Source organism: Cucurbita pepo, chromosome 16 (assembly GCF_057944985.1).
Source record: "Cucurbita pepo subsp. pepo isolate OVF chromosome 16, ASM5794498v1, whole genome shotgun sequence".
Classification (NCBI taxonomy): Eukaryota; Viridiplantae; Streptophyta; class Magnoliopsida; order Cucurbitales; family Cucurbitaceae; genus Cucurbita; species Cucurbita pepo.
Window position 1 is genome coordinate 3,091,830 of NC_141813.1, and position 72,089 is coordinate 3,163,918.

At 37.3% G+C, this 72,089-nt stretch overlaps 1 protein-coding gene and 9 non-coding genes across 10 annotated transcripts; 5 read left to right on the forward strand and 5 right to left on the reverse strand.

Annotated features, from left to right (window-relative positions):
- Positions 1-7,425: 7,425 nt before the first annotated feature.
- Positions 7,426-7,496, forward strand: TRNAG-GCC (transfer RNA glycine (anticodon GCC)). The gene has a single exon. It is a non-coding gene; the product is annotated as a tRNA-Gly (tRNA).
- A 5,080-nt stretch (positions 7,497-12,576) lies between these two features.
- TRNAS-GCU (transfer RNA serine (anticodon GCU)) lies at positions 12,577-12,658 on the forward strand. The gene has a single exon. It is a non-coding gene; the product is annotated as a tRNA-Ser (tRNA).
- Positions 12,659-14,036: 1,378 nt separating this feature from the next.
- Positions 14,037-14,118, forward strand: TRNAS-GCU (transfer RNA serine (anticodon GCU)). Its single transcript has one exon. It is a non-coding gene; the product is annotated as a tRNA-Ser (tRNA).
- Positions 14,119-29,035: 14,917 nt separating this feature from the next.
- Positions 29,036-29,117, reverse strand: TRNAS-GCU (transfer RNA serine (anticodon GCU)). The gene has a single exon. It is a non-coding gene; the product is annotated as a tRNA-Ser (tRNA).
- Positions 29,118-29,768: 651 nt separating this feature from the next.
- On the reverse strand, positions 29,769-29,850 carry TRNAS-GCU (transfer RNA serine (anticodon GCU)). Its single transcript has one exon. It is a non-coding gene; the product is annotated as a tRNA-Ser (tRNA).
- Positions 29,851-30,500: 650 nt separating this feature from the next.
- TRNAS-GCU (transfer RNA serine (anticodon GCU)) lies at positions 30,501-30,582 on the reverse strand. Its single transcript has one exon. It is a non-coding gene; the product is annotated as a tRNA-Ser (tRNA).
- A 662-nt stretch (positions 30,583-31,244) lies between these two features.
- TRNAS-GCU (transfer RNA serine (anticodon GCU)) lies at positions 31,245-31,326 on the reverse strand. Its single transcript has one exon. It is a non-coding gene; the product is annotated as a tRNA-Ser (tRNA).
- A 508-nt stretch (positions 31,327-31,834) lies between these two features.
- TRNAC-ACA (transfer RNA cysteine (anticodon ACA)) lies at positions 31,835-31,916 on the reverse strand. Its single transcript has one exon. It is a non-coding gene; the product is annotated as a tRNA-Cys (tRNA).
- Positions 31,917-58,823: 26,907 nt separating this feature from the next.
- LOC147787860 (uncharacterized) lies at positions 58,824-59,339 on the forward strand. Its single transcript, XM_087118747.1, has one exon. The coding sequence runs from the start codon at positions 58,824-58,826 to the stop codon at positions 59,337-59,339; it is 516 nt and encodes a 171-aa protein (XP_086974873.1).
- A 9,993-nt stretch (positions 59,340-69,332) lies between these two features.
- On the forward strand, positions 69,333-69,414 carry TRNAS-GCU (transfer RNA serine (anticodon GCU)). Its single transcript has one exon. It is a non-coding gene; the product is annotated as a tRNA-Ser (tRNA).
- The last annotated feature ends 2,675 nt before the right edge of the window (positions 69,415-72,089 follow it).

Here is a 72,089-nt window from a genome sequence, read left to right on the forward strand (position 1 = left end):
TCAAAATCACACTAAAGGCTCTCATAGATACTGGAGCCGATCAAAATTGCATTCAAGAAGGCCTAATACCTACAAAGTATTTTGAAAAAACTACTGAGGGCCTTAGAGGTGCTAACAATAACAAACTCAAAATTAATTACAAACTATCAAAAGTTCATGTTTGCAATGATGGAATTTGCTTCGTAAATTCCTTCCTTCTAGTAAAAGACTTAGGACAAGAACTAATCTTAGGTACTCCTTTCATTACTCAATTATACCCTTTTAGAATAACTGAAAAAGGGTTGGAATCAAAAGCCTTAGGAAAGAAGATAAAATTTAACTTTCTTTCCCCCATAAGGATTAGCGAAATAAATAACCTTCAAAGGAATACAATTATTCAATCAATAAATGTATTAAATTACAAAGAAAAACAAATTTCCTTTTTGAAAGAAGAAATTTCATTCAAAAGAATAGAAGAGCAAATTCAAAACAAATCTGTCTAGTTTAAAATCAAAACTTTACAAACTCAATTAGAAAAAGAAGTTTGTTCAAATATCCCAAATGCCTTTTGGAAAAGGAAACAACATATAGTTGATCTTCCTTATATCAAAGCTTTCGAGGAGAAAAATATTCCTACGAAAGCCCGACCTATTCAAATGAATAAAGAATTACTAACATTCTGCAAAGCAGAAATTAATGATCTTTTGCAGAAAGGCCTTATTAGACCATCAAAGAGCCCCTGGTCATGTGCGGCTTTTTACGTCAACAACCAGGCAGAAAAGGAACGTGGAGTCCCGCGACTGGTAATTAACTACAAACCCTTAAATAAGGTTTTGGAATGGATTAGATATCCAATTCCAAATAAATCAGATTTAATGCAAAGAATTTCAAATGCAAAAATATTTTCAAAATTTGACATGAAATCAGGATTTTGGCAAATTCAGATTTCAGAAAAAGACAAGTACAAAACGGCTTTTAATGTCCCTTTTGGACAATACGAATGGAACGTTATGCCATTTGGGCTAAAAAAACGCTCCATCCGAATTTCAAAAGATTATGAATGATATTTTCAATCCTTTTCAAGACTTTTCAATTGTTTATATTGACGATGTTCTAATTTTTTCTCAAAACATCGATCAACACTTTAAGCATCTTCAAACATTTTTGACGATAGTCAAAAGAAACGGTTTAGTTGTGTCTAAACCCAAAATTAAACTTTTTCAAACAAAAATCCGTTTTCTGGGATTTGAAATTCATTTGGGTCTAATAAAACCCATTCAAAGGTCCATTGAGTTTGCCTCAAACTTTCCAGATCAAATTACAGATAAGACCCAACTACAAAGATTTTTGGGATGCCTCAATTATGTGTCTGATTTCCTTCAAAATATCAGACCCATCTGCAAGCCATTTTATCTTGCTTCGACTTTCAGATTTTGCCTATAAAAGGGATCGAAAACCCCTTGGCAGATTACCTCTCAAGAGAGTTCTTACTCTCAAAGAAAAATTCTCCCTAACCCATCTCCATCTCTCAGCAATGACCGGAAAGAAAGGGATAGAAAAGGGGAAGAAGCCCAATGCTTCTTCAAGCACACCTGCTCCAATGACATCCGATAGCTATGCAATGGATTCTGGCTTCACATTGGTGACCAGATCTAAAGCAAAGCTTTCTCAAAAACAGGCGGAGGTTATCACTCCGACGAGGCCTTCAGCCTCTTCAACACGGCCATCTGCCGTTACTCCATCGAGACCCACTGTCTCTTCCACTTCAAAGGGACCTTCTGTCCCCTCGACTTATTCGGACGCGGTTGTTCCCGTTCGTTTTTCTCCAGTTCCGGAAATCAAAACCTATTTTCAAAAATCTGTGTCTATACCAGAAGCTCTGGTAGAACCAGAATACGACGACCCGAAAATCGGCGAAGTCGTTAAAAAGGCCTATCCATCGGGATTCTTTTATATCCCAGAAGATCTTCATAAAACCAGAAGGTTTTATGAATTCATTCTAGTCGACACAAAGTCCGTCGAAATTACTCATATTCCGAGTCGCGATGATCCTTCGAAAATCGCGTATTCAAAATTAAAAATTTTTAAAGTCATGAATCCGACGTATTGGAATCAAGACCCATACACGGAAAAGACATTCTCAAAACCTTTTGTTCCTCATTCTTACTCATACAGAGACTATCAGATGGCATGGTTCAATGTCATTTGGTATCAAAATTACGAGCATTCATGGTTCATTCAATTCTGCCAAAATGCTCATAAAATTCATTACCCATTTTGGTTCATCAAATGGTGGAAAATCTTTGGATCAGCCAAAGATATATTTCCAGTTCCAATCCAAGAATCTTTCCACTATTTTGTTCAAAACATATTCAAAATCCCATTTCCATTGACCATGCGCTTTTGCGTATATTTTCAAATTCCTTGGATATTAACCTGGAATTTTCAAATAAAAGAGAACGAAGACCAAATAAAACAGGTCTTCAAAATTATCAAAATCAAATGGTGGGATAAATATACTTATACCCACGCAGACATCAAAGCGGTAAAGGTCTGGCTATCTGAGAATGGCCACCTTCAGGATTTATCTAAGAAGAAGACCTCTGAATTTCTTAATTCAAAGTCGAGGCTACTCGCCGCATTAGCCCAGACAACTTCGGAAGCTGATTTTCAAAAGCTTCTTCATGAAGCCACATCAGTCGGTTCAACATCTTCTCCTTCTATTATAGAGGAAGAAGATGAAGACACGATCTATGATCTCAATGATCCATTTTTGGATTCACAACCACCTTTGTAGATATCATCATCTCAATGACTGAATAGTCGTTAAACTAAAAAAAAAAAAAAAAAAAAAAAAAAAATCCGTAAATGGAAAATGTTCCCTGACATATTCTATTCAATTCTTCTTTTGGCATCTTTTTTATTCTGAATTTTTCCTATTATTGTACTCTTTCTTTTCTTGTAAATACGTACCTCTATGTAAAAATATGTAAAAATATGTATTGAAAATATGTATGGTATAGTGGTAGAATAGTACCCTGCCACGATACAGACCCGAGTTCGATTCTCGACTAGTGGATCCCGAAGATTAGCTATGATGATATTAGTGCGCATAATTTGAAAACTAGGGTTTGCCACAATATCAGTTAAATTTAAACATGACACGTGTAGCACTATCGAGATTTTCTGTTTTCATATTTTTAAATCGAGAGGTGAACGAAAAGTTAAGGGCTTCGGAAGAACTGCATGACCAAAATACGAGTAAGTTATGGATATGACTAAATTTAGAAGCACAAGTGGTCTAGTGGTATTATAGTACCCTGCCACGGTACAGACCCGAGTTCGATTCTCGACTGGTGGATCCCGAAGATTAGCTATGATGATATTAGTGCGCCTAATTTGAAAACTAGGGTTTGCCACAATATCAGTTAAATTTAAACATGACACGCTTCGGAAGAACTGCATGACCAAAATACTAGTAAGTTATGGATATGACTAAATTTAGAAGCACAAGTGGTCTAGTGGTATTATAGTACCCTGCCACGGTACAGACCCGAGTTCGATTCTCGACTGCTGATCCCGAAGATTAGCTATGATGATATTAGTGCGCCTAATTTGAAAACTAGGGTTTGCCACAATATCATTTAAATTTAAACATGACACGTGTAGCACTATCGAGATTTTCTCTTTTCATTTTTTAAAATCGAGAGGTGAACGAAAATTTAAGGGCTTCGGAAGAACTCCATGACAAAAATACGAGTAAGTTATGAATATGACTAAATTTAGAAGCACCAGTGGTCTAGTGGTAGAATAGTACCCTGCCACAGTACAGACCCGAGTTCGATTCTCGGCTGGTGCATCCCGAAGATTAGATATGATGATATTAGTGCGTATAATTTTAAAACTAGGGTTGCACTATCGAGATTTTCTGTTTTCATTTTTTTAAATCGAGAGGTGAACGAAAAGTTAAGGGCTTCGGAAGAACTGCATGACCAAAATACGAGTAAGTTATGGATTTGACTAAATTTAGAAGCACTAGTGGTCTAGTGGTAGAATAGTACCCTGCCACGGTACAGACCGGAGGTCGATTCTCAACTGGTGGATCCCGACGATTAGCTATGATGATATTAGTGCGCATAATTTTAAAACTAGGGTTTGCCACAATATCAGTTAAATTTAAACATGACACGTGTAGCACTATCGAGATTTTCTGTTTTCATTTTTTTAAATCGAGAGGTGAACGAAAAGTTAAGGGCTTCGGAAGAACTGCATGACAAAAATACGAGTAAGTTATGGATATGACTAAATTTAGAAGCACCAGTGGTCTAGTTGTAGAATAGTACCCTGCCACGGTACAGACCTGAGTTCGATTCTCGGCTGGTGCATCCCGAAGATTAGCTATGATGATATTAGTGCGCATAATTAGAAACTTAGGGTTGGACACAATATCAGTTAAATTTATAGATGACACGTGTAGCACTATCGAGATTTTCTGTTTTCATATTTTTAAATCGAGAGGTGAACGAAAAGTTAAGGGCTTCGGAAGAACTGCATGACCAAAATACGAGTAAGTTATGGATATGACTAAATTTAGAAGCACCAGTGGTCTAGTGGTAATAGTACCCTGCCACGGTACAGAGTTCGATTCTCGGCTGGTGCATCCCGAAGATTAGCTATGATGATATTAGTGCGCATAATTTGAAACTTAGGGTTTGCCACAATATCAGTTAAATTTATAGATGACACGTGTAGAACTATCGAGATTTTCTGTTTTCATTTTTTTAAATCGACAGGTGAACGAAAAGTTAAGGGATTCGGAAGAACTGCATGACCGAAATACGAGTATGTTATGGATATGCCTAAAGTTAGAAGCACTAGTGGTCTAGTTGTAGAATAGTACCCTGCCACGGTACAGACCCGAGTTCGATTCTCGGCTGGTGCATCCGGAAGATTAGCTATGATGATATTATTGCGCATAATTTCAAACTTAGGGTTTGCCACAATATCAGTTAAATTTATATGTGTACGTTATGGATATGCGTAAAGTTAGAAGCACTAGTGGTCTAGTGGTAGAATAGTACCCTGCCACGGTACAGACCCGAGTTCGATTCTCTACTGGTGCATCCCGAAGATGAGCTATGATGATATTAGTGCGCATAATTTGAAACTTAGGGTTTGCCACAATATCAGTTAAATTTATAGATGACACATGTAGCACTATCGAGATTTTCTGTTTTCATTTTTTTAAATCGAGAGGTGAACAAAAAGTTAAGGGCTTCGGAAGAACTGCATGACCAATTTTCTGTTTTCATTTTTTTAAATCGAGAGGTGAACAAAAAGTTAAGGGCTTCGGAAGAACTGCATGACCAAAATATGAGTAAGTTATGGATATGACTAAATTTAGAAGCACAAGTGGTGTAGTGGTAGAATAGTACCCTGCCACTATACAGACTATCGAGATTTTCTGTTTTCATTTTTTTAAATCGAGAGGTGAACAAAAAGTTAAGGGCTTCGGAAGAACTGCATGACCAAAATATGAGTAAGTTATGGATATGACTAAATTTAGAAGCACAAGTGGTGTAGTGGTAGAATAGTACCCTGCCACTATACAGACCCGAGTTCGATTCTCGACTAGTGGATCCCGATGATTAGCTATGATGATATTAGTGCGCATAATTTGAAAACTAGGGTTTGCCACAATATCAGTTAAATTTAAACATGACACGTGTAGCACTATCGAGATTTTCTGTTTTCATTTTTTTAAATCGAGAGGTGAACGAAAAGTTAAGGGCTTCGGAAGAACTGCATGACCAAAATACGAGTAAGTTATGGATATGACTAAATTTAGAAGCACAAGTGGCCTAGTGGTAGAATAGTACCCTGCCACGGTACAGACCGGAGGTCGATTCTCAACTGGTGGATCCCGACGATTAGCTATGATGATATTAGTGCGCATAATTTTAAAACTAGGGTTTGCCACAATATCAGTTAAATTTAAACATGACACGTGTAGCACTATCGAGATTTTCTGTTTTCATTTTTTTAAATCGTGAGGTGAACAAAAACTTAAGGGCTTCGTTAGAACTGCATGACCAAAATACGAGTAAGTTATGGATATGACTAAATTTAGAAGCACAAGTGGTCTAGTGGTAGAATAGTACCCAGCCACGGTAATGACCCGAGTTCGATTCTCGACTTGTGGATCCCGAAGATTAGCTATGATGATATTAGTGCACTTAATTTGAAACTTAGGGTTTGCCACAATATCAGTTAAATTTATAGATGACACGTGTAGCACTATCGAGATTTTCTGTTTTTATTTTTTTAAATCGAGAGGTGAACGAAAAGTTAAGGGCTTCGGAAGAACTGCATGACCAAAATACGAGTAAGTTATGGATATGACTAAATTTAGAAGCACCAGTGGTCTAGTGGTAGAATAGTACCCTGCCACTATACAGACCCGAGTTCGATTCTCGACTAGTGGATCCCGAAGATTAGCTATGATGATATTAGTGCGCCTAATTTGAAAACTAGGGTTTGCCACAATATCAGTTAAATTTAAACATGACACGTGTAGCACTATCGAGATTTTCTGTTTTCATATTTTTAAATCGAGAGGTGAACGAAAAGTTAAGGGCTTCGGAAGAACTGCATGACCAAAATACGAGTAAGTTATGGATATGACTAAATTTAGAAGCACAAGTGGTCTAGTGGTATTATAGTACCCTGCCACGGTACAGACCCGAGTTCGATTCTCGACTGGTGGATCCCGAAGATTAGCTATGATGATATTAGTGCGCCTAATTTGAAAACTAGGGTTTGCCACAATATCATTTAAATTTAAACATGACACGTGTAGCACTATCGAGATACTACATGACAAATATACGAGTAAGTTATGAATATGACTAAATTTAGAAGCTCCAGTGGTCTAGTGGTAGAATAGTACCCTGCCACAGTACAGACCCGAGTTCGATTCTCGGCTGGTGCATCCCGAAGATTAGCTATGATGATATTAGTGCGCATAATTTTAAAACTAGGGTTGCACTATCGAGATTTTCTGTTTTCATTTTTTTAAATCGAGAGGTGAACGAAAAGTTAAGGGCTTCGGAAGAACTACATGACCAAAATACGAGTAAGTTATGGATATGACTAAATTTAGAAGCACCAGTGGTCTAGTGGTAGAATAGTACCCTGCCACGGTACAGACCCGTGATCGATTCTCGACTGGTGGATCCCGAAGATTAGCTATGATGATATTAGTGCGCATAATTTGAAAACTAGGGTTTGCCACAATATCAGTTAAATTTAAACATGACATGTGTAGCACTATCGAGATTTTCTGTTTTCATTTTTTTAAATCGAGAGGTGAACGAAAAGTTAAGGGCTACGGAAGAACTGCATGACCAAAATACTAGTAAGTTACGAATATGTCTAAATTTAGAAGCACCAGTGGTCTAGTGGTAGAATAGTACCCTGCCACGGTATAGACCCGAGTTCGATTCTCGGCTGGTGCATCCTAAATATCATAATTTGAAAACTAGGGTTTGCCACAATATTAGTTAAATTTAAACATGACACGTGTAGCACTATCGAGATTTTCTGTTTTCATTTTTTTAAATCGAGAGGTGAACGAAAAGTTAAGGGCTTCGGAAGAACTGCATGACCAAAATACGAGTAAGTTATGGATATGACTAAATTTAGAAGCAAAAGTGGTCTAGTGGTAGAATAGTACCCTGCCACCGTACGGACCCGAGTTCGATTCTCGGCTGGTGCATCCCGAAGATTAGCTCTGATGATATAAGTGCGCATAATTTGAAAACTAGGGTTTGCCACAATATCAGTGAAATTTAAACATGACACGTGTAGCACTATCGAGATTTTCTGTTTTCATTTTTTTAAATCGAGAGGTGAACAAAAAGTTAAGGGCTTCGAAAGAACTGCATGACCAAAATACGAGTAAGTTATGGATATGACTAAATTTAGAAGCACAAGTGGTCTAGTGGTAGAATAGTACCCTGCCACTATACAGACCCGAGTTCGATTCTCGACTAGTGGATCCCGATGATTAGCTATGAATATATTAGTGCGCCTAATTTGAAAACTAGGGTTTCCACAATATCAGTTAAATTTAAACATGACACGTGTAGCACTATCGAGATTTTCTGTTTTCATTTTTTTAAATCGAGAGGTGAACGAAAAGTTAAGGGCTTCGGAAGAACTGCATGACCAAAATACGAGTAAGTTATGGATATGACTAAATTTAGAAGCACAAGTGGTCTAGTGGTAGAATAGTACCCTGCCACTATACAGATCCGAGTTCAATTCTCGACTAGTGGATCCCGATGATTAGCTATGATGATATTATTGCGCATAATTTGAAACTTAGGGTTTGCCACAATATCAGTTAAATTTATAGATGACACGTGTAGCACTATCGAGATTTTCTGTTTTCATTTTTTGAAATCGAGAGGTGAACGAAAAGTTAAGGGCTTCGGAAGAACTGCTTGACCGAAATACGAGTACGTTATGGATATGCCTAAAGTTAGAAGCACTAGTGCTCTAGTGGTAGAATAGTACCCTGCCACGGTACAGACCTGAGTTCAATTCTCGGCTGGTGCATCCCGAAGTTTAGCTATGATGATATTAGTGCGAATAATTTGAAACTTAGGGTTTGCCACAATATCAGTTAAATTTATACGAGTACGTTATGGATATGCGTAAAGTTAGAAGCACTAGTGGTCTAGTGGTAGAATAGTACCCTGCCACGGTACAGACCTGAGTTTGATTCTCAGCTGGTGCATCCCGAAGATGAGCTATGATGATATTAGTGCGCATAATTTGAAACTTAGGGTTTGCCACAATATCAGTTAAATTTATAGATGACACAAGTAACACTATCGAGATTTTCTGTTTTCATTTTTTTAAATCGAGAGGTGAACGAAAAGTTAAGGGCTTCGGAAGAACTGCATGACCAAAATACGAGTAAGTTATGGATATGACTAAATTTAGAAGCACCAGTGGTCTAGTGGTAGAATAGTACCCTGCCACGGTACAGACCCGAGTTTGATTCTCGGCTGGTGCGTCGCGAAGATTAGATATGATGATATTAGTGCATAATTTGAAAACTAGGGTTTGCCACAATATCAGTTAAATTTATAGATGACACGAGTAACACTATCGAGATTTTCTGTTTTTATTTTTTTAAAAAGAGAGGTGAACGAAAAGTTAAGGGCTTCGGAAGAACTGCATGACCAAAATACGAGTAAGTTATGGATATGACTAAATTTAGAAGCACCGGTGGTCTAGTGGTAGAATAGTACCCTGCCACGGTACAGACCCGAGTTTGATTCTCGGCTGGTGCATCCTGAAGATTAGCTATGATGATATTAGTGCATAATTTGAAAACTTCGGTTTGCCACAATATCAGTTATTAAATTTATAGATGACACGAGTAGTACTATCGTGCTTTTCTTTTTTCTTTTTTATTTTTAAACGTAGAGGTGAACGAAAAGTTAAGGGCTTTGAAAGAAATGCATGACCAAAATACGAATAGGTTATGGATATAACTAAATTTAGAAGCACTAGTGGTCTAGTGGTAGAATAGTACCCTGCCACGGTACAGACCCGAGTCCAATTCTCGACTAGTGCATCCCCGAAGATTAGCTCTGATGATATTAGTGCATAATTTGAAAACTAGGGTTTGCCACAATATCAGTTAAATTTATAGATGACACGAGTAGCACTATCGAGATTTTCTGTTTTTTTTATTTTTAAACTCGGAGGTGAACGAAAAGTTAAGGGCTTTGGATGAACTGCATGACCAAAATACGAGTAAGTTATGGATATGACTAAATTTAGAAGCACCAGTGGTCTAGTGGTATAATAGTACCCTGCCACGGTACAGACCCGAGTTCAATTCTTGGCTGGTGCATCCCGAAGATTGGCTATGATGATATTAGTGCATAATTTGAAAACTTCGGTTTGCCACAATATCAGTTATTAAATTTATAGATGACACGAGGCACTATTGTGCTTTTCTTTTTTATTTTTTATTTTTAAACTGAGAGGTGAACGAAAAGTTAAGGGCTTCGAAAGATCTGCATGACCAAAATACGAGTACGTTATGGATATGCCTAAAGTTAGAAGCAACAGTGGTCTAATGGTAGAATAGTACCCTACCACGGTACAGACTCGAGTCCAATTCTCGACTAGTGCATCTCCGAAGATTAGCTCTGATGATATTAGTGCATAATTTGAAAACTAGGGTTTGCCAAAATATCAGTTAAGTTTATAGAAGACACGAGTAGCACTATCGAGATTTTCTGTTTTTTGTTTTAAATCGAGAGGTGAACGAAAAGTTAAGGGCTTCGAAAGAACTGCATGACCAAAATACGAGTAAGTTATGGATATGACTAAATTTAGAAGCACAAGTGGTCTAGTGGTAGAATAGTACCCTACCACGGTACAAACCCGAGTCCAATTCTCGACTAGTGCATCCCCGAAGATTAGCTCTGATGATATTAGTGCATAGTTTGAAAACTAGGGTTTGCTACAAGATCAGTTAAATTTATAGATGACACGTGTAGCACTATCGAGATTTTCTGTTTTCATTTTTTTAAATCGAGAGGTGAACGAAAAGTTAAGGGCTTCCGAAGAACTGCATGACCAAAATACGAGTAAGTTATGGATAGGAATAATTTAGAAGCACCAGTGGTCTAGTGGTAGAATAGTACCCTGCCACGGTACAGACCCGAGTTTGATTCTCGGCTGGTGCATCCCGAAGATTAGCTATGATGATATTAGTGCATAATTTGAAAATTTTGGTTTGCCACAATATCAGTTAAGTTTATAGAAGACACGAGTAGCACTATCGAGATTTTCTGTTTTCATTTTTTTAAATCGAGAGGTGAACGAAAAGTTAAGGGCTTCGAAAGAACTGCATGACCAAAATACGAGTAAGTTATGGATATGACTAAATTTAGAAGCACAAGTGGTCTAGTGGTAGAATAGTACCCTACCACGGTACAAACCCGAGTCCAATTCTCGACTAGTGCATCCCCGAAGATTAGCTCTGATGATATTAGTGCATAGTTTGAAAACTAGGGTTTGCCACAATATCAGTTAAATTTATAGATGACACGTGTAGCACTATCGAGATTTTCTGTTTTCATTTTTTTAAATCGAGAGGTGAACGAAAAGTTAAGGGCTTCGCTAGAACTGCATGACCAAAATACGAGTAAGTTATGGATAGGAAAAATTTAGAAGCACCAGTGGTCTAGTGGTAGAATAATACCCTGCCACGGTACAGACCCGAGTTCGATTCTCGGCTGGTGCATCCCGTAGATTAGCTATGATGATATTAGTGCATAATTTGAAAATTTTGGTTTGCCAAAATATCAGTTAAGTTTATAGAAGACACGAGTAGCACTATCCAGATTTTCTGTTTTTTGTTTTAAATCGAGAGGTGAACGAAAAGTTAAGGGCTTCGAAAGAACTGCATGACCAAAATACTAGTAAGTTATGGATATAACTAAATTTAGAAGCACAAGTGGTCTAGTGGTAGAATAGTACCCTGCCACTGTTCAGACCCGAGTCCAATTCTCGACTAGTGCATCCCCGAAGATTAGCTCTGATGATATTAGTGCATAATTTGAAAAATAGGGTTTGCCACAATATCAGTTAAATTTATTGAAGACACGAGTAGCACTAAAGAGATTTTCTGTTTTTTTTTTTTAAAATCGAGAGGTGAACGAAAAGTTAAGGGCTTCGGAAGAACTGCATGTCCAAAATACGAGTAAGTTATGGAAATGACTATATTTAGAAGCACCAGCGGTCTAGTGGTAGAATAGTATCCTGCCACGGTACAGACCCGAGTTCGATTCTCGGCTGGTGCATCCCGAAGATTAGCTATGATTATATTAGTGCGCATAATTTGAAAACTAGGGTTTGCCATAATATCAATTAAATTTATAATAGATGACACGAGTAGCACTATCGAGATTTTCTGTGTTTTTGTTTTTAAATCGAGAGGTGAACGAAAAGTTAAGGGCTTCGGAAGAACTGCATGACCATACGAGTAAGTTATGGATATGACTAAATTTAGAAGCACCAATGGTCTAGTGGTAGAATAGTACCCTGCTATGATACAGACCCGAGTGCGATTCTCGGCTGGTGCATCCCGAAGGAAGATTAGCCATGATGATATTAGTGCATAATTTGAAAACTAGGGTTTGCCTCAATATCAGTTAAATTTATAGATGACACGAGTAGCACTATCGAGATTTTCTGTTTTTATTTTTTTAAATCGAGAGGTGAACGAAAAGTTAAGGGCTTCGGAAGAACTGCATGACCAAAATACGAGTACGTTATGGATATGCCTAATGGTAGAATAGTAACCAACCTACTTGTAGGCTGCCGTCGCTTCATTCTTCTACTGGGTTTCCACGACTTTCCTTTGGTCTATAAGAAGTTCGGGCTTACCCTTTACTGTGCTCTAACAATTGTGTAGGTCTCGAAGTTCTAACTGATTCCTCATTAAACGTCTACCTTTGTTGTCCGTAGTGCCTCTTCGAGATTTGTTCCTAAAATAAAAAAGTCGCTTTGGCCGAGTGGTTATGGCGTGTGCCTGCTAAATACATGGGGATTCCCCGCGAGAGTTCGAATCTCTCAGGCGACGTAAGGTTCATATTTATTTTTGTACTAGCCAAAGGCCATCGCTAAAAGACATTGTCCTTGTTGGCCCGTTACCTCACCAGGTATTCAGGCCCTTATTATAAGGAATGCTTCGTTCCCCTCTCCAACCTATGTTGGATGTGTCATGACCGATAGATATCGAACTGCGACAAAAAGATAAATTTTGCACACTTTAAAAGACATACAACACCTTCGTCACAAATTTCAAGTTCTTTACAAACGGAAAAAGGGCATGGGATACAAAAAGAATTCAAAATCAACCTATAAAATTAAAGTACTAATTGACGTCCCAGGTCGAATACATCTAACATACACACCGTGTCGACACCGTTTTGTGATAGTAGAGCTCCAGAGCATCACCCCACCTTGACCAGTAACTGAACAAGGAAAGGACAAAGTTGTAAGTATAAAAATCTACTTCGTAACAAACCTCCTTGTAGGCTGCCTCGCTTCATTCTTCTACTGGGTTTCCACGACTTTCCTTTGGTCTATAAGAAGTTCGGGCTTACCCTTTACTGTGCTCTAACAATTGTGTAGGTCTCGAAGTTCTAACTGATTCCTCATTAAACATCTACCTTTGTTGTCCGTAGTGCCTCTTCGAGATTTGTTCCCAAAATAAAAAAGTCACTTTGGCCGAGTGGTTATGCCGTGTGCCTGTTAAGTACATGGGGTTTCCCCGCGAGAGTTCGAATCTCTCAGGCGACGTTAAGGTTCATATTTTTTTTTTGTACTAGCCAAAGGCCACCGCTAAAAGACATTGTCCTCGTTGACCCGTTACCTCACCAGGTATTCAGGCCCTTATTATAAGAAATGCTTCGTTTCCCTCTCCAACCCATGTTGGATGTGTCATGACCCAATTTTAATTTTTAGAGGTTTCGAGATATCGAACTGCGACAAAAAGATAAATTTTGCACACTTTAAACGACATACAACACCTTCGTCATAAATTTCAAGTTCTTTATAAACGGAAAAAGGGCATGGGATACAAAAAGAATTCAAAATCAACCTAAAAAATTAAACGACTAATTGATGTCCCAGGTCGAATACATCTAACATACACACCGTGTCGACACCGTTTTGTGATAGTAGAGCTCCAGAGCATCACCCCACCTTGACCAGTAACTGAACATGGAAAGGAGAAAGGTGTAAGTATAAAAATCTACTTAGTAACCAACCTACTTGTAGGCTGTCGTCGCTTCATTCTTCTACTGGGTTTCCACGACTTTCCTTTGGTCTATAAGAAGTTCGGTCTTTGTGCTCTAACAATTGTGTAGGTCTCAAAGTTCTAACTGATTCCCTCAATAAACATCTACCTTTGTTGTCCGTAGTGCCTCTTCTTGATTTGTTCCCAAAACAACAAAGTTGCTTTGGCCGAGTGGTTAAGGTGTGTGCTTGCTAAGTACATGGGGTTTCCCCGCGAGAGATCGAATCTCTCAGGCGACGTAAATTTTTTTTTTTTTTGTACTAGCCAAAGGCCACCGCTAAAAGACATTGTCCTCGTTGGCTCGTTACCTCTATTCAGGTCCTTATTATAAGGAATGCTTCGTTCCCCTCTCCAACCCATGTTGAATGTGTCATGACCCAATTTTAATTTTAGAGGTTTCGAGATATCGAACTGCGACAAAAAGATAAATTTTGCACACTTTAAAAGACATACAACACATTCGTTATAAATTTCAAGTTCTTTACAAACTGAAAAAAGGCATGGGATACAAAAAGAATTCAAAATCAACCTAAAAAATTAAACGACTAATTGATGTCCCAGGTCGAATACATCTATCATACACACCGTGTCGACACCGTTTTGTGATAGTAGAGCTCCAGAGTATCACCCCACCTTGACCAGTAATTGAACAAGGAAAGAAGAAAGGTGTAAGTATAAAAATCTACTTATTTACCAACCTACTTGTAGGCTGTCGTCGCTTCATTCTTCTACTAGGTTTCCTCGACTTTCCTTTGGTCTTTAAGAAGTTCGGGCTTACCCTTTACTGTGCTCTAAATAATTGTGTAGGTCCTTTGTTGTCCGCAGTGCCTCTTCGAGATTTGTTCCTAAAACAAAAAAAGTTGTTGTAAGACCACTGGCCAAAGTGATGAGATATCCTTGTTCGTGTAATCCTCTGATAGTTCTTTTAAGAAATCAGAGCATCGATGTTTGTGTTCTTTAATGTTAAAATTACCTTTATGACGGTATCAGCCAAGTCGAGCTTCAAAACTTCGAATTTTTATTTAGTATATCCTTTTTTTTTCCGCTCTATTCAACAAGGATATTCACTTTGTTCCAATCAAATTAAATGGGATAAATTACCAATCGTGGAGTAAATCATTTAGGTATAAACCAAGAATCAACTCTTCAAGTTCTGAGATACATAAAAAGTAGTCTATTTTGGATTTTGCATCTTTCTCGGGAATTCAATAATTTATTGAAAGTCTAAACAGCAAACCAATCAAACTCCGTCTATTTCTAGGTTTTGCATTTTTTTTTTTTTGGGAAATTCAATAATTTATTGAAAGTCTAAAAAGCAAACCAATGTGTATAGATCATCTCTGTTTTGCATCTTATGGTAAATCAATAAGTCCTTGAAAGTCTAAAAAGCAAACCAATGGGTCCAAATCATTTGGGTTTTGCATCTTATCATTTGGGTTTTGCATCTTATTGGTAAGTTCAATTATTTATTGGAAGTCTAAAAAGCAAACCAATGTTTTCGAAAATTCAATTATTTTTTGGAAGTCTAAAAAAGAAAACCGATGTTTCAACTTTTGTATCTTCCTCTGAAGTTCATTTATTTATTGGAAGTCTCAAAAGCAAACCGATGTGTCTGAGCAAAAATACTGTTTAGAGTTAACTTGACACATATTTTCACTATTGGGAAGACAACAATTTAATTATCTAAAACACAAGTTGGGTGTTATTGACCTACACTCTCCAACTTGAGACACTTAACTTGGGGGAGTAAAGACAAGTTGGGTGCTATTGACCTACACCCTCCAACTTGAGGGTGAGTATTGGAACATATTTTATATAGCCATAATCAGTTAGGACTTTCAATCCCACTTATGTTTCTCATTCTTAACAAGGTATTAGAGCTTTCTCATTCTTAACATAAAGCTAGAATGAGAATTTATTTGCAATCCATTATCTGGTTAAATATTAGTAAATGATCTTCTTCTAATAAAAATTGTTAATAACCTTATGGTGCCTACAATAGAGGAGGAATTAAGATATGAAAAAATTGTTAATAATATTGAGATACCTAAAATAGAGGGGGAATTTGATGAGTAGGATATGAAAAAAAGTTCTTTTGATGGTAGTGCTATAAATTATCTTTATTCTGCACTAATTAACAATGAATTTAATAGAGTATCCATGTGTTCTTGGGCATATGAAATTTGAAAAACTCTTGAAATAACTCATGAGGGAACAAATTTGGAAAACTTTGATCCAATATAGGTGTCATGGTCATGCTTGTCCAAGGCGTGTTGTTTATGGCTGCATGTCGAATGTCCGCGTCATATTTGTTCAGGACGTGTTGTCCATGGTTGCATGCCCATTACAAACCCCTTTTACATGCTTTCATCTTAGATAGACCTTTACCACTTCATGTTCAAAAAAATCATTTCTACACTTGTCAGGGCTAAAATGCCCCAAAATGTACTATGGAGAGATATGACTAATCGTCACTTATTCTTACTCGGGTTATGAGGGCCTACAAGTAGGTTGGTTACTAAGTATATTTTTATACTTACATCTTTCTCATTTTCTAGTTCACGTACTGGTCAAGGTGGGGAGATGCTCGGGAGCTCTACTATCATAGAGGGGTGTCGACCCAAAGTGTATGTTAGTTGTATTCGACCTGGGACATCTATTAGTTGTATAATTTTTTGGGTTGATTTTGAATTCTTTTGTATCACTCATCTATTGGTTGTATAATTTTTTGGGTTGATTTTGAATTCTTTTGTATCCCAAGCCTTTTTTCGGTTTGTAAACAACTTGACTTTGTCAGAAATTTCATCTTTTCATCACAGTTCGATCCCAGATTCAAGAAACGAAGCATTCCACATATAAGGGTGTGAATACCTCTATGAGACTGTGGGGTAACGGGCCCCAAAGTTGACAATATCTTTTAGCGGTGGCCTTTGGCTAGTACAAAAAATTGAACTTTTCGTCACCTGAGAGATTTGAAATCTCGCAGGGAAACCCCATGTACTTTGCAAGCACACATCTTAAACACTCGGCCAAAGCAACTTTTTTTTCTAAGGAATGAATCGCAAAGAGGCACTAGGGATAACAAAGGTAGATGATTAATGAGGAATCAATTAGAACTTCGGAACCTATACGGTAGCTTAGAGAGCAGTAAAGGGTACGCCCGAACTTCCTATAGACCAAAGAAAAGTTGTGGAAGAAGAAGGAAACAATGAAGGCCTACAAGTAGGATGGTTACTAAGTATATTTTTATACTTACCCCTTTCAAATTTTTTAGTTTAGGTACTCGTCAAGGTGGGGAGATATTGGGGGAGATCTACTATCACAAAGGGGTGTCGACCCGGAGTGTATGTTAGTTGTATTCGACCTAGGACATCTATTAGTTGTATAATTTTTTGGTTGATTTTGAATTTTTTTGTATCCGAAACCCTTTTTTCCGTTTGTAAATAACTCGAAATTTCTGACATAGGTGTTCTATGTCGTTTAAAGTGTAAAAAATTTTATCTTTTCATCGCAGTTCGATCCCAGATCAAAGATCGATTTGAGAGGGGAACGAAGCATTCCATATATAAGGGTGTGAATACCACTACGAGATCGTGAGGTAACGGGCCAAAGCTAACATTATCTTTAGCGGTGGCCTGTGGCTAGTACAAAAAAATGAACTTTTCGTCGCCTGAAAAATTCGAACTCTCGCGGAGAAATCCCATGTACTTAACAGGCACACATGTAAACCACTCCGCCATAGCAACTTTTTTTTTTTTTAAGGAATGAATCTTGAAGAGACACTAGGGACAACAAAGGTAAATGATTAATGAGGAATAAATTAGAAATTCGGGACCTACATGGTAGCTTTAGGGCGCAATAAAGGGTAAGCCCGAACATCCTATAGACCAAAGGAAAGTCGTGGAAACCTAGTAGAAGAAAGAAGCGATGAGAGCCTACAAGGAGGTTGGTTACTAAGTATATTTTTATACTTCCACCTTTCTCCTCTTTTAGTTCAAGTACTGGTCAAGGTGTCGACCTGGAGTGTATTTTAGTTTTATTCGACATGGGACATCTATTGGTTGTATAATTTTTTTGGTTGATTTTGAATTCTTTTGTATCCCAAGCCCTTTTTCGTGTTTGTAAATAACTTGAAATTTCGAAAAAAGGTGTTATATATCTTTTAAAGTGTGAAAATTTTATCTTTTCATTGCAGTTGGATCCAAGATTCAACATCAGTTTGAGAGAGGAACGAAGCATTCCAAATATATAAAGGTGTGAATACCCATATGAGACCTCCAACATAGGTTTGAGAGGGGAACGAAGCATTCCAAATATGTAAAGGTGTGAATACCTCTATGAGACCGTGAGGTAACGAGCCCCAAATTGGACAATATCTTTTAGCGGTGGCCTTTGGCTAGTACAAAAATAGAACGTTATGTCGCCTAAGAATTTTGAACTCTCGGAGGGAATCCATATGTACTTAGCAGGCACATGCCTTAATCACTCGACCAAAGTGACTTTTTTTTAAGGAATGAATATCAAAGAGGCACTAGGGACAACAAAGGTAGATATTTAATGAGGAATCAATTAGAACTTCGGGACCTACACAGTAGCTCAGAGCGCAGTAAAGGGTAATCCCAAACTTCCTATAGACCAAAGAAAAGTTGTGGAGACCTAGTAGAAGAAGGAAGCGATGAGGGCCTACAAGTAGGATGGTTACCAAGTATATTTTTATATTTACACCTTTCAAATTTTTTTAGTTCAGGTACTGGTCAAGGTGGGGAGATGCTGGGGAGCTCTACAATCACAAAGGGGTGTCGACCCGGAGTGTATGTTAGTTGTATTCGACCTAGGACATATATTAGTTGTATAATTTTTTGGGTTGATTTTTGAATTCTTTTATATCCCAAGCCCTTTTTCCCGTTTGTAAATAACTTGAAATTTCTAACACAGGTGTTTTATGTCTTTTTAAGTGTAAAAAAATTTATCTTTTCATCGCAGTTCGATCCCAGATCCAACATCGGTTTGAGAGGGGAACGAAGCATCCCATATATAAGGGTGTGAACACCTCTATGAGACCGTAAGGTAACGGGCCAAAGTGGACATTATCTTTTAGGGGTGGCTTGTTCCTAGTAAAAAAAAAAAATACAAAAAAATGAACTTTTCATCGCCTAAGAGATTCAAACTCTCACGAAAAATCTCATTTACTTAGCAAGCACACGCATTAACCACTCAACCAAAGCAACCTTTTTGTTTTTTAAGGAATGAATCTTGAAGAGACACTAGGGACAACAAAGGTGAATGATTACTGAGGAATAAATTAGAAATTTGGGACCTACATGGTAGCTTAGAGCGCAATAAGGGGTAAGCCCGAACTTTCTATAGACCAAAGGAAAGTCGTGGAAACCTAGTAGAAGAAGGAAGCGATGAGGGCCTACTTACACGCATAGACCAAAGGAAAGTCGTGGAAACCTAGTAGAAGAAGGAAGCGGTGGAAACCTAGTAGATGCTTGGGATAATTGTAGATGCTTGGGATAATTTTTTGAGTTGATTTTGAATTCTTTTGTATCCCAAGCCCTTTTTAGTACAAAAAATTGAACTTTTCGTTGCTCAAGATATTTGAACTCTCACGGGGAGACCCCATGTACTAAGCTAGCAAACACCTTAACCACTCAACCAAAGCAACTTTTTTATTTTAGGAATGAACCTCGAAGAGACACTAGGGACAACAAAGGTAGATGATTAATGAGGAATCAATTAGAACTTCTAGACCTAAACGGTAGCTTAGAGCGCAATAAAGACTAAGCCCGAACTTCCAAGATAACAAAAGGAAAGTCGTGGAAACCTAGTAGAAGAAGGAAGCGATGACGGCTTACAAGTAGGATGGTTACTAAGTATATTTTTATACTTACACCTTTCTTCTTTTCTAGTTCAGGTACTGGTCAAGGTGGGGAGATGCTCCAGAGCTCTATTATCATAGAGGGGTGTCGAATCGGAGTGTATGTTAGTTGAATTCGACGTGGGACATCAATAAGTTGTATAATTTTTTGGGTTGATTTTGTTTCCGGTTTGTAAATAACTTGAAATTTTTGACATAGGTGTTGTATGTCTTTTAAAGTGTTAAAATTTATCTTTTCCAATATTTTTTAACGATGACCTTTGGCTAGTACAAAAAAATGAACTTTTCGTCGCCGAAGAGATTCAAACTCTCGCGGGAAAATCCTATGTACTTAGTAGGCACACGCCTTAACCACTTGACTAAAGCGACTTTTTTGTTTTTTGGAACGAATCTTGAAGAGACACTAGGGACAACAAAGGTAGATGATTAATGAGGAATCAATTAGAACTTCAGGACCTACAAGGTAGCCTAGAGCGCAGTAAAGGGTAAGCCCGAACTTCCTATAGATCAAAGGAAAGTGGTGGAAACCTAGTTGAAGAAGCAAGCGATGAGGGCCTACATGTAGGGTTGTTACTAAGTATATTTTTATACTTACACCTTTCTCCTTTTCTAGTTCATGTACTGGTCAAGGTGGGGAGATGCACGGAAGCTCTACTATCACATAGGGTTGTCGACCCAGAGTGTATATTAGTTGTATTCGACCTGGGACATCAATTAGTTATATAATTTTTTTGGTTGATTTTGTATTCTTTTCTATCCCAAGCCCTTTTTTCCATTTGTAAATATCTTGGAATTTCTGACATAGGTGTTGTATGTCTTTTAAAGTGTGCAAAATGTTTTTCTTTATCCATGGGCAATGAGTTTTGATGTATTAGGGGTATCCGTCTTTTAGAAGCTTTAATTTTCGTGTTTATCCTAATTGTCGGTTTAGTTTATGCATGGCGAAAAGGAGCATTGGAATGGTCTTAGTTATGGAGGGAATTCTTAGAGGGTTTAAATTAATTTTTTCCGAAGAATTAGATGGTCTTCCCGAACAAGGCTTTTATTTGGTAGGTAGCTTCATCTTATTTGGTAGGTAACATCGATGAAGCTACTACGAAGGCTACGAACTTAGAAATGGAGAGCAAAGTTAAGAAATGACCTTAAATCTTAGTGTCCTAACTCCTAACTCCGAATCGAATTATTGGGCTTAGAAGTGAAAGAAATTATTTTAGTTCAATTAGTTGTATAATTTTTTTGGTTGATTGGTGCTGTATGTCTTTTAAAGTGTGCAAAATTTATCTTGTAAGTCTTTTAAAGTGTGCAAAATTTATAAGGTGAACGAAGAAGTCCTTATAACAAGGTGTGAATACTTGGGCACAAGTGGGCAACATCTTTTATTGGTGGCCTTTGGCTAGTACAAAAATATGAACTTTTAGTGGCCTGGCAGATTCGAACTCTCATGAGGAAATCCCATGTACTTACCTTAACCACTCGGCCAAAGCAACTTTTTTTTTTAAGAATGAATCTCGAAGAGGTACTAAGGACAACAAGAGTAGATGATTAGTGAGGAATCAATTTGAACTTCGGGACCTACACGGTAGCTTAGAGCGTAGTAAAGGGTAATCCCAAACTTCCTACAGACCAAAGGAATGTCGTGGAAACCTAGTGGAAGGAAGAAGCAATGAGGGCCTACAAGTAGGTTGGTTACTAAGTATATTTTTATACTTACACCTTTCTCCTTTTCTAGTTCAAGTACTGGTCAAGGTGAGGAGATTCTCGAAAGCTCTACTATCATAGAGGGGTGTCGATTTTTATACTTACACCTTTCTCCTTTTCTAGTTCAGTACTGGTCAAGGTGGGGAGATGCTCGAAAGCTCTACTATCACAGAGGGGTGTCGACCTGGAGTTTCTGTCTGTAAATAACTTGAAATTTGCGACACAGGTTTTCTATGTCTTTTAAAGTGGCTAGTACAGAAAAAATGAACTTTTCGTTGACTAGGAGATTCAAACTCTTGCGAGGAAATTCCATGTACTTAGCATGGCACAAGCCTTAACCACTCATCCAAAGCAACTTTTTTGTTTTACGAACCAATCTCGAAGACGCACGAAGGACAACAAAGGTAGATGATTAATGAGGATTCAATTAGAACTTCGAGACCTACACGGTAGCTTAAAGCGCAGTAAAGGATAAGCCCAAACTTCCTATAGCCCAAAGGAAAGTCATGGAAACCTAGTAGAAGAAGGAAGCAAGGATGGCCTACAAGTAGGTTGTTTACTATTTCAAATACTGGTTAAGGTGAGAAAATTCTCGGGAGCACTACTATCACAAAGGGGTGCGACCTGGAGTGTATGTTAGTTGTATTCGACTTGGGACATCAGTTAGTTGTGTAATTTTTTTCGTTGATTTTAAATTCTTTTGTATGCGAGGCCCACACAGGTGTTGTAAGTCTTTTAAAGTGTGCAAAATTGATCTTTTCGACCGATCCAACATTTGTTGGGAAGGGAAACCAAGCATTCCTTATAATAAGGGTGTGAATCATGAGGTAACCGGCAAAAGCGGTCAATATCTTTTAGCGGTGGCCTTTGGCTACTACAAAAAAAAAAAAAAAAAAAGGGACCTTTTCGTGGCCTAAAAGAGTTCAACTCTCGCAATAAAACTCCATATACTTAGCAAGCACACGCCTTAACCACTTAGCCGAAGTCACTTTTTTGTTTTAGGAATGAATCTCGAAGAATCACTAGGTACACCAAAGGTAGATGATTAATGAGGATTCAATTAGAACTTCAAGACCTACACGGTAGCTTAGAGTGCAATAAAGGGTAAGCCCGAACTTCCTATAGGTCAAAGGAAAGTCGTTGAAACCTATTAGAAGAAGGAAGCGATGAGGGCCTACAAGTTATGCTTTTCTAGTTCAAAGACTGGTCAACGTGGGGAGATGCTCGGGAGCTCTACTATCACAGAGGGGTGTCGACCCGGAGTGTATGTTAGTTGTATTCGACGTGGGACATCAATTAGTTGTATAATTTTTTGGTTGATTTTGAATTCTTTTGTATCCGATGCCCTTTTTTCCGTTTGTAAAGAACTTGAAATTTTCAACACAGGTGTTGTATGTCTTTTAAAGCGTGCAAAATTTATCTTTCTGTCGCAGTTCGATTGCTCGAAACCTCTAAAATTGGATCATGACAGATCCAACATCGGTTTGAGAGGGGATCGAAGCATTCCTTATATATAGTGTGAATACCTCTATGAGATCGTGAGGTATTGGGCTAAAGCGGACAATGTCTTTTAGCAGTGGTCTTTGGCTAGTACAAGAAAATTGAACTTTTTGTCACATGAGAGATTCGAATTCTCGAGGGAAACCTCATGTACTTAGCAAGCACATGTCGTAACCACTCGCCCAAAGTGACATTTTTGTGTTAGGAATGAATCTCGAAGAGGCGCTAGGGAAAACAAAAGTAGATGATTAATGAGGAATCAATTAGAACTTCGAGACCTACACGGTAGCTTAGAGCCCAGTAAATGGTAAGGCCAAACTTCCTATAGACAAAAGAAAAGTCGTGAAAACCTAGCAGAAGAAGGAAGTGATAAAGGACTACAAGTAGGTTGGTTACTAAGTACATTTTTATACCTAGCCCTTTCTCCTTTTCTAATTCAGGTACTGGTCAAGGTGGGGAGATGCTCGGGAGCTCTACTATCACAGAGGGGTGTCGACTCGGAGTGTATGTTAGTTGTATTCGACCTGAGACATCAATTAGTTGTATAATTTTTTTGGTTGATTTTGAATTCTTTTGTATCCCATGCCCTTTTTTCCGTTTGTAAATAACTTGAAATTTGCAACACAGGTGTTGTATGTCTTTTAAAGTGTGCTATCCATTCGTCTCTGTTTTATTTCTCAAAACCTCAAGAATTTTATTGTGACAGATCCCTATGTATTATATGTCTTTAAACTGCGCAAAAATTTATGCTTTCGTCGTTGTTTGATTTCTCGAAAACTCAAAAATTTGGTTGTGACAGATCCCTCATCAGTTGTTGAAAGGAATGAAGCATTCCTTATAAAAGTGTGTAAACCTCTACGAGATAGTGAGGTAACGAGCAAAAGTGAGATTCAAACACTCGTGGGGAAACCGCATGTTCATAACAAGCACATACCTTAACCACTCGGTCAAAGCAAATTTTTTTGTTTTAGCAACTAGTCTTAAAGAGGCACTAGGGACTACAAAGGTAGATTATTAGTGAGAAATCAATTAGAACTTTAAGACCTACATGGTAGCTTACAGCGCACTAAAGTGTAAGCCCGAACTTCATATAAATCAAAGAAAATCATGGAAACCTATTAGAAGAAGGAAGCGATAAAAACCTACACATAGGTTGGTTACTAAGTATATTTTTATACTTACCCCTTTCTCCTTTTCCATTTCAGGTACTGGTCAAGGTGGGGAGATGCCCAGGAGCTCTACTATCACAGAGGTGTGTCGACTCGAAGTGTCTGTTAGTTGTATTCGACCTCGGACATCAATTAGTTGTATAATTTTTTGGGTTGATTTTGAATTATTTTTTATCCCATGCCCTTTTTTGTGTTTGTAAATAACTTGAAATTTATTGCACAAGTGATGTATGTCCTTTAAGGTGTGAAAAATTTATCTTCTCGGTTTGATTTCTTGAAACCTTTAAAATTGGGCCATGACATATCCAACATCGTTTGGAGAGGGAACGAAGACTTCCTTATAATAAGGGTGTGGATACCTCTATGAGATCGTGAGGTAATGGGCCAAAGTGGACAATATCTTTTAGCTATGGTCTTTGGCTAGTATAAATAGAGGAACATTTCTTCGTCTGAGAGATTCAAACTCTCGCACGAAAACCCATGTACTTAGCAGGCACATGGCTTAACCACTCGTCCAAGTAACTCTTATTTTATTAGGAACGAGTCTCTAAAAGACACTGTAGCTTAGAGCTCGGTAAGGGTAAGTCGAAACTTCCTATAGACCAAAGGAAAGTCGTGTAGACCTAGTAGAAGAAGGATGCATGAGAGCCTACAAGTAGGTTGGCTACTAAGTATAATTTTATAGTTACCCCTTTATCCCTTTCCTTTTCAAGTACCAGTGAAGTTGGGGAGGTGCTCGGGAGATCTACTATCAAAGAGAGGTGTTGACCTAGAGTGTTTGTTAGTTGTATACGACCTGGGATATCAATTAGTTGTATTTTTTTTAGGTTGATTCTGAATTCTTTTGTATCATGTGCCTTTTTTTTTTTTTTTTTTTTTGTTTCTAAATAACTTGGAATTTTTAACACACTTGTTTTATGTCTTTTAAATTGCGCAAAGTTTATCCTTTCGTCGCGGTTCGATTTCTCGAAACCTCAAAAATTGTGTTGTGCAGATCCAACATCAGTTGGAGAGGGGAACGAAGCATTTCTTATAATAAGTGTGTGGAAACCTTTATGAGATCGTGAGGTAACAAGCCAAAGCTGATAATATCTTTTAGCAGTGGTTTTTGGCTATTACAAAAAAAAAAAAAATCATCTCATGAGAGAATCGGACTCTCACAGGAAAACCCCATGCACTTAGCAGCAACACGTTTTAATCGCTCGCCCAAAGCATCTTTTTTATTTTATGAATACCTCTCAAAGAGACACTAAGGATTAAAAAAGTAGATGGTTAATGAGAATCAATTAGAACTTTAAGACCTACCCAGCAACTTAGAGCACATTAAATTTTTCATTTATAAATAACTTTAAATTTCTTACCATAGGAGTTAGTATGCATTTTAAACTTTGGCAAAATTTATCCTTTTCAGTAGTGGGTGGTCTTTACTTATTTATAGCTTATACATAAAAAGCTATATAGGATAAAACTATATACGGTAAATAGTTATGTAAAGTAGATGATTATATCTGTTAAAATTATACATGATACATAACAAATTATTGTTTAGAACTTGCATGCTAAAGTCATTCAAATGATAGATCAAATCTCTTGTGGAGTGATTCAAAACACGAGTTTAGAAATGAGTTTTCTTTACTCTTGATCTTGATCATCAAGGTAATTTGTTTCAAAACTTTTCCTTGGGTTGATTCCATATCAATACCCAAAGATCGAATTAGCCTAGAGGAGTTAACTTTGAGCATCATGGAAAAGAGAGAGAGATTTAAACTACCTTAATGCCCCTAAGAACCTAGCAGACCTCCACGACACCCAAGTATGACCAAGTTAGCTCTATAGGCTATAAGTAGTGTGAACCGTGTCTTCAGACCCTCCTCTACCTTTTCTACTCCCGTAACAATACTGTTGAGCTATGCTGAGGTCAATTAAGGTAGTTGATGGTGTTAATATAACACATGCGGAAGCAATTTTGATCTTAGGCACTTTTAGAACATCAATTATAGTAAATAGCTAGCATGTTCATAAGTATTAAAACGTAATGAGTTTAGATACTAACCTTTTGTAGTTCAAACTCCTTTTTCCTCACAAACCGGTTTCGAACCACCACTAGTGTCTTCTCCACTATCCTCCAGCCTTAGAACGGGATTGTGACTAAACTTGGGAGGGATTTTGTATATGTGAAGAGAGTGTTTGTGAGAGGTTTTTCACCAAGAAGAAGAAGACCTTCCATGTACCATGATCACAATATTTAAAGAGTCATGTTTGCATGTTCATGTAAATTTGAGATCACCAAATTTTGACACTTAAAATTTTACTAAAATGTTTGGGATTATGTGGCAAGCATGCATGTTTGAGTTAACCAAATTTTGACACTCAAAATTCTACTCGAACTTGTGGGGTTTATTTGGCAAGCATGCAAGTTTGGTTAAACTAAATTTTGACACCTCAAAAATCCATTAACATGGATTTTTCCATTAAATGAAGTCAACATTTTGACTTTCTTCATTTTAATTCAACAATTAATTTGAATAATGAATTTCAAATTAAAGTAACATTAAATGATTAATTAAACTATTTAATTAATATTTAATATTAATTCAAATGCAATCTCAATCAATTCCGACACATAATTGATTAAGATATTTAAATCTTATTTAAATATCTCAGATTCTCTCTTTTTGTTTAATTCGTAAATAAAACAAAAATGCGGTTAAATATATCGTATATATGTAGCGCATATTCCCTAATTTGAATTCGAACACTTCGAACTCACTCGTCACACTGTTCTATGGTTTAGTCCGATATGAGCTAGCAGAGGGACCTAATGGACCTATAGATCATGGGCTCCAACGATCTAAGATTAACCGGTTAAACTCATTAACCTTGTTAACCAACATTCGTTAACTACTAGGACACTCCACTATAGCCTAGTAGTTGCACTCCCCTCACTATAGATATATTTCTGTCCATTTGATATAACCATGATTAGTAAGTCGATCCTTCACAGTTTGTTCGTAACTAGAGCTGGGTCAATTTACAGTTTTACCCCTAAAGTTACTTCTTGTTCCTTATGTCTCACTGATCCTCTAATGAAGAAATTGGTTTGTGGTCCAACCAGTAAACCGAATCCCTCTCAGGCCAATGAGAGGGTGGGGCCCCTTGTTCAAGACTTGGAGTCAGTGCTTAAGGGAACTACCTCTCTTCTATCCCTAAAAGTGGGTAGGAGTGAATTCCATCTTGCACCCCACGTCCCCAGCCATTCACCCAGTCTTACCCCTGAAATGGGAGGCCTATTGAGTCGGCGAACTAGAGTCACTCTCACCCATGCAAATCTAAGGATAATTCCGAATAAACAGGAGTTCATGGTTAGCTCAGGATTAAAACCGAGTTACCTAGGTTATCGAATGAAAAGAAAATCAGTCTCAACAGTAAACGACATTATAAAGTGAGAGTGGTTTTCTTCATGGTCCGATCTTATGCAATACTCATTGCATAGGACGCCCCCACTCACATGTCTCCACATGTACAATTTAGTGATCACATTGTTTATATCATATACAAAAGTGGGCCGCATCCATAGTGTCCCCAGAATAAGGTACCCAGCCTTATCCTTATACTATAGATCATGTTGACTATATACTTGAACTTGATCCACTCTTATGTCTCTACATATAGTTCAAGTAATCATACTATAGCTAGAGTGTTCTTAGTTTATTGGATTTAGATTAATGATCGTAAAGTTCACTTTATTCAATAACAATCTTTACTGAATAAACAACAATAATAACTTTATTGAAAATAGAATATGTTTTTGTTTACAAACTATGAGTTTTAGGACATAAAACCCAACAGTAGTGTGAGTTTTCAACTATGTGGAATATTTAGTGATCTCATGAATAGGGTCATTGTGCTATAAACCCATTCTTAAGACGGAAGGTGGGACCACGTCGGATAGCCTAATAGTTGGTCGGGACACAGGGATCACATCCTCCAAGCTTACGTGTCTCTATGGTACTGATGGATGCACCAACAACCTCCCTTCGATCATGTTCAAACTAGAAATCATCATATTATCTCATCATAATTTTATGAGGTCGCGCCACGACCTAGGTCACCGGTCATTCACTACGGACCGGTGACCTAGATACTTAGCAGGCAAACGCCTTAACCACTCGGCCAAAGCGACTTTTTTATTTTAGGAACAAATCTCGAAGAGGCACTACGGACAACAAAGGTAGATGTTTAATGAGGAATCAGTTAGAACTTTGAGACCTACACAATTGTTAGAGCATAGTAAAGGGTAAGCCCGAACTTCTTATAGACCAAAGGAAAGTCGTGGAAACCCAGTAGAAGAATGAAGCGACGGAAGCCTACAAGTAGGTTGGTTACTAAGTAGATTTTTATACTTACACCTTTCTCCTTTCCTTGTTCAGTTACTGGTCAAGGTGGGGTGATTCTCTGGAGCTCTACTATCACAAAACGGTGTCGACACGGTGTGTATGTTAGATGTATTCGACCTGGGACTCGTTTAATTTTTTAGGTTGATTTTGAATTCTTTTTGTATCCCATGCCCTTTTTCCGTTTGTAAAGAACTTGAAATTTATGACGAAGGTGTTGTATGTCTTTTAAAGTGTGCAAAATTTATCTTTTTGTCGCAGTTCGATATCTCGAAACCTATGACGAAGGTGTTGTATGTCTTTTAAAGTGTGCAAAATTTATCTTTTTGTCGCAGTTCAATATCTCGAAACCTCTATATTAAAATTGGGTCATGACACATCCAACATGGGTTGGAGAGGGGAACGAAGCATTCCTTATAATAAGGGCCTGAATACCTGGTGAGGTAACGGGCCAACAAGGACAATGTCTTTTAGCGGTGGCCTTTCGCTAGTACAAAAAAAAATATGAACTTTACGTCGCCTGAGAGATACGAACACTCGCGGGGAAACCCCATGTACTTAGCAGGCACACGCCTTAACCACTCGGCCAAAGCGACTTTTTTATTTTAGGATCAAATCTCGAAGAGGCACTACGGACAACAAAGGTAGATGTTTAATGAGGAATCAGTTAGAACTTCGAGACCTACACAATTGTTAGAGCACAGTAAAGGGTAAGCCCGAACTTCTTATAGACCAAAGGAAAGTCGTGGAAACCCAGTAGAAAAATGAAGCGACGGCAGCCTACAAGTAGGTTGGTTATTTTTATACTTACACCTTTCTCCTTTCCTTGTTCAGTTACTGGTCAAGGTGGGGTGATGCTCTGGAGCTCTACTATCACAAAACGGTGTCGACACGGTGTGTATGTTAGATGTATTCGACCTGGGACATCAACAAGTCATTTAATTTTTAGGTTGATTTTGAATTCTTTTTGTATCCTATGCCTTTTTTCCATTTGTAAAGAACTTGAAATTTATGACGAAGGTGATGTATGTCTTTTAAAGTGTGCAAAATTTATCTTTTTATCGCAGTTCGATATCTCGAAACCTCTAAAATTAAAATTGGGTCATGACACATCTAACATGGGTTGGAGAGGGGAACGAAGCATTTCTTATAATAAGGGCCTGAATACCTGGTGAGGTAACGGGCCAACGAGGACAATGTCTTTTAGCGGTTGCCTTTGGCTAGTACAGAAAAATAAATGAACTTTACATCGCCTGAGAGATTCGAACTCTCGCGGGGAAACCCCATGTACTTAGCAGGCACACGCCTTAACCACTCGGCCAAAGCGACTTTTTTTATTTTAGGAACAAATCTCGAAGAGGCACTACGGACAACAAAGGTAGATTTTTAATGAGGAATCAGTTAGAACTTCGAGACCTACACAATTGTTAGAGCACAGTAAAGGGTAAGCCCGAACTTCTTATAGACAAAAGGAAAGTCGAGGAAACCCAGTAGAAGAATGAAGCGACGGCAGCCTACAAGTAGGTTGGTTACTAAGTAGATTTTTATACTTACACCTTTCTACTTTCCTTGTTCAGTTACTGGTCAAGGTGGGGTGATGCTTTGGAGCTCTACTATCACAAAACGGTGTCGACACGGTGTGTATGTTAGATGTATTCGACCTGGGTCATCAATTAGTCGTTTAATTTTTTAGGTTGATTTTGAATTCTTTTTGTATCCCATGCCCTTTTTCCGTTTGTAAAGAACTTTAATTTATGACGAAGGTGTTGTATGTCTTTTAAAGTGTGCAAAATTTATCTTTTTGTCGCAGTTCGATATCTCGAAACCTCTAAAATTAAAATTGGGTCATGACACATCCAAGCGTTGGAGAGGGAAACGAAGCATTCCTTATAATAAGGGCCTGAATACCTGGTAGACCAACGAGGACAATGTCTTTTAGCGGTGGCCTTTGGCTAGTACAAAAAAATATATGAACTTTACGTCGCCTAAGAGATTCGAACTCTCGCGGGGAAACCCCATGTACTTAGCAGGCACACGCCTTAACCACTCGGCCAAAGCGACTTTTTTATTTTAGGAACAAATCTCGTAGACACACTACGGACAACAAATGTAGATGTTTAATGAGGAATCAGTTAGAACTTTGAGACCTACACAATTGTTAGAGCACAGTAAAGGGTAAGCCCGAACTTCTTATAGACCAAAGGAAAGTCGTGGAAACCCAGTAGAAGAATGAAGCGACGGCAGCCTATAAGTAGGTTGGTTACTAAGTAGATTTTTATACTTACACCTTTCTCCTTTCCTTGTTCAGTTACTGGGCAAGGTGGGGTGATGCTCTAGAGCTCTACTATCACAAAACGGTGTCGACACGGTGTGTATTTTAGATGTATTCGACCTGGGACATCAATTAGTCGTTTAATTTTTTAGGTTGATTTTGAATTCTTTTTGTAAACAATGCCCTTTTTCCGTTTGTAAAGAACTTGAAATTTATGACGAAGGTGTTGTATGTCTTTTAAAGTGTGCAAAATTTATCTTTTTGTCGCAGTTCGATATCTCGAAACCTCTAAAAATTAAAATTGGGTCATGACACATCCAACATGGGTTGGAGAGGGGAACGAAGCATTTCTTATAATAAGGGCCTGAATACCTGGTGAGGTAACGGGCCAACGAGGACATTGTCTTTTAGCGGTGGCCTTTGGCTAGTACAAAAAAAAATATGAACTTTACGTCGCATGAGAGATTCGAACTCTCGCGGGGAAACCCCATGTACTTAGCAGGCACACGCTTTAACCACTCAACCAAAGCTACTTTTTTATTTTAGGAACAAATCTCGAAGAGGCACTACGGACAAAAAAGGTAGATGTTTAATGAGGAATCAGTTAGAACTTCGAGACCTACACAATTGTTAGAGGCACTATGTACGTTAGTTGTATTCGACCTAGGACATCAATTAGTTTTATAATTTTTTGGGTTGATTTTGAATTCTTTTGTATTTCATGCCCTTTTTTCTATTTGTCAAATTTTTTCTTTTCATTTCTCTAAAGTTGGGTCATGACAGATCCAAGATGGGTTGGAGAGGGGAACGAAACATTCCTTATATTTAAAGGTGTGAATACCTCGTGAGGTAACGGGCCAAAGAGGACAATATCCAAAGTCATGACAAATCAAAATGGGTTGTAGAGGGGAACGTAGCATTCCTTATAATTAAGGGTGTGAATACCTCGTGAGGTAACGGGCCAAGGAGGACAATATCCAAAGCAGACAATATCTTTTAGCTGCTGCGTTTGGATAGTAAAAAAAAAAAAAATGAACTTTTCATCACCTAAGAGATTTGAACTCTTGCCGGGAAACCCCATGTACTTTGTAGGCACACACCTTAACCACTCAGCCAAAGCAACTTTGTTGTTTTAGGAACAAATCTCAAAGAGGCACTACGGACAACGAAGGTAGATGTTTAATGAGGAATGAGTTAGAACTTCGAGACCTACACGATAGTTTAGAGTACAATAAAGGGTAAGTCCGAACTTCCTATAGAGCAAAGGAAAATCTCGAAACCTAATAGAAGATGGTTTAAAAAGTTTGAAAGGTACCCACGAAACTATTTAAAGTTTAGAAGTGTTTTTGAAAGTTTTTAAAAAATTAAAAGATATCATTGAAACTTTTATTCTTGAAATAAAGTACAAAAGTTATGGATATTTTTATTAATAAAAAAAATTAATTTGGAAAAAATGGATAAAATAATTATTTCATCTTTTAATATAATAAAATTCTACCGTCAAATGGAGTATGGATTCAAAACATGTGACCTAAGTTTAAATTAATAAAATTCTACCCGTCTTTTAGTTTTAAATTTAGAATGCTCGGTATGAATTTAAGTTTAAATTAATATTAAACAAACACAATAACATATGAAAAGTTTGTTGTAGCGGAAGTAAGATCGATCGCACTCACATACCTACAAATAAAAATAAACAAAGAGACAAAGATGTACGTAAGTTGCAGAGAATAAATTTTCCTACACCTACGAACGACAATCACTATGACCAAAGTTTCTACAAGTTTATGTCTCACACTATCTATAACGGCTTACCATGCTTAGATAAGGTTGGGTGCACACTATAGCATACATCAAAGCACCAACAACAATCGCATAAGGAACATCCTCCATGTGCCCACCTTGCACACGTATTGAGATTGAGCCAAACAAATTATACCTCTGGGTCGATCTCGCTCTATCACCATTCCAAGTATCTTTGCTTCGACTAAATCTTTTATTTCAAATATTATAGAAAACTGATATTTGAGCTGGTCAATCTCCACAGTCAACATGTAATCATTATACAAGAGCAAAATATATAAACGAGCCATCATCAAGACACTGGAAATACACACAATGATCAAATTGGCTATGAGTATACTTATACTCTACATTGAAGTGGTCATACTTCTTATACGGTTGGCAAGGAGATTGTGCCCATACAAAAATTTCTTCAATTTGAATACCAAATGTTGTCATCGAGCTATACAAAAACCATTTATATGTGCCACGTATATTTTTTCATCTAGATCATTAAAAAACAAAAAAAAACAAAAAAACAAAAAAAAGACTATTTTGCAAGCTCAAGATTACATTGGGCAATCAAAGCCAACAAAATTTGAATGGAAGTCTTACGTGAGAAAATCTCATAGTAATTAATCTCTTCCCTCGTAGCCTTTAGCCACAAGTCGAGCCTTATAACAAATGTCAGAAGAGTCTTCCTTACTTTTTTGAAGTTGAACTAACTCCCAAGTTTGATTTATTTCCATGGACTCCATCTCGTTATTGATAGCCTCTTGTCAGTGTAAGCTATCTAAGCTTTGAATAGAAGCTTTGTAATCCGTTGTAAACTCTATCAACTATAGCATATACTATCGTAACATGAAACTTTGCAGGTTTTCGTATTTTTCTTCGTGGTTTATTTCTTGTGATGGACAAAGATTCCTCTACTATTTCATTTTTTAGGCTTTGTTCCTCCTGCTCCAAGTCTTCAAGACTATCCGCTACCTACTTAGTATGTTTTCCAATAGGAGTGTTAAGTATGAGAAGCTCGATCTCACCTATGTTTCTCGGACTTTTGTTTCTCATTCTTAATGTGGTATCAGAGCTTCTCATTCTTAACATGGTATCGAGCCATTATTCTTATCATAGTATCATAGCTTCTCATTCTTAACATGGTATCAGAGTCATTATTCTTAATAAGGAACAACTACTTTGGGAGAGAACACCGCCTTCTCTATAGGTTTCGATGCCTCATCATTATTTTTAATCATCTTCGAAGATATTCTCGACTCATTGAATGTCACATCCCGAATATTGACAATCTTCTTTGACTCTAGGCACTAAAACTTTTGTTTCTCATTCTTAATATTGGGTTTTTTTTTTTTTTTTTCTCTAACTTTGAATCTGTCACATGATAAAAGATAGGACAACCAAATACATGCAAATTATCATAAATTTTTTTTTCCAGAAGCTCGTGACCATACTCAAGCAGAGCTTTTGCTCTTTTTCCTATAACAGGTAAACAATGCACAAGTGAATTATATGCATCAAACTTCTTAAGACAACAAGCATCAAACTTTCTATATGAATGTCTTGGTTCATCCTCTCAGTATCTCCATTTTGTTGTGGCTCATCAGGGACCATAAAGTGTCGAACTACTCATTCATCTCGACATAATTTAAGGAATGGGTCATAAGTGTATTCTTCATCGTTTTTTGATCTGAGCTTTTCAAATTTATTCTCTATTCGATTCTCCACCATTTTTTCCACTCCACAAAGTTCTGGAGAACCTCGTTCTTGTGCCTCATGGGGTGCATCAGAACAATCCTTGAGAAGTCATCTCACATCCTCCAAGCTTACGTGTCTCTATGGTACTGATGGATGCACCAACAACCTCCCTTCGATCATGTTCAAACTAGAATTCACCATATTATCTCATCAGAATTTTATGAGGTCGCACCACAACCTAGGTCACCGGTCATTCACTACATATAGCAAGCTATCAGGGTCAAAAAATAGAAAGGTTTTAGGACCTTTACAGACTCCAATGGGGTAAGACTTAGAAAAGAAACATGCTCGAAACGTCGAGGAACCCCAGATACTCTGATAGCACAAGAGACCATACCCGGACTTCCTAGAGCCAAGAGAAAAGCTCGTGGATACCTACTATGTTAAGGAAGCGATGAAAACCTACAAGTAGGTTGCTTACTGAGTATATTTTTATACTCGCCCCTTTTTCCTTTCTTTTTAAAGTGTTTTTAAGTTGTCGATTGTGGTGGAGCGTTAATTTGTCTTTGTTTTGTAGTATTTTATGATTTGTAATTGTATTGCAAACCTATTTCCCCTTTTATAATAAACTTCTTGAACAAGCCTTGGATTTTATTTTGTATTTAGCTTGAGTGTCGTCTTTATTTCAATTTAAGTTTTATCGGATTTAATCTTTTATTTTTATTTGCTTTTGCTTTTGCTTTTGTTTTTGTTTTCATCTTTTCAATCACAGTCCTAAGTTATGAATCTTTGAAAATTGGTTAATGACAAACCCTCAACATCCATGACCCAAACTGCATGTGCACTTAGTCTAATGTCTTGAGCAGCCATAATCCACGGCACGCATTTGGCCCACCAATCACAATACCTTTAGCCCACAAGGCCCTCCGAAAGCGTACGACTCATTAATGTGCTTCACTTGCAACTTGACTCTAACAACCGTTAAAATAAAAAGTAAAAAAAGAAAGGAAAAGAAAAGAAACCGAAATAAAAGAGTTTTAAGTTTACATAGATTTAATTCCACAAAAAGGAGGAGAGATTTCATTTCGAGAGGTCATTAGACATATGTTACATTTTCCAAATGACATTAATTTAGTTGCAGTTAGTTAGGTTGGATAGGTTGGAGTTAGAAATTAAATGATAACAATTTTCTATTTGTTTTAGAAAATTAGGTCATGATCGGTAGCCATTTTTAGAAAAAAGTACGAATGGATTAAAACGGATCAAAAATATAACTTCAAACAAAATTAAAAAAAATGAAACAATCAAAGATGGAAGATAAGGAAACAATTAAACTGTTAGTCACATATAACAAACATATATAAAGATTCCAACGTTCCAAAACTCAGCTCATGCAAATTCTCTAATGTCAGCATGAAATCTAATACAAGGGTAATTCTAAAATGCAGAGGTAGAAGTTTGAACTTGAAATTGAGGTAATGACTCACATAGGTTCAGTTGGATTTCAAAGGACAAAATCGAACTTTCATGAAGGATTTCGAAGGACCCTACATGCATCATATTATTTATACTATTTGAATGTGTTCTATGTAATGACATATGATGTTAGCCTCTGTATGCATGTGATATCCATTACGCCATATTGTGAATGAAATGAAATACTATGTATGTCATGTTATATCTTGCCAAGTAAAGATATTTGATGTATTATGTGACTACTGCCATGCATACTTGATGTATGTATGTACTATGTCATGGATGAAAGGAGAAATGAAATGATGTTAATGTTATAAGTGTAAATCACGGGTACCTCATGCATGTATGTATGTGAGGTGCATTGGGATACTTCCCCATTATGCTATATTAGTACGGATGCATACCTTCGATATTTATGTTTGCCATGATATCATGCGAGACTTTCTTTTTTGTGGTGTCTGGTGACGCATTAGCATTGTGCCCGACCAAGAAAAGCCCAAGGGGTGCATATACGAGCCCGCCTAGTGGGTCTATGTGTGTGGGAAAATACCACACATCAAACCCTACTCTAAATCAAACCCTACTCTAAATTGGAAAGAGCTCAAGACCATGTGATAGGTTTAAAGGATAAGTCACATCATTATAGGGGTGTAATTGCATTACTAACCCTAACGATGACTTACTGAGTATTTCTTAAAATACTCAAGCACGTGATGCCCTTGTTTTTCAGGTAAAGGTAAAACTTCTCTGCATGGATGACGATGGATGCTGAAATGACCATGGAAGTCAAGATAGGGCAATAGTATGCATTGACTTTTCATTTAGTAGTTGATAGGTGGCTTTTCATTTTCGTATTCAAATATTAAGTTATTTTTATTCTATATTTTTAAATTAAAGTGTAACTGCATGGCTTTGTTTAAAAATATTTTATTTTAAATTTTCGCATATGTTATTAAAGACATGTATGTGGTGACGTCTCTAATTAGACAAGAAAATTAGGGTAGAAATTTAAAGTTATTTATAAATGAAAATTTTAATGTGCTCTGAGTTATTGCGTAGGTCTAAAAGTTCTAATTGATTCTCATTAACCATCTACTTTTTTAATCCCGAGTGTCTCTTTGAGAGATGTTCATAAAATAAAAAAGATGCTTTGGCCGAGCGGTTAAAACGTGTTGCTGCTAAGTGCATGGAGTTTTCTTGTGAGATCCGATTCTCTCGTGAGATGAATTTTTTTTTTTTTTTTTTTTTTTTTTTTTTTTTTTTTTTTTTTTTTTTTTTGTAATAGCCAAAGACCACTACTAAAAGATATTATCAGCTTTGGCTCGTTACCTCACGATCTCATAAAGGTTTCCACACACTTATTATAAGAAATGCTTCGTTTCCCTCTCCAACTGATGTTGGATCTGTCACAACACAATTTTATAGGTTTCGAGAAATCGAACCGCGACGAAAGGATAAACTTTGCACAATTTAAAAGACATACCACACGTGTGTTAGAAACTCCATGTTATTTAGAAACAAAAAAAAGGCACATGATACAAAAGAATTCAAAATCAACCTAAAAAAAATACAACTAATTGATATCCTAGGTCGTATACAACTAACAGACACTCTGGGTCAACACCCCTCTTTGATAGTAGAGCTCCCGAGCACCTCCCCACCTTCACTGGTACCTGAAAAGGAAAGGGATAAAGGGGTAACTATAAAAATATACTTAGTAACCAACCTACTTGTAGGCTTTCATGCATCCTTCTTCTACTAGGTCTACACGACTTTCCTTTTGTCTATAGGAAGTTTTGACTTACCCTTACCAAGCTCTAAGCTATCATGTAGGGCTCAAAGTTCTAATTGATTCCTCATTAATCATCTACCTTTGTAGTCATTAGTGCCTTTTAGAGACTCGTTCCTAATAAAATAAGAGTTACTTTGGACGAGTGGTTAAGCCATGTGCCTGCTAAGTACATGGGTTTTCGTGCGAGAGTTTAATCTCTCAGATGAAGAAATGTTCCTCTTTTTGTACTAGCCAAAGACCATCGCTAAAAGATATTGTCCACTTTGGCCCATTACCTCACGATCTCATAGAGGTATCCACACCCTTATTATAAGGAAGTCTTGGTTCCCTCTCCAAATGATGTTGGATATGTCGTGACCCAATTTTAAAGGTTTCAAGAAATCGAACCGAGAAGATAAAATTTTTCACACCTTAAAGGACATACATCACTTGTGTAATAAATTTCAAGTTATTTACAAACGCAAAAAAAAGGGCATGGGATAAAAAAGAATTCAAAATCAACCCAAAAAATTATACAACTAATTAATGTCCGAGGTCGAATACAACTAACAGACACTCCGAGTCGACACACCTCTGTGATAATAGAGCTCCCGGGCATCTCCCCACCTTGACCCGTACCTAAAATGGAAAACGAGAAAGGGGTAAGTATAAAAATATACTTAGTAACCAACCTACGTGTAGGTTTTTATCGTTTCCTTCTTCTAATAGGTTTCCACGATTTTCTTTGATTTATATGATTCGGGCTTACACTTTAGTGCGCTGTAAGCTACCGTGTAGGTCTTAAAGTTCTAATTGATTTGTCACTAATAATCTACCTTTGTAGTCCCTAGTGCCTCTTCGAGACTAGTTGCTAAATCAAAAAGTCGCTTTGACCAAGAGGTTAAGGTGTGTGATTGTTATGTACATGGGGTTTCCCCACGAGCGTTTGAATCTCTCAGGCGATGAAAAGTTTATTTTATTTTTTTTGTAATAGCCAAACACAATCGCTAAAAGATATTGTCTACTTTTGCTCGTTACCTCACTATCTCGTAGAGGTTTACACACTTTTATAAGGAATGCTTCATTCCTTTCTCCAACTGATGAGGGATCTATCACAACCAAATTTTTGAGTTTTCAAGAAATCAAACCACGACGAAAGCATAAATTTTTGTGCAGTTTAAAGACATATAACACATAGGAATCTGTCACAATAAAATTTTTTAGGTTTCGAGAAATAAAACAGAGACGAATGGAAAAATTTTGCACACTTTAAAAGACATACAACACATACAACACCTGTGTTGCAAATTTCAAGTTATTTACAAACGGAAAAAAGGGCATGAGATACGAAAGAATTCAAAATCAACCAAAAGAAATTATACAACTAATTGATGTCCTAGGTCGAATACAACTAACATACACTCCGAGTCGACACCCCTCTGTGATAGTAGAGCTCCCGAGCATCTCCCCACCTTGACCAGTACCTGAACTAGAAAAGGAGAAAGGGCTAGGTATAAAAATGTACTTAGTAACCAACCTACTTGTAGTCCTTTATCACTTCCTTCTTCTGCTAGGTTTTCACGACTTTTCTTTTGTCTATAGGAAGTTCGGCCTTACCATTTACTGGGCTCTAAGCTACTGTGTAGGTCTCGAAGTTCTAATTGATTCCTCATTAATCATCTACTTTTGTTTTCCCTAATGCCTCTTCGAGATTCATTCCTAACACAAAGATGTCACTTTGGGCGAGTGGTTACGACATGTGCTTGCTAAGTACATGAGGTTTCCCCTCGAGAATTCGAATCTCTCATGTGACTAAAAGTTCAATTTTCTTGTACTAGCCAAAGACCACTGCTAAAAGATATTGTCCGCTTTCGCCCATTACCTCACGATCTCATAGAGGTATTCACACCCTATATAAGGAATGCTTCGTTCCCCTCTCAAACCGATGTTGGATCTGTCATGACCCAGAGGTTTCGAGCAATCGAACTGCGACAGAAAGATAAATTTTGCACGCTTTAAAAGACATACAACACCTATGTTACAAATTTCAAGTTATTTACAAATGGAAAAAAGGGCATGGGATACAAAAGAATTCAAAATCAACCAAAAAATTATACAACTAATTGATGTCCCACGTCGAATATAACTAACATATACTCCGGGTCGACACCCCTCTGTGATAGTAGAGCTCCTGAGCATCTCCCCACATTGACCAGTCTTTGAACTAGAAAAGGAGAACTTGTAGGCCCTCATCGCTTCCTTTTTCTAATAGGTTTCAATGACTTTCCTTTGGCCTATAGGAAGTTCGGGCTTACCCTTTATTGCACTCTAAGCTACCATGTACTCTGAGCTACCATGTAGGTCTTGAAGTTCTAATTGAATCCTCATTAATCATCTACCTTTGTTGTACCTAGTGATTCTTCGAGATTCATTCCTAAAACAAAAAAGTCACTTTGGTTAAGTGGTTAAGGCGTGTGTTTGTTAATTATATGGGGTTTTATTGCGAGAGTTCAACTCTTTTAGGTGACGAAAAGGTCTTTTTTTTTTACTAGCCAAAGGCCATCGCTAAAAGATATTGACCGCTTTTGCCCGTTACCTCATGATTCACACCCTTATTATAAAGAATGCTTGGTTTCCCTCTACCTCATACCTCATGATTCACACCCTTATTATAAGGAATGCTTGGTTTCCCTCTACTTCATACCTCATGATTCACACCCTTATTATAAGGAATGCTAGGTGTGGGCCGCTTGGTTTCCCTCTACTTCATACCTCATGATTCACACCCTTATTATAAGGAATGCTAGGTGTGGGCCTCGCATACAAAAGAATTTAAAATCAACAAAAAAAAATTATACAACTAATTGATGTCCAAAGTCGAATACAACTAACATACACTCCAGGTCGACACCCCTTTGTGATAGTAGTGCTCCCGAGAATTTTCTCACCTTAACCAGTATCTGAAATAGTAACCAACCTACTTGTAGGCCATCATTGCTTCCTTCTTCTACTAGGTTTCCATGACTTTCCTTTGGTCTATAGGAAGTTTAGGCTTATCCTTTATTGCGCTTTAAGCTACCGTGTAGGTCTCGAAGTTCTAATTGAACCCTCATTAATCATCTACCTTTGTTGTCCTTCGTGCCCCTTCGAGATTGGTTCATAAAACAAAAAAGTTGATTTGGATGAGTGGTTAAGGATTGTGCCATGCTAAGTACATGGAATTTCCTCGCAAGAGTTTGAATCTCCTAGGCAACGAAAAGTTCATTTTTTTTGTACTAGCCACTTTAAAAGACTTACTGTGTCGCAAATTTCAAGTTATTTACATACGGAAACTCCGGGTCGACACCCCTCGGTGATTGTAGAGCTTCCGAGCATCTCCCCAGACCAGTACCTGAACTAGAAAAAGAGAAAGGTGTAAGTATAAAAATATACTTAGTAACCAACCTACTTGTAGGCCCTCATTGCTTCCTCCTTCCACTAGGTTTCCACGACATTCCTTTGGTCTGTAGGAAGTTTGGGATTACCATTTACTGCGCTCTAAGCTACCGTGTGGGTCTCGAAGTTCTAATTGATTCCTCACTAATCATCTACCCTTGTTGTCCTTAGTACCTCTTCGAGATTCGTTCTTAAAAAAAAAGTTGCTTTGGCCGAGTGGTTAAGGCAAGTACATGGGGTTTCCCATGAGAGTTTGAATCTACCAGCTACTAAAAGTTCATTTTTTTGTACTAGTCAACCAATAAAAGATGTTGCCCACTTGGGCCCAGGTATTCACACCTTGTTACAAGGACTGCTTCGTTCACCTCTCAAACCGATGTTGGATCTGTCATGACCCAATTTTAGAGGTTTCGAGAAATCGAACTACGATGAAAAGATAAATTTTGCACACTTTAAAAGACATACAACACCTGTGTCAGAAATTTCAAGATATTTACAAACCGAAAAAAAGGGGCTTGGGATACGAAAGAATTCAAAATCAACCAAAAACATTATACAACTACCTTGTTATAAGGACTGCTTCGTTCACCTCTCAAACCGATGTTGGATCTGTCATGACCCCATTTTAGAGGTTTCGAGAAATCGAACTGCGATGAAAAGATAAATTTTGCACACTTTAAAAGACATACAACACCTGTGTCAAAAATTTCAAGATATTTGCAAGCAGAAAAAAGGGGCTTGGGATACGAAAGAATTCAAAATCAACCAAAAAAATTATACAAACTAATTGAACTAAAATAATTTCTTTCACTTCTGAAGCCCAAATAATTCGATTCGGAGTCAAGACACTGAGATTTAAGGTCATTTCCTCACTTTTCTCTCCATTTCTAAGTTCGTAGCCTTCGCAGTAGCTTCATCGATGTTACTTACCAAATAAAAGGCTTGTTCGGGAAGACCATCTAATTCTCCTAAAAAGATTAATTTAAACCCTCTAAGAATTCCCTCCAACTATTATTGAAAAATAACTAATAAAATTTCGTGGAGTTGAAGGGAAATATCCCAATACATATCTTATTTTTAAATAAGACATATTTGCAGCAAAAACTAAGACCATTCCAATGCTCCTTTTCACCATGCATAAACTAAACCGACAATTAGGATAAGCACGAAAATTAAAGCTTCTATAAAGACGGATACCCCTAATACATCAAAACTCATTGCCCATGGATAAAGAAAAACATTTTGTACACTTTAAAAGACATACAATACCTGTGTCAGAAATTCCAAGATATTTACAAACGGAAAAAAGGGCTTGGGATAGGAAAGAATTCAAAATAAACCAAAAAAATTATACAACTAATTGATGTCCCATGTCCAATACAACTAACATACACTCCGGGTCGATAACCCTATGTGATAGTAGAGCTTCCGTGCATCTCCCCACCTTGACCAGTACATGAACTAGAAAAGGAGAAAGGTGTAAGTATAAAAATATACTTAGTAACAACCCTACATGTAGGCCCTCATCGCTTGCTTCTTCGACTAGGTTTCCACGACTTTCATTTGATCTATAGGAAGTTCGGGCTTACCCTTTACTGCGCTCTAGGCTGCCTTGTAGGTCCTGAAGTTCTAATTGATTCCTCATTAATCATCTACCTTTGTTGTCCCTAGTGTCTTTCGAGATTCGGTCCAAGAAAACAAAAAAGCCGCTTTGGTCAAGTGGTTAAGGCGTGTCCCTACTAAGTACATGGAATTTTCAAGTGAGAGTTTGAATCTCTTAGGCGACAAAAAGTTCATTTTTTTGTACTAGCCAAAGGTCATCGCTAAAAGATATGGAAAAGATAAATTTTAACGCTTTAAAAGACATACAACACCTGTGTTAGAAATTTCAAGTTATATACAAACTGGAAACAAAATCAACCCAAAATATTATACACTTATTGATGTCCCACGTCGAATTCAATTAACATACACTCTGATTCGACATCCCTCTATGATAGTAGAGCTCTCGAGCATCTCCCCACCTTGACCAGTACCTAAACTAGAAAAGAAGAAAGGTGTAAGTATAAAAATATACTTAGTAACCATCCTACTTGTAGGCCGTCATCGCTTCCTTCTTCTACTAGGTTTCCACGACTTTCCTTTTGTTACCTTGGAAGTTCGGGCATAGTCTTTACTGCGCTCTAAGCTACTGTTTAGGTCCAGAAGTTCTAATTGATTCCTCATTAATCATCTACCTTTGTTGTCCCTAGTGTCTCTTCGAGGTTCATTCCTAAAACAAAAAAGTCGCTTTAGTTAAGTTGTTAAGGTGTTTGCTTGCTTAGTACATAGGGTTTCCCTGTAAATGGGAAGTGAGGAGATGGTGTACAAACTCCAAAAGGCTCTCTGTGGATTAAAACAATCACCTAGAACATACGTTTAGTCGAAAAGAATCATACTTTATCAAGAAAGGATTCAAAAGCAGTTCCAATGAGCAGACACTCTTCATCAAGAGGAAGGGAGGTAAAATTCTTATCTTAAGCATTTATGTTGTGATCTTTTATTTTGAAAAATTGGAGTTTAAATGTTCCATGAAGAAAGAGTTTGATATGACTGACTTAGGTCAGATGAGATTTTTCCTTGGAATAGAGGTAATACAAAGATTAGATGATATTTTTATATGTGAAAGAAAGTATGGTGCTGAAGTTTTAAATCGATTTGACATAGAAAATTACAATTCTATTTGTAATCCCATTGTTCCAGGACAGTAAATTGGCAAAGATATAAATGGTGCAAAAGTAGATGTAACTTTGTATAAACAAATAGTGGGAAGTCTGGTGTATCTCACAGTTACTCGTCCTAATCTCATGTTTGTTGTAAGTTTGATTAGTCGTCTTTTTTGCAGTAGCTAAAAGGGTTTTAAGTTACTTGAAAGGTACGGTAGATTATGCTGTATTTTATAGAAAGGGAGGAGTTAGTGATTTAATTGGATTTACTGATAGTGACTATGCCGGAGACACGGAAGATAACAAGAGTACTTTAGGCTATGCGTTTATGATGAGTCTGCAGTAGCTTAGTCTTCACGTAAGTATCCTATAGTCCCCTTATCAATCATAGACACTAAGTTTGTTGCTGCTAGTGCCTGTGCATGTCAAACTGTTTGGATGAGGAGGATACTCAAAGAGATTGGTCACTCTCAAATAGAAGGAACAAAGCTAATGTGCGATAGATAATACTTCAACTATTAAGCTATCCAAAAATTCAGTTCTACGTGGAAGTTCCAAACACATAAGAGTAAGATTTCACTTTCTTGGAGATCTTACAAAAGAAGGAATCGTTAATTTATTATTTTTTGGTCCTCGAAATCAACTTGATGATTAGTTGACAAAACCTCTCAAGTTAGAAGCATCTCAGTGTGAAGAACTTGGTGTGTAGAGTTGACTTGAACTAATTCTTGACCGAGAAGAATAAATTCAAGGAAGAGATTATTAGAAGAATTTGATTATGTCAAATACGTTCAAATAAAGATAGAATATTAGACAAAGATCTATGTCAGGAAGGCTCCAGCAGCGATAGTCAGAGGGTCTAGACTCTAATACTCCTAGACTAAGAACGACTCGAGGAGTCAAAATAGAGCCGCCAGAAGCATGAAGTCTATGATAAGTAACCTAGTTGCCTTAGGAATCTAGTAGACCTCCTCAGCTCTCAGATATGACTAAGTGAAATTAAAAATTATGGGTTATGTGCTTAGGTGATCGATATGAATATCTCCCTAGCAGCGCCTGCATGAGAGTAAAGATTCGGGTGCTACAATTAGTATGGTTTATATGTTGGCCTTGGTTAGTACATTTTCAGTAGTCCTTGCACCCCAGGACCGTGAGCGATCTGAGGTTTAGATTTGTATAAACCTACAGTTTGGTTTAGCTAGAGAAGCTAACCCCAAACGTCCTAGAAACAATAGAAGGGATTCAACTGCCTAGATGCCACAAAATACGATTAAGTTATATTAAAGAACTTCAAAGCCACTTGGGTTACTATTGAGTGTACAGTTAGGACAAGCCTGGCGCCGTGATCCCGTTAAACTAGTCTCAGAGAGTGACTAGGGACCACACGAGTAGTTAATCAAGACACAACTCCTATTGAATGTAGAAACGAGTCAAGTAAGTTTTTTTGTTCTTAATCTCAAATTAATTAATTTTAATTAATTAATTAATGTTTTTATGATAACAAACCTACACTTAATTATTAACAATTATCAATATTTTGAATTGTGTACCGTGTAAAGTTAGGAATAACGATTTCAACCCATTTTTCAATCACTCAAATTAGAGCTAAAACGAAGAAGTTACAGTCGAAACAAAATGCCTGACCAATTAAAGTAGGACACGTAGAACTTTGGAAGAGTGACAGATGGGGGAGTTTTTAATTACTTTAGAAGCCATGTTTTATACCAACATCATATATCATTTGAATTATAAAAATAAAAAAATAGTTACTCACATTATTTTTATATTATATTATTATTATTATATTTAAAATATATATATATATATATATATATATATATATATATATATATATAATTTGGAAAAAAACTTTGGTCCACCTTCCATTTCTAGCATGGATGCTCGGCCTTTAATGGTACCATTTTAAGATATGTTTTTTATTCTATTGTGAGGAAATAGTTGTGAGTGATCAAATTGTAAATCTACTCTTTTAGATGGTTATGGTGTGTTCCTACAAAATCCAGATACTTGTAACAGTTTGATCTTGAGCCATAGAAAGAATTTAGTTTGCTTTAAACTCGTAAAAAGAGAGGAGTGTAGCGGTTGGGCTCTGATCTGAGAAAAGAGACGAGAAAGGTTTATTCAAATTCTCAAGAGGCGCTTGGGGAGTGGAGTAGGTCGAGTTTAATCAAACTACTATAAAACTACGGTGTTATATTTTCTAACTCTTTCCGGTTTAATCTCGAAATTGTTATTGTGATTTATTGCATGTTCTAAGTTTTTCATAATTGCTTATTGTTATTTCTTGAACTATTTTATTGTATTAATTATCATTCCTACTTTTTTTTTTAAATCCTAATAAAAAAATTAATCACCTTAACTACTTTTATTGTTAAAAGTCTATTCACCCCTCTAGGGTTGTTATACCCATCCAACAATTGGTATAAGAGCTGCTCTTATAGATTTTTTATGTAAACTTTATTGTTAGAGCTTATGGTAGAACTACGTGTTAATAATGGTTTTTGTGGAAAACAATTAACCTCTAGGCCTCCAATTAATCTATTCTGGCCACAGGTGCATACACTTACGTATAATCTCTTCATTACTCTTGTGTGAGCCTTTTATCGTCAATCTTGCTTTGTATTTATGAAATTCTCTAGACTCATTTAGCTTGCTCTTATAAATCCATTTCTCTCTTATTTTCTTTGCTCTAGCCGATAGAACCTCCAAGTTTTGTGTCTGATTTTTTTCAATGGATTTGATTTCTTTCGTCATAGCCCATCTCCATTTTGGGTTTTTGACAACTTCCTCCAAATACACAGGATCTAAAATCATTAAGAATGTCTTTTCTTCATCCTCTTCAGATAAGCCTTCACCGAAATTATAATCTGCATACCATACAGGTGAATGTCGATTTCTCCCGTCCCTTATTGACAAATTTTGTGCAATAACTACTGTAAAAGTGTTTTCAGCAACTAGTTCAACTATTTCAGCAACTATTTTGTAACTTCTTACCGAGACCTCGAATCAATTTGATTCCATCACCAAATATGTAGAGTTTTAACACATCTACATATATGTATTTTTCTCTGAATTTCCCAGTCTCCCATAGCAAGAAATAATCAAGTTCAAATTTTTTCAAGAATTCAAAACTTAAAAAACATACCATTACTTGACGTTAATCAGAACATCGTCTTTCGGTCTGAATCAACAACGACATCCTTCATAAAACTTTTGTGACATCGCTCCAATATTAACATACTAAAAGTTCGAAACTTATTCTAAGAAAAGCTCTCCAATTTTAAGAAAAGCTGAAATCAAGAACTTGAAACACTTACCTTCTGTTCTTTCTCGATTCTTATCGGATTTGAACAAATCGAAAGCTAAGAATGGTTTTTCAAACTTACTTGAGCAATTGTTGTAAAGGAAATCCAACAAAATTCCTAATCCAAACAACCATTTGGAGCTGATTTCAACATTCTCTCTAACTCGTTCTCAAGAACACGAAATCCTCATCTTCTTTTCCCTCCCTTTTCCTTTTCTTTCTTTTCTTTTTCTTTTTCTTCATTCTTAGCGGTCTGATTAGGGCTAATCAAGACCTCTAATTATGAATGGGAGGTCAAAATGACAAATTTACCTATCGGAGTGACTTTGACCAGTTTATAGCACCAAAGGTCTTGCTTGGGAGATCCCAAGCCATTTCCACACATGATTGTAGCACTCGGATACCCTCGTCGTGCTACACTATTTGACGTAGACCTAACTCGATAGTAGCTGTACCACTACCCACTACGAAGGGTGCGAACTAAAGATGTACTAGAGAGGATATGAGGCTAAGACTCCAGTGATACCGTCACACTGCTAGTAGGTATGTTAAGCTTTCTAAGTCATCTTTCTCCTCGAAATCTACTAGGTTCTTAAGGGCATCTAGGTATTTTAAATCTCACCTAACCTTTTTAGGACTTTTTGGGGTTAGCTTTTTGGAGCTAATCCAAATTTTTTGAGTGCACACAGATCTAGACCTTTGATTGTTGTTCATGATCTTGAGGTGCACAGCCTACAGGAAACATACTAACCGAGGTTAACTTGTAAATATTTCTGGTTGTAGTGCCCTAATCTTAACTTGGTTCACTCATGCATGCTTGTTAGAGAGATAGAACACATATTCTAAACATCCCCTTGGTCATCTTTGGGCATTGTTGAGGTCCACTAGGTTCATAGGACGACTAGGTAGCTTCATGCGAACATTCACTTTGAGGGTACTTGACTCCTCAAGTTTTCTTAGTTTTGGTTGACCTCCGATCACAATCATAAGGTGCTTAGTCTACTAGAGGCATCCTGACCTAGGTTATCGTCTAATCAACCTAACTCTAGCGCCCTAATCTTATCTCTGAGCAGAAAAGCATGCTCTATAAAGAGAACACACAATCAATCACATGGAGCTAAACATACTATATCATGCACTCATGCAAGCTCAACGGAGAGGTAAAATCCATCAATGGCCCGAAGCACAGGTTACAATAACCCATTCTCCATTCTAGCATAACGAAAAATATTAAAATCGACATGCATCATAAATTCTTATCCGAGGGGTATTTTGGCAATTTTATATAACATACTTGCATTTTCATTTAGAAACGTAAGTCTAAAACATGCATATTCTAACTACCTAAGGTAAGATATGCTTGCATGCTTGCGATCCACACAAATATTACTTGAGAAAATTATGATGGCTATGCATGTCTTCTTAGACTAGTTTTTTTTTTGTATGTTAGAAGCTCTAAAATTTCCGAGATTTCTCCAGTAGGTCACAATTCAATTTATAATAGGGTTAGTATCAAAATTAGAGTGAAAAATAATCGAATGGAGGTCAAACACGACAAAAAAAAATTCATGCATTGCTCACTTGCACAGAAGGTCGCACGAGTACATGTGCGCCTCTAGAGAAAACATGCATTGCACTCTTGGCAGGTGGTGCGTTCTCATTGGCATGTAGGGATCAATTCGGGTTGGGGTTGTTGGATCAGGTACATGGTTTCCAGGTATTATTCGAGTTTAATTCAAACGATCAAGTTGTGGTCTCGGGTTCTCCTCATAGTTGTAGAATGTCACAATCCTACATTTTTAATCGTACGACATCATGATCTCCACACACTCATGACAAGTATTTAGGTTTGCCTATGCATATTGAACACAATTTGTGCAGAATCTAAGCTTATTCGAACACACACGCCGCCCGTGTGTGCATGCTCAATCATCTGCGACCTTAACTAACTTGCTTCTATACTAGGCCAAGTCATGCAACACAACCTTGTCTCTACTCAGAGTAAAAGTCATTCATATGTGTTGTTGCATCTTGATTTTGCATCTTGGTTCCTTGCATGAGCTTCATGTCATAATGCCATCCTAAGTCCCATGATGTCATCGACATCGTAGCTAACTCGGACATGTCAATCGTAGCGACCTTAACTAACTTGCTTTATATGTGTTGTTGCATCTTGATTTTGCTCATATTGTCTAGACCACTCAAATATAAATTCATCCAAGCTCTATTGAGGCATTGCACCCTCCCATATCTATGTCATATCATTTATTGACTTCATACCAAATAGCTTGTGCATATACAAACCTCCGACACATGGTGAGGGCGCAATGTCGGTACACTCATGTTGTCCAGCACTGTCCTTGAAAGATGTATTTTAAAGCAAGTCACCCAAGACACTAGTCTTGCAACGCTCCCTCTCACTGTGACACAAGTATATGCTACATGGTAGCTTGCGTAGGCCATATGCTTAGGGGTGGTAAAGAGCTGACACCATACCTCCCTCTAAAGTGCATTTTGAGGCCTTTTTTTCTAGTAGCAGTAAGCATGATTTTGGCGAATAGTCATATGGTCTCATGGAGAGCATGTCTGGTATCCGATTTACACCAAAATTTGGTGACATTTCATATTTGATATGGAAGGATTTCATTCTAGACCCACATGCCCAAACTTCTTTTTGAACCCTCCCAGGGCCCTACCCGACCCTTTATCAAACCTATCATTATTTCTCATGTTGACATCATTGCCTCGGTTTTTCTTATGCCTCAATTTAGCTTTAATGAAGATCTCTTTGGTGTGTTAGATGATGCACCATCCTCCTCGGTCACATCATGACACTCATCTGTCTTGGCACTCTTGTGTCTTGATGGGCACCATTTGAGGGTCACTACTTCGTCTATCATTATATGAGGGTCACAACCTATTCTTTTCGTAGTATTGTTTTGAAATTCTCCTCTACTTAAACTAGTCATCATCCTTGATGATTTTCTCAGAGACACAATCAGTCCATGGATTGTGTCTCTCTCTCTCTCTCGCTTAATCTCAACATCCTTGATGACGATCCAAACTTCGGATTGCATGCGAACGAACCCGTTGGAAATAACATGCTTCAGAATGAATACGGAAACTACGCACTACCTATGAACTATCCCACTTATGGATCTATTCTTGGTCTTCACATCTTGCAACATAAGCACGACAAAACAATTGTCTAATGGTTGTGGACTATCCCACCATTGCCTCCCTCGCCCTTCTCTCGAACTCTAACAGAGACTCACAAGAAAAACCATGATCAAACTAGCTAGTGTTGGCATATCCTTACCTACGCTAGGAGCGCACCCTAGATATGGTCACCTTTGCCTCAACACTCATATTCTTTTAGTCACACAACGGTGCACCCTTGGGGTGAGGCTTACAAGCCAACCATGGCATGAACCCATATGGTAGCAAAGTCTAGACCAATGTGTTACATTCCCATGTTGGCACTACACTTCAACCAACTTCCCACTAACCATCTTTATATGGCAATCTCTTCCTTGTCATTTCTTTGGTCTTCGTGCAACTTCATTTATTGTAGAGTTTTTCAGAGACATTACATTTAACCCATTCATGCTTGCTAATTTCGTTATGCTTAACTTCAAAATAGGTCCCAACCTTATGTGAAACCTTCCTTTTTTTTCTCAAGGAAAATGAAGGAATAATGAACAAGTAATAATTTTACACTGTTAAGTAAAATTCTCTTCTCATAAAAAATATTTCCTTAGAGAAAGAGAAGTAGCAAAGTCACTTTACCATGAAAGAAGGAAAAGTCGAGCAGCTTCGTCCCAAACATTCTTGAACTCTCACTGGTCTCATAAAATTTTTCAAAGACCCAAAGGTCCCTATAGTCATTACTCCAATAAAGTCATTTCGACACAAACTCACGAAATCAATATTTAACACCTTTTGTAGCATTTGAGAAGGGAGGTTTCTCAGGGTCACCATGGATCCCACTCCTAAGCATAAGGGATATGAGGAAGTTGACCGGGCCTAGGAAATTAGGAAACTAAACTATACAGGAAGAGATAGTAGTGGCTCGCTACTCACTTTGCTTTTGCTTTTAACTCTAGCTTGTACTTTATAAGTATGGAAAGAAAATCGATTAGCTTTGCTTAGAGGCTACTACTTTGTTTCTAGTAGCAGCTATTGACTTTTGGTGATTGAGAGGAAAACGTCGATAGAGAAAAATCCGCCGAAGGAAAACTTATGAGAAGAAAATAACTGAAAACAAAGGAGAGAGAATATTTGATTGAAGACTGATTTCATTTCTCATTGAGCTGGGATATTTAAATAACAAATTATCCTAAATAGGAAAGTAAATGGCAACTTAACTAACGCTATCCACTCGTGTACTTGGGTTTAACGTAAAAATAGTTACCTAACAAAAAATGGTAACCAAAATTTAGGGATCACTCAGTAGGGTTGGCATAGGTGTGCCCGGTGCAGCTGCTGGCGGCAGGGACGATTCGAGAGGTGAAACTAAAAGTTAAGGGCTTCGGAAGAACTGCACGACCAAAATACGAGTACTTTATGGATATGCCTTAAGGTAGAAGCTCTAGTGGTCTAGTAGTAGAATAGTACCCTGTCATGATATAGACTCGAGTTCTATTCTCGGTTGGTGCATCCTGAAGATTAGCTATGATGATAGTAGTGCATAATGTAAAAACTTGGGTTTACACGAGTAGCACTATTGAGTTTTTTTTTTTTTTTTTTTTTTTAATCAAGAGGTGAAACTAAAAGTTAAGGGCTTCGGAAGAACTTCCTGACAAAAATACAAGTACGTTATGGATATGCATAATGGTAGATGCATTAGTAGTCTAGTGGTAGAATACTAACTTGCCACGGTACAGGCCCGAGTTTGATTCTCGGATGGTGCATTCTGAAGGGCTTTAGATGTGAAACTAAAAGTTAAGGGCTTCGTAAGAACTGCATTTCAAAAATACGAGTACGTTATGGATCTGCCTAAAGAAGAAGCACCTGTGGTCTAGTGGTAGAATAGTACCCTGCCACGGTATAGAACTCGAATTTGATTCTCGGCTGATGCATCCTGAAGATTAGCTATGATGATAGTAGTGCATAATGTAAAAACTTGTTTTTGTCACAATATCATTTAAATTTATAGATGACATGAGTAGCACTATCGAGCTTTTTTTTTTTATTCGAGAGGTGAAACTAAAAGTTGAGGGCTTCGAAAGAACTGCATGACAAAAATACAAGTACGTTATGGATATGCCTTAAGGTAGAAGCACTAGTGGTGAGTGATAGAATAGTACCCTGCCATGTTATAGACATGAGTTCGGTTCTCGGCTGGTGCATCCTGAAGATTAGCTATGATGATAGTAGTGCATAATGTAAAAACTTGTTTTTGTCACAATATCATTTAAATTTATAGATGACATGAGTAGCACTATCGAGCTTTTTTTTTTAATTCGAGAGGTGAAACTAAAAGTTGAGGGCTTCGAAAGAACTGCATGACAAAAATACAAGTACGTTATGGATATGCCTTAAGGTAGAAGCACTAGTGGTGAGTGGTAGAATAGTACCCTGCCATGTTATAGACATGAGTTCGGTTCTCGGCTGGTGCATCCTGAAGATTAGCTATGATGATAATAGTGCATAATGTAAAAACTTTTAGATGACACGAGTAGAACTATTGAAACTAAAAGTTAAGGGCTTCGGAAGAACTGCATGACCAAAATACGAGTACATTATGGATATGTTTAAAGGTAGAAGCACCAGTAGTCTAGTGGTCCCTGCAACGGTACAGACCTGAGTTTAATTCTCGATAGGTGCATCCTGAAGATTTGCTATGATGATGATAGTAGTGCATAATGTAAAAACTTATTTTTGTCACAATATCATTTAAATTTCTAGATGACACGAGTAGCACTATCGAGCTTCTTTTTTTTTTTTTTTTTTTATTCCAGAGGTGAAACTAAAAGTGGCTTCGGAAGAACTTCATGACCAAAATACGAGTACGTTATGGATATGCCTAAAGGTAGAAGCACCAGTGGTTAAGTGGTAGAATAGTACCCAGCCACAGTATAGACCAGAGTTTGATTCTCGGCTCGTGCATCCTGAAGATTTGCTTTGTTGATAGTAGTGCATATGTAAAAACTTGGGTTTACATGAGTAGCACTATCTAGCTTTTTTTTTTTTTTTTTAGATCGAGAGGTGAAACTAAAAGTTAAGGGCTTCGGAAGAACTGCGTGACAAAAATACAAGTACGTAATGGATATGATAAATGGTAAAAGCACTTGTGGTCTAGTGGTAGAATAGTACCTTGCCATGGTATAGACCCTAGTTTGATTCTCGGATAGTGCATTTTGAAGAGTTATTATTTTTTTTTAAATCGAGATGTGAAACTAAAAGTTAAGGGCTTCGTAAGAACTGCATTTCTAAAATATGAGTCCGTTGTGGATCTGTCTAAAGAAGAAGCACCAGTGGTCTAGTGGTAGAATAGTACCCTGCCGTGATATAAAACCCGAATTCGATTCTTGGTTGGTGCATCTTCAAGAACATATAGAAAATAAACATGTAACTAAAGAATGCCACACATTTCTTGAAAATGTGTTAAAAAATATATATAATATAAAAGAAAAAAAACAAATATATATATAATATAAAAGAAACAAAAAACATGTATTTGCATGTATATAATTTATGAACATATAATTCTTTGTTAGTAAGGTATTTTTAAAAATATATATATATAAAAGAAAAAAAACGTGTATTTGCCCGGATTCAAACTCAAGCGTGAGTCTTCGTCGAGTAACACTATCGAGTTTTTTTTTTTTTCTTTTTAAATAGAGAGGTGAAACTAAAAGGTAAAGACTTCGGAAGAACTAAGAACTGCATGACCAAAATACGAGTATGTTATGGATATGCCTAAAGGTAGAATCATAAGTGGTTAAGTGGTAGAATAGTACCTAGCCACAGTATAGACCAGAGTTTGATTCTCGGCTCCTGCATCCTGAATATTAGCTATGATGATAGTAGTGCATAATGTAAAAACTTGGGGGTTTGTCAACACACAGTAAGCTAACTTCAACAGTACGGTCACTTGCCTCGATGGCCTTGGCCAACGTTAATTACGTCCTATAATAACTGAAGGGAATGAACTCTTCATCCACGTAGTGTAAGCATTGAGAACCGTTTTGATTTTTATTATGAATTAAAACAAAAGCAATAAACTCGAAGAGTAAGAACTCTACCTTTGTACAAACCCTACAAACCCTAGCTTGTAATACTTGTTGAAGTATTTCAACCATGCAAACGTTCTTCATATTCCACAAGTTCTTCCTTGTTATGACTCGAACAAAAAGCCAAGGCTTGTGGGAGCCTCTTGAAAGAAAATCCCAAAGGGATTGGAGAAGAAGAGTTTCGAGAATTCTATGGAGATGTAATTTCCTTCTCCAGAGAAAGTGAGAGAGATCGTGTGTCTTTGGGTCAACCCGAGAGTCATATTTATAGGAATTCTTGGAGAATATTTGCCAAATAATATATTTGCATATTTAATATATTAGGATATAATATCTTATACAAATCATATTTAGATATAATAAGATATCATAATATATATTTAACTAATTTGAATTCAAATTTCAAATATATTTTCACTTAATATATTAAAATACTTTAATTGATTTAATATTTAATGGTATCAAATACCATAAATATTTTTTTCTTTTAATATATTTAATATATTAAATATTAATTTGAACCCTTCAAATTAATATATTTTTCTCCAGTTATATTTAACCTATCTAATAGGTTAAATATTCCTTTCAACTCTTCAAATTAAATATACTTTTTCTATTTATTTAATATATCTAATATATTAAATATCAATTTGAACCTTTCAAATTTTCTTTCAAATATATTAAACCTTCTAGCGTTGTTGTAGGTAAGAGGACCTTATGGACCTACAGATTATAAGCTCAAATGATATAAAATTAATTAATTAAAGTCTTTAATTAATCAATTTTCAATCATTAACTATAGGTCACTCCACTATAGACTAGAGTTGCACTCTTATGCACTGTAGGACAAGTTATGTCCATTGATATAACTATTACAAGCAAGTCGATGTTTCACGAGTTGTTCATAATTACAGCTGGGTCAAAAGTCCATTTTACCCCTGTAATTACATCTTTCACCTTAAGTATAACTGATTCTCTAGTGAACAATTTGTTTATGATCCAATCATAAATCAAGTCCCTCTCCGACCAATGAGAGGGTGGGGCCCATTGTTCAAGTCCCGAAATCAGTACTTGAGAATAACTAACCTACTTTCATTATATGGAAAGGAGTGAGTTCCATCTCATGATATTATGTTCCCAAACTCCCTATTTGGTTAAGTCCCCAAATGGTAGACATAATGACTCGGCTAAAAGAGCCATTCTTACCCATGAAAATTAAAGGACAAGCCCTCACAGGCAGGAGTTCATAACTCACTCAGGATTAAGATCGAGTCGCATATGATCATCATGTGAAATATTAATCTTCTCAATTAACGGATTTACAAAGAGAGATTATATATTTATTGGACCAGTCTTATACAAACTCATTGTATAGGATACCCCCATTTACATGTCCCCACATGAACGATTTGGATAAAATCATCTGTAACGATTACAAATTGGATCGTATCAATGGTGTTACAAGGATAAGGCACCCAACCTTATCCATATACTATAGACTGCTTAGGTTTATGTCAACCACATACGGTTCAAGATTACATTAATAACCAAGGATTTTCATACATGGATAACAATTAAATTACAAATAAAATAATAAAAGTTACTGTTAAAAAACTAAATAATTAATTAGGAAGATTTAGGGCGCAAATCCCAACATCTGTTAGTTATATTCGAACTGAAACATCAACACTTGTGTGAGAAATTATAAATTATTTACAAACGGGAAAGAGGGCTTGGGATACAAAAGAATTCAAAATCAACCCAAAAAATTATACAACTAATTCATGGCCCAGGACGAATACGACTAATAACACTCCGAGTCGACACCCCTCTGTAATAGTAGAGCTCCCAAGCATCTCCCCACCTTGACCAGTACACTAGAAAAGGAGAAAGGTGTAAGTATAAAAATATATTTAGTAACCAACCTACTTGTAGGCCTTCATCGCTTCCTTCTTCTACTAGGTTTCCACGACTTTCTTTTGGTCTATAGGAAGTTTGAGCTTACCCTTTACTGCGCTCTAAGCTACCGTGTAGGTCCCCAAGTTGTAATCGATTCTTCATTAATCATCTACCTTTGTTGTCCCTAGTGTTAAAATGTCATCACTAGCCCAATAGGGTCAAGCCCAACAATTATTGTAGGAATAATTATATTTATGATTTAGAATTTTAGAAATAAATTTAAGAAAATGATTTAGGGATTTTAGGAATAAATTTATGAAAATGATTTAGGTATTTTAGGGAAAAGGTTAGAAATTTTAGGAATAGATTGACTACTTAGTATAAATACCCCTCCATCCTATTTAGTTCATCATCCCAAGAAATCACAAGCAATACAAGGTAGTAGTTTCTACCGAGTGTTTTGTAAATCTCTTCTCGATTGGTCTTAATAAAGTGTGCGAGTGTTTCCCACAGAGAGTTGTGTTCAACAAGCTGGTACCATTGCGAGGTTAATGTAGGTTATCTGATCTCTTGGAATTCTTAGTATGCTCTGTGGTTGCAGCTCTGTCTAATCTTCCACATCAGAAACGATTTCGTGAGATTAGTAGTGAGTGAGTTTCTTTTGTGTCGTGAGTAGTCTGTGACTCTGCAAGTATGGTGTCGAAAGAGCTTGTTTGGTATTACTGATGCATAACCTGATGGTGTTAATATAACACATGCGGAAGCAATTTGGATCTTAGGCGCTTTTAGAACATCAATTATTGTAAATAACTAGCATGTTCATAAGTATTAAAACTTAATGAGTTTAAATACTAACCTTTTGTAGTTCAAACTCCTTTTGCCTCACGAACCGGTTTCGAACCACCACTAGTGTCTTCTCCACTATCCTCCGACCTTAGAACGGGATTGTGGAATCCGGTGAGTGACTAAACTTGGGAGGGATTTTGTATATGTGAAAGAGAGTGTTTGTGAGAGGTTTTTCTCAAGGTTTTTCATCAAGATCAAGAATCCCTTCCAAGTATCATGATCACTCTATTTAAAGAGTCAAGTTTGCATATTCATGCAAACTTGAGATCACCAAATTTTGACACTTAAAATTCCACTCAAATGTTTGGGATTATGTGGCAAGCATGCATGTTTGAGTTAACCAAATTTTGACACTCAAAATTCCACTCAAACTTGTGGGGTTTATTTGGCAAACATAAGTTTGGTTAAACAAAATTTTGACACCTCAAAATTCCACTAACATGGATTTTTCCATTAGATGAAAGTCAACATTTTGACTTTATTCATTTTAATTCAAACAATTAATTTGAATAATGAATTTCAAATTAAAGTAACATTAAATGATTAATTAAACTATTTAATTAATATTTAATATTAATTCAAATGTCAATCCCAATCAATTCCGACACATAATTGATTAAGATATTTAAATCTTATTTAAATATCTCAGATTCTCTCTTTTCGTTTAATTCATAAATAAAACAAAATTGCGGTTAAATATATCGTATATATGTAACGCATATTCCCTAATTTGAATTCGAACACTTCGAACTCACTCGTCACACTGTTCTATTGTTTAGTCCGATATGAGCTAGCAGAGGGACCTAATGGACCTATAGATCATGGGCTCCAACGATCCAAGATTAACCGATTAAACTCATTAACCTGGTTAACCAACATTCGTTAACTACTAGGACACTCCACTATAGCCTAGTAGTTGCACTCCCCTCACTATAGATATATTTCTGTCCATCTGATATAACCATGATTAGTAAGTCGATCCTTCACAGGTTGTTCGTAACTAGAGCTGGGTCAATTTACCGTTTTACCCCTGAAGTTACTTCGTGTTCCTTATGTCTCACTGATCCTCTAATGAACAATTGGTTTGTGGTCCAACCAGTAAACCGAATCCCTCTCAGGCCAATGAGAGGGTGGGGCCCCTTGTTCAAGACCTGGAGTCAGTGCTTAAGGGAACTACCTTTCTTCTATCCCTAAAAGTGGGTAGGAGTGAATTCCGTCTTGCACCCCACGTCCCCAGCCATTCACCCAGTCTTACCCCTGAAATGGGAGGCCTGTTGAGTCGGCGAACTAGAGCCACTCTCACCCATGCAAATCTAAGGATAATTTCGAATAAATAGGAGTTCATGGTTAGCTTAGGATTAAAACTGAGTTACCTAGGTTATCGAATGAAAAGAAAATCAGTCTCAACAGTAAACGACTTTATAAAGTGAGAGTGGTTTTCTTCATGGTCCGATCTTATGCAATACTCATTGCATAGGACGCCCCCACTCACATGTCTCCACATGCACAATTTAGTGATCACATTGTTTATATCATATACAAAAGTGGGCCGCATCCATAGTGTCCCCAGAATAAGGTACTCAGCCTTATCCTTATACTATATATCATTTTGACTATATACTTGAACTTGATCCACTCTTATGTCTCTACATATAGTTCAAGTAGTCATACTATAGCCATAGTGTTCTTAGTTTATTGGATTTAGATTAATGATCGTAAAGTTCACTTTATTCAATAACAATTTTTACTGAATAAACATCAATAATAACTTTATTGAAAATAGAATATATCTTTGTTTACAAACTATGAGTTTTAGGACATAAAACCCAACATAACCAACACGATGGGTGATTTTCAAATCGTTGGAGAAATCAAGAAACTCAACAACAACAACTACAATACGTGGGCAACATGCATGATGTCCTATTTACAAGGACATGATCTTTGGGAGATCGTTGGCGGGTGCGAAACTACACCGCTAGAGGATGATTCTAACGGCGCCTTGCGCAAATGGAGAATCAAAGCAGGCAAAGCAATGTTTGCCCTGAAGACCACAATCGAAAAAGGGATGTTAGAGCATATTTGGGATGACAAGACACCGAAAGAAGCATGGGACACGTTCGTGATGTTGTTCTCAAAGAAGAACGATACAAGACTACAACTTCTGGAGAACGAGTTGTTGTCAATTTCACAACGTGACATGATGATTGCTCAGTACTTCCACAAGGTCAAGCCGATTTGTCGGGAGATTATTGAACTAGACCCGAAGTCTGCCATTGTAGAATCTCAAATGAAGAGGATCATAATCCACGGATTGCGACCAGACTATCGAAGCTTCATTATTGCTATACAAGGATGACCAACTCAACCATCACTTGTAGAGTTCGAAAATTTGCTAGCCAACCAAGAAGTCATGGCTAAACAAATGGGAGGCATCACATTGAAGGGTGAAGAAGAAGCACTCTACACAAGTGAAAGCCAGAGCAATAATAGGTCATCTACAAAATGCGGATACAATGGTGACAAAAGAAGAAGTCACCAAGAAATTGTACAACCAATGAGAGCTCAGAAGAACGACAACCAAAGTTCTCAAGGAAAAAGATTTGAGGGTATTTGCTACAATTGTGGGAGGAAGGGCCACATGTCCAGAGATTGTTGGTCCAAGAAAAAATCTATCGAGAGCAATGTGGCATCCTCCAACATGGAGATGGAGGAGGAATGGGATGCAGAGGTATTGTATGCCTTAGAAGAAGATGAGCAAGCACTCACGGCGATGATGGGAGACCATATCGATTATGAGAATGATTGGATCGTTGATTCATGATGCTCAAATCACATGACTGGCGATTAGAGGAAATTGCAAGACAAGAAAGAGTACAAAGGAAGTCGTATGTTATGCACAGAAAATAACACACAGTTGTCAATTGCTCAGATCGGCAATACGACAATCATGCCTGGCAATAAATCTGATGTAGTGTCACTACATAATGTCTATCATGTAGCAGGAATAAAGAAGAATTTGTTGTCAGTTTCACAACTAACAACATCAGGAAACTATGTCTTGTTTAGGCCAAAAGATGTGAAAGTCTATGAAGATATTAAGATAACAGGAAAGCCGACAATAGAAGAACGAAGAGTGGATTCCATTTACGTTCTATCTGCAGAGTCTGCCTATCTTGACAAGACACGGAAGAATGAGACAACAGATCTATGGCATGCAAGACTGGGACATGTTGGCTACCACAAGTTAAAGCTGATTATGGAAAAATCCATGCTGAAAGGTCTCCCTCAACTTGAAGTCAAAACAGACGTTGTGTGTGTTGGATTCCAATATGGTAAAGCTCATCAATTACCATACAAAGAATCAAGTTTCAAAGCGAAGAAACCATTAGAGTTAATTCACTCTGATTTGTTTGGTCCAGTCAAACAAGCATCGATCAGCGGAATGCGGTATATGGTGACATTCATTGACGATTACTCAAGATATGTGTGGATTTTCTTTATGAAAGAAAAGTCTGACACATTTTCGAAATTTCAAGAATTCAAGATGATGATCAAAGGAGAAATAGGAGAGAAGATCTGTTGTCTACGTTCAGACAATGGTGGAGAATACACGTCAAATGAATTTGATCAATATTTACACGAGTGTGGGATAGGACGTCAGTCTACATGTGCCAACACACCACAACAAAATGGTGTAGCAGAAAGAAAAAATCAACATCTTGCAGAAATCTGTCGAAGCATGTTACATGCAAAGAATGTTCCAGGAAGATTTTGAGTTGAAGCTATGCGAACGGGCTGCCCATGTGATCGACAAACTTCCCCAACCAAGGCTAGGGTTTGTCTCACCATTTGAGATACTATGGGACATGAAACCTACAGTTAGCTACTTCTGAGTATTTGGTTGTGTTTGCTATGTATTTGTGCCTGACCATCTACGTAGCAAGTTTGACAAGAAAGCAGTCAAGTGCATATTTGTTGGATATGACAATCAAAGGAAAGGGTGGAAGTGTTGTGATCCAACAAGTGAAAAATACTATACATCAAGAGATGTAGTTTTCGATGAAGCATCTTCATGGTGGTCCTTAGAGAAGAAAGACTTACTCGATTCAAACAAAATCGAAAAAAATTTACAACAGAAGATGGGGGAGCTAACTAGGCACATTTATTTAAATGTTGATGTGCCTAAAGATCCAAGTGACATTGATATTGACGAACAAAAAGTGATTCAATCAAGAGAATCTGATAGAAATGAGACGACACATCAACAACTTAGGCGATCAAATAGAATCCAAAGGTCAAATCCTAAGTATACCAACACAACTATTGTAGAAGACGAAGATAATAAGTCAGAGACATATGAAGAGGCTTGGTAGAAAGCGATGAAGGAAGAATACAGATAACCAAGTAGCAAATGTGTTTACGAAAGAGCTAACATGAGAGTTTTCGTTGTCAGCTCAACATGGTGCAACGAATGAGGACTAGTGCTGAGGGGGAGTATTAAAATGTCATCACTAGCCCAATAAAGTCAAGCCAACCATTATTGTATGAATAATTATATTTATGATTTAGGATTTTAGAAATAAATTTAGGAAAATGATTTAGATATATTAGGAAAAAGGTTGAGAAATTTTAGGAATAGATTGACTACCCTCCACTATAAATACCCCTCCATCCTATTTAGTTCATCATCCCAAAAAATCACAAGCAATACAAGGTAGTAGTTTCTACCGAGTGTTTTGTAAATCTCTTCTCGATTGGTCTTAATAAAGTGTGCGAGTGTTTTCCACTGAGAGTTGTGTTCAACCCTAGTGCCTCTTCGAGATTCCTTCCTAAAACAAAAAAGACGCTCTGGCTGAGTGGTTAAGGTGTGTGCCTGCTAAGTACATGGGGTTTCCCTGCGAGAGTTTAAAAGACATACAACACCATTCCCCTCTCAAACCGATGTTGGATATGGGATGGAAGACATACAACACCATTCCCCTCTCAAACCGATGTTAGATATGGGATGGAAGCGAAGAAAAGATAAATTTTTTACACAACACCTGTGTCAGAAATTTGAAGTTATTTACAAATGGGAAAAAGGGCTTGGGATACAAAAGAATTCCAAATCAACCCAAAAAATTATACAACTAATTCATGGCCCATGTCGAATACAACTAACAACACTCCGGGTCGACACCCCTGTGTGATAGTAGAGCTCTTGAGCATCTCCACACCTTGACCAGTACACTAGAAAAGGAGAAAGGTGTAAGTATAAAAATATACTTAGTAACCAACCTACTTGTAGGCTGTTAAGAATGAGATAGAAAATATAATTGGGAAGGTGTGTATTATCATTGATATTGATATCCTTTAAATATGAATATAATTGGGAAGGTGTGTATTATCATTGATATTGATATCCTTTAAATAGGATACAAGCTAGTACAAATGAGGAAAATATAAAATAATTAAATACTAAATAAAATAAAATATACTCTAAATCAAATCATAAATGGAAGAATATTAAGATATAATATCTAAGATATATTCCATAAATAATATATCTCAACACTCCCCTTCAAGTTGGAGAGTGTATGTTAATCACGTCCAACTTGTCTTTAACTTGTCTTTACGGTAGGTCAATAACATCCAAGTTGTCTTTCACTCTTGTCTCCTCAGTAATGAAAATATCCGTAAAAAAATAGACCGCCTTTGATTGGTTTGCATTTTTAGACTTTCAAGAAATTATTGAATTTTCAAGAAAGATGCAAGACTCAGAAATAGGCCGCAATGATTGACTCGAGGATTGGTAACTTGTCCCATTTAATTTGATTTGGAACAAATGAATATCCTCCCTGATCACTTCTTTGTCCAAATCAAAATTATATAACAAATCCATGGCCCCTGTCAAATACAACTAACAACACTCCGGGTCGACACCCCTCTATGATAGTAGAGCTCCCGAGCATTTCCCCACCTTGACATGTAAACTAGAAAAGGAGAAAGGTGAAAGTATAAAAATATACTTAGTAACCAACTTATTTGTAGACCCTCATTGCTTCCTTCTTCTACTAGGTTTCCACGACTTTCCTTTGGTCTATAGGACGTTGGGCTTACCCTTTACTGCACTCTAAGCTACCGTGTATGTCCCGAAATTGTAATTGATTCCTCATTAATCATCTACCTTTGTTGTCCCTATTGCCTCTTCGAGATTTGTTCCTAAAACAAAAAAGTTTCTTTGGCTGAGTTGTTAAGGCATGTGCCTGCTAAGTACATAGGGTTTCTCCGTGAGAGTTTGAATCTCTTAGGCGACGAAAAATTCATTTTTTTTTACTAGCCAAAGGCCACTGCAAAAACATGTTGTCCATTTTGGCCCGTTACCTCACGATCTCATAGAGGTATTCACATGCTTGGAATGTTTTGTTCCCCACTCAAACCTTTGTTTCCCTCTCAAACCGATGTTGGAACTGGGATGGAAGCGATAAAAAGATAAATTTTTACACTTTAAAAGACATACAACACGTGCGTCAGAAATTTCAAGTTATATACAAACGGGGAAAAGGGCTTGGGATACAAAAGAATTCAAAATTAACCCAAAAAATTATACAACTAAATCATGGCCGAGGTCGAATAAAACTAACCACACTCCGGGTCGACACCCCTCTGTGATGGTAGTGCTCCCGAGCATCTCCCCACCTTGACCAATACACTAGAAAAGGAAGAAGGTGTAAGTATAAAAATATACTTAGGAACCAACCTACTTGTAGGCGCTAATCGCTTCCTTCTTCTACTAGGTTTCCACGACTTTCCTTTGGTCTATAGGACGTTGGGCTTACCCTTTACTGCGCTCTAAGCTACCGTATAGGTCCCGAAGTTGTAATTGATTCCTCATTAATCATCTATCTTTCTTGTCCCTAGTGCCTCTTCGAGATTCATTCCTAAAACAAAAAAGTCGCTTTGGCCAAGTGGTTAAGGCGTGTGCCTGCTAAGTACATGGGGTTTCCCAGTGAGAGTTTGAATCTCTCAGGCAACGAAAAGTCCATTGTTTTTTTACTAGCCCAAAGTAACCACTAAAACATGTTGTCCACTTTGGCCCGTTATCTCACGATCTAATAGAGGAATTCACACCCTTATATATGGAATGTTTTGTTCCCCTGGTTTAGGGCTTGGGATACAAAAGAATTCAAAATCAACCCAAAAAATTATACAACTAATTCATGGCCCAGGTCGAATACGACTAACAACACTCCAGGTCGACACCCTTCTGTGATGGTAGAGCTCTCGAGCATATCCCCACGTTGACCAGTACACTAGATAAGGGGAAAGGTGTAAGTATAAAAATATACTTAGTAACCAACCTACTTGTAGGCCCTCATCGCTTCCTTCTTCTACTAGGTTTCCACGACTTTCCTTTGGTCTATAGGACGTTGGGCTTACCCTTTACTGCGCTCTAAGCTACCGTATAGGTCCCGAAGTTGTAATTGATTCCTCATTAATCATCTATCTTTCTTGTCCCTGGAGCCTCTTCAAGATTCATTCCTAAAACAAAAAAGTCGCTTTGGCCAAGTGGTTAAGGCGTGTGCCCGCTAAGTACATGGGGTTTCCCAGTGAGAGTTTGAATCTCTCAGGCGACGAAAAGTTCATTTTTTTTTTTACTAGCCAAAAGTCACCGCTAAAACATGTTGTCCACTTTGGCCCGTTATCTCACGATCTAATAGAGGAATTCACACCCTTATATATGGAATGTTTTGTTCCCCTGGTTTAGGGCTTGGGATACAAAAGAATTCAAAATCAACCCAAAAAATTATACAACTAATTCATGGCCCAGGTCGAATACGACTAACAACACTCTAGGTCGACACCCTTCTGTGATGGTAGAGCTCCCGAGCATATCCCCACGTTGACCAGTACACTAGATAAGGGGAAAGGTGTAAGTATAAAAATATACTTAGTAACCAACCTACTTGTAGGCCCTCATCGCTTCCTTCTTCTACTAGGTTTCCACAACTTTCCTTTGGTCTATAGGACGTTGGGCTTACCCTTTACTGCGCTCTAAGCTACCGTATAGGTCCCGAAGTTGTAATTGATTCCTCATTAATCATCTATCTTTCTTGTCCCTGGAGCCTCTTCAAGATTCATTCCTAAAACAAAAAAGTCACTTTGGCCAAGTGGTTAAGGCGTGTGCCCGCTAAGTACATGGGGTTTCCCAGTGAGAGTTTGAATCTCTCAGGTGACGAAAAGTTCATTTTTTTTTTACTAGCCAAAAGTCACCGCTAAAACATGTTGTCCACTTTGGCCTGTTATCTCACGATCTAATAGAGGAATTCACACCCTTATATATGGAATGTTTTGTTCCCCTGGTTTAGGGCTTGGGATACAAAAGAATTCAAAATCAACCCAAAAAATTATACAACTAATTCATGGCCCAGGTCGAATACGACTAACAACACTCTAGGTCGACACCCTTCTGTGATGGTAGAGCTCCCGAGCATATCCCCACGTTGACCAGTACACTAGATAAGGGGAAAGGTGTAAGTATAAAAATATACTTAGTAACCAACCTACTTGTAGGCCCTCATCGCTTCCTTCTTCTACTAGGTTTCCACGACTTTCCTTTGGTCAATAGGACGTTGGGCTTACCCTTTACTGCTCTCTAAGCTACCGTATAGGTCCCGAAGTTGTAATTGATTCCTCATTAATCATCTATCTTTCTTGTCCCTGGAGCCTCTTCAAGATTCATTCCTAAAACAAAAAAGTCGCTTTGGCCAAGTGGTTAAGGCGTGTGCCCGCTAAGTACATGGGGTTTCCCAGTGAGAGTTTGAATCTCTCAGGCGACGAAAAGTTCATTTTTTTTTTACTAGCCAAAAGTCACCGCTAAAACATGTTGTCCACTTTGGCCCGTTATCTCACGATCTAATAGAGGAATTCACACCCTTATATATGGATTGTTTTGTTCCCCTGGTTTAGGGCTTGGGATACAAAAGAATTCAAAATCAACCCAAAAAATTATACAATTAATTCATGGCCCAGGTCGAATACGACTAACAACACTCTAGGTCAACACCCCTCTGTGATGGTAGAGCTCCCGAGCATATCCCCACGTTGACCAGTACACTAGATAAGGGGAAAGGTGTAAGTATAAAAATATACTTAGTAACCAACCTACTTGTAGGCCCTCATCGCTTCCTTCTTCTACTAGGTTTCCACGACTTTCCTTTGGTCTATAGGACGTTGGGCTTACCCTTTACTGCGCTCTAAGCTACCGTATAGGTCCCGAAGTTGTAATTGATTCCTCATTAATCATCTATCTTTCTTGTCCCTGGAGCCTCTTCAAGATTCATTCCTAAAACAAAAAAGTCGCTTTGGCCAAGTGGTTAAGGCGTGTGCCCGCTAAGTACATGGGGTTTCCCAATGAGAGTTTGAATCTCTCAGGCGACGAAAAGTTCATTTTTTTTTTTTACTAGCCAAAAGTCACCGCTAAAACATGTTGTCCACTTTGGCCCGTTATCTCACGATCTAATAGAGGAATTCACACCCTTATATATGGAATGTTTTGTTCCCCTGGTTTAGGGCTTGGGATACAAAAGAATTCAAAATCAACCCAAAAAATTATACAACTAATTCATGGCCCAGGTCGAATACGACTAACAACACTCCAGGTCGACACCCTTCTATGATGGTAGAGCTCCCGAGCATATCCCCACGTTGACCAGTACACTAGATAAGGGGAAAGGTGTAAGTATAAAAATATACTTAGTAACCAACCTACTTGTAGGCCCTCATCGCTTCCTTCTTCTACTAGGTTTCCACGACTTTCCTTTGGTCTATAGGACGTTGGGCTTACCCTTTACTGCGCTCTAAGCTACCGTATAGGTCCCGAAGTTGTAATTGATTCCTCATTAATCATCTATCTTTCTTGTCCCTGGAGCCTCTTCAAGATTCATTCCTAAAACAAAAAAGTCGCTTTGGCCAAGTGGTTAAGGCGTGTGCCCGCTAAGTACATGGGGTTTCCCAATGAGAGTTTGAATCTCTCAGGCGACGAAAAGTTCATTTTTTTTTTTTACTAGCCAAAAGTCACCGCTAAAACATGTTGTCCACTTTGGCCCGTTATCTCACGATCTAATAGAGGAATTCACACCCTTATATATGGAATGTTTTGTTCCCCTGGTTTAGGGCTTGGGATACAAAAGAATTCAAAATCAACCCAAAAAATTATACAACTAATTCATGGCCCAGGTCGAATACGACTAACAACACTCCAGGTCGACACCCTTCTGTGATGGTAGAGCTCCCGAGCATATCCCCACGTTGACCAGTACACTAGATAAGGGGAAAGGTGTAAGTATAAAAATATACTTAGTAACCAACCTACTTGTAGGCCCTCATCGCTTCCTTCTTCTACTAGGTTTCCACGACTTTCCTTTGGTCAATAGGACGTTGGGCTTACCCTTTACTGCTCTCTAAGCTACCGTATAGGTCCCGAAGTTGTAATTGATTCCTCATTAATCATCTATCTTTCTTGTCCCTGGAGCCTCTTCAAGATTCATTCCTAAAACAAAAAAGTCGCTTTGGCCAAGTGGTTAAGGCGTGTGCCCGCTAAGTACATGGGGTTTCCCAGTGAGAGTTTGAATCTCTCAGGCGACGAAAAGTTCATTTTTTTTTTACTAGCCAAAAGTCACCGCTAAAACATGTTGTCCACTTTGGCCCGTTATCTCACGATCTAATAGAGGAATTCACACCCTTATATATGGAATGTTTTGTTCCCCTGGTTTAGGGCTTGGGATACAAAAGAATTCAAAATCAACCCAAAAAATTATACAACTAATTCATGGCCCAGGTCGAATACGACTAACAACACTCCAGGTCGACACCCTTCTGTGATGGTAGAGCTCCCGAGCATATCCCCACGTTGACCAGTACACTAGATAAGGGGAAAGGTGTAAGTATAAAAATATACTTAGTAACCAACCTACTTGTAGGCCCTCATCGCTTCCTTCTTCTACTAGGTTTCCACGACTTTCCTTTGGTCAATAGGACGTTGGGCTTACCCTTTACTGCTCTCTAAGCTACCGTATAGGTCCCGAAGTTGTAATTGATTCCTCATTAATCATCTATCTTTCTTGTCCCTGGAGCCTCTTCAAGATTCATTCCTAAAACAAAAAAGTCGCTTTGGCCAAGTGGTTAAGGCGTGTGCCCGCTAAGTACATGGGGTTTCCCAGTGAGAGTTTGAATCTCTCAGGCGACGAAAAGTTCATTTTTTTTTTACTAGCCAAAAGTCACCGCTAAAACATGTTGTCCACTTTGGCCCGTTATCTCACGATCTAATAGAGGAATTCACACCCTTATATATGGATTGTTTTGTTCCCCTGGTTTAGGGCTTGGGATACAAAAGAATTCAAAATCAACCCAAAAAATTATACAATTAATTCATGGCCCAGGTCGAATACGACTAACAACACTCTAGGTCAACACCCCTCTGTGATGGTAGAGCTCCCGAGCATATCCCCACGTTGACCAGTACACTAGATAAGGGGAAAGGTGTAAGTATAAAAATATACTTAGTAACCAACCTACTTGTAGGCCCTCATCGCTTCCTTCTTCTACTAGGTTTCCACGACTTTCCTTTGGTCTATAGGACGTTGGGCTTACCCTTTACTGCGCTCTAAGCTACCGTATAGGTCCCGAAGTTGTAATTGATTCCTCATTAATCATCTATCTTTCTTGTCCCTGGAGCCTCTTCAAGATTCATTCCTAAAACAAAAAAGTCGCTTTGGCCAAGTGGTTAAGGCGTGTGCCCGCTAAGTACATGGGGTTTCCCAATGAGAGTTTGAATCTCTCAGGCGACGAAAAGTTCATTTTTTTTTTTTACTAGCCAAAAGTCACCGCTAAAACATGTTGTCCACTTTGGCCCGTTATCTCACGATCTAATAGAGGAATTCACACCCTTATATATGGAATGTTTTGTTCCCCTGGTTTAGGGCTTGGGATACAAAAGAATTCAAAATCAACCCAAAAAATTATACAACTAATTCATGGCCCAGGTCGAATACGACTAACAACACTCCAGGTCGACACCCTTCTATGATGGTAGAGCTCCCGAGCATATCCCCACGTTGACCAGTACACTAGATAAGGGGAAAGGTGTAAGTATAAAAATATACTTAGTAACCAACCTACTTGTAGGCCCTCATCGCTTCCTTCTTCTACTAGGTTTGCACGACTTTCCTTTGGTCTATAGGACGTTGGGCTTACCCTTTACTGCGCTCTAAGCTACCGTATAGGTCCCGAAGTTGTAATTGATTCCTCATTCATCATCTATCTTTCTTGTCCCTAGAGCCTCTTCAAGATTCATTCCTAAAACAAAAAAGTCGCTTTGGCCAAGTGGTTAAGGCGTGTGCCTGCTAAGTACATGGGGTTTCCCAGTGAGAGTTTGAATCTCTCAAGCGACGAAAAGTTCATTTTTTTTTTTACTAGCCAAAACGCAATACAATCATCCTCTCAATATGACGTCATCCCACTTTCCCCATATCTTCATTTTTTTCTTCCCCCTTGGGATTTTATAATTCTTTCAACGTTTTTACAATCCACTTTCAAATTTACCCAATTTGTTCATTAGGTTCATTGAACAAAATGCTTATGCATCCGTGCATTTGGCGGCATGATGTGCATTTGTATTGAAACGCATCTCGGCTCCTTGTACTCTTAGATGGTGCATTTGGCGACATGATGTTCTTGAGAAACTCCTCGAACTTGTTGTCTATATATTACTAAATGAAAGATGAATGAATGACGCTTGCTCCCACGTTATCTCTCTCACACTCTCTGGAGTGGAGAAGCGACAAATTGTGAGGGCAAGTGGGCAGCAACGTCGTGTTGGAGTGCTACCTGGTTGATCCTGCCAGTAATCATATGCTTGTCTTAAAGATTAAGTCATGCTTGTTTGATGGGATTTGCTACTTAGATGACTATAATAATTCTAGAGTTAATACGTGTAATAAACCCCGATTTCTAGAAGGGATGCATTTATTAGGTAAAAGGTTGATGCAGACTCTATCCATTACTCTAATAATTCATGATAACTCGACCTTGTGCATTGATTCGATAGAGAAATATTCACGATTTAAGATGTTAGATCATCTAAGATCAAAATCAGTTCAAAACAAAAAACACTATGCAAATAAAGGTTAAATTGGTTAGTTGTAAAATAAGTCTTAGGTTCGTGTTCATGAGGCTTAAACATACCTCTTCACTCAACCTTTTTAGGAAAAATTATTTTTTTGGGTCTCTAAGTTTATAGGAATAGGTTCGTTCGATCAATGATGTTTAAGTCCTTTAGTTTTGAAAAATAGGTTAAAAAATGTATGCTAATTTTTTTTGTTTTAATTTATGCCTAAAACATCTCAATATATCATTTATTATTTAATAATAGTTTTGGTTATATTTATTTGCAATGTTAAGTTATCTACGTAATAAAAATTGAAGGTTATTATTAGTATAATCTTCTACAATATGTGAGATACAAAATAATATTGTTCTAATATATCAATAACCTAAATAGCCTATGCTATATATATATATATGATTGAGTATCTTATCTTGATAACACTATTGATACGGTTTAATTTATAAAAATTATCAATATTTTGGTTTAAATTGTTCACGTAGAGACATATATGAGTGGGAGTATCGTATACAATAAGTTTGAATAAGACTTGATCACAAAAAATTTAATCCTTGTTTATAAATCATTTAATTAAGAAAATTAATATTGCACACGATAATCATATGCGATTCGATCTTAATCTTGAGTGAGTTATGAACTCCTCATGTGAGAACTTGTCTTTTGATTTGTATGGAGGAAAATGACTATAGTAGCCGATTCGATAAATCTACCAATTTGGAGATTGACCAAATAAGAATTTTGAAGATAGAATTTACTCTTTCCCATATAAGGCACGTAGATGAGTAGTTTTCTTAAGTGTTGATCTTATTACTTGAACAATGGACTCCACCCTTTCACTTAAAGGATTTAGTTTATGATTGGATCATAAACAAATTGTTTATTCTAGATTTACAACAAGTATAATTTGTTCCATAAAAATAAGAAGGATTAGAGATTTGTCCTTCACTAAAGCCATTATTAACATGTATTGATATGAACCAAGAGACATCAATCATACAATATACTTCAAAAAAAGTTGTTGAAATTATCCAAAGATATTTTAATTCATGCCACATCGAAGAAGAATGAAGTTTCATAGTTATAAATTTTGGGTGGATTACAATTTAGGGTAATTTAGAGTTATTGTATTTCATTAATATATTTTAAGACTTTTCATTTACATAATGGTTAATTATGACCATAAAGTATGAATGTTAGAACTCTTGGAATGTCTTTAATAGCTTCATTTTGAGGCTATATAAACCATAAAGTATGTTGTATTTGCAAGAAGACTTGGAAAATATAGTAAAAAAAGCATTTCACTAAGTTTCTTTGCAATTCTATGTAGTTTAGGTTGCATGTAGAATCATTCAAACTCGACATAATCAATCTTGCTTGTAGAGTGATTCGAAGATTAAACAAGTGTTCTTGCATTGAGATATTTGATCAACAAGAATCATTCAAGCTAAACATGATCGATCTTGCTTGTGGAGTGATTCGAATCTCAAACAATATTCTTGTCTTGAGATATTTGATCAACAAGGTAATCCGAATCTTACTCTCCTTGTAGTATTCCTTATCACGTATGTTTGTCATAAGCTTTAACAATAAAATTAAAAAAAAAAAAAAAAAAAAAAAATCTATAAGAGCAACCACTCTGATAACAATTAGAGCAATGAAGTGCATTCAACTTATAATCAATTAATCAATTTTGAAATCGAAGAAAGCGATTCAAAAATAATGTAACATGATTGAAAATAAATATGTTTAGAACATACAAAAGCTAAATTCTTTCTTATATGACATATCTTTCAAACATCGTAATAAGAGCAATTCCATAAATAATCCCTAAACTATTGTTCTTAAAATAGAATTTATACAAAAGACAAACACTTAAAAATAGTTTTTTAAAGTAAAAAATAATAATAAGGAAGTGAAGCTAGGTCGCCAACCAATTAGACC

Excerpts from the sequence above, each read along its gene's own strand:
- LOC147787860 (XM_087118747.1), top strand. The coding sequence starts at position 58,824 with ATGGGTGATTTTCAAATCGTTGGAGAAATCAAGAAACTCAACAACAAC.